The following is a 72,089-nucleotide window of genomic DNA, read 5'->3' on the forward strand; positions in this document are numbered from 1 at the left end:
AATGGCGCCTCCCATGGTGAAATTCAAGACGGAGTTTCCAATCCATTTTCAAGACGGAGTTTGAAGTTGAAGCTTTAAGATGAAGTCGGGCCATAGTAGATCACATTTATATCTTATGCATGCTTTAAGTTATTTATTGCTTTAAATATGTCTTAATTATGAGTAAGATTATGGCTTGATTATGTTGCATGATTAAGGATTTTTGTTCACTTAAAATCTAACCAACATAGTAAGAGCCTTAAGTTCCAAACTTTAAAAATTAAGTTAAAAGGTGCCATGCCAAAATAACACTTACTTGGATAACCTTTACATCAATTTCAGTAATAGTTTTCCGCCATAGCGAGGTATTACTTGTTGATCCTAAAGGGGTATGGTACACAAATAATTGTCAGTACATGTTAGTCTTGGTGAAACTCAACGATATAAGTAAGGAGTCCTTTTATGTCGTGGGAAAAGAGATAGGTTTACCTAATATATAAGTTCTTAGATGTACCTAAAATATTAGCAAAGGATTTGCTTACCTAAAATATTTTAGAATTAAGTCTAAATACATAATGTGCTTAATTCTTCAATGATTTAAGGATCTTGGATTCTTTTTATTCACACCCGCTGGAACAATAAATTCGAATAAAATGCCAATGACTTGTTTAAATTGCATGATTGCTTTAATTTTCAAGTTATTACTCACGATAAATGTTTAGACTTTGTATGCTTCAATGTATGTTTTAATTATTGTTTATAATTAAATATCTTTTTCTGCAATAAATCCTTTTAGAAGGGTAACAGTAAATTTCCTCGATTGGTAGTGAATCCAAGAACGATTCACGAAAATGAGAGAAAATGAGCAATTTAAAATGTACGTTTCTTTTAGCGACTTTTATGGTTTTTTTTCGAGTATCAAAGTCGAATGGCAAACCGATTGGTGCTTTTGAATTCAAAATACAATGTAGTTTTGAAATCATAAAGCATTGAGTTTAAACGCTCAGCTTTACCAATGGTTAACAACCTAATATCTTTGTCCATTTAATTCTCGAATGAGTCTAGCCCCTAGACATTCGAATAGATCGATGCTTAGATAACTTTAGAAGCTTCTGGTAAGATCATCTAGTTGAAGCAAAATATTCAACATAAATAAAATGGTAAGACCTTTGTTGGAGTGATATTGGACATGTCTAAAAAAGTATAAAAGTCAACACTAAAGAATTCAATTCTTAAGACTATAAGAACAGGTACAAGAAATAGGAAAACAAGGAACAAATGAAAGGAATTTACGATTCCGTTTCTACCTATAAGTGTAGACGCTTACTTTTTTCCCCATTCCCGAAAGGGAAGGTTCGATGATGAGGACATAAATCTCCACTTGGCAACGCATCTCCTATAAAATAACGAATCTCAATCACCCTTTCATCTCAGCTAAAGCTGCTATTTATAGAAACCTGCTAAGAATGGTAACTGCCGTAAAAGGTAGTTGTTTAAAGTGGAAAAATCATAAAAGATAGAAACCTGTCAGAATTAGGTGTTGTACTCCAACATAAATCCTAAAAGAGATAGAATTTGCAAAGGAATTCTATTCCTGGTATAATTCGAAAATAAGAGTTACATATTAATTAAATTCCTAACGAACCTAGAGTTCGTAACAGGCCCATACGCATTTCGTCATAATTTAATACGCACTAAAAGACTCGGATAAATCTCCCAAAAAGCTCCGTGTTCTAAAGAGTCCAAATCTGACAGGAACTCGGCCCAAATCCCATTTTCAACGCCTGGATCTGGGCGCCGAAGATTTCGGCGCCCAAGCCTGGGCGCTGAAAGTGCCTGGGGCCGTTTTATATTCGGATTCGTTTTGGATTCGTATCTTAAAATCTATCTTTCCACACACTCTTTTCCTATAAATACAGCCTAAAACCGACGTGAAAATAAGGCAATTCCATAATCTGAGTATTGACTCTAGCCTTAAGCCTAAGCCTCACGCTGCGAAATTGATCGGGCATTCTGTCGCAATGGACCCAAAAGTCAAACAGAACGCATCCTGCCCCTTGTAGATTGATGAATTAAGCCTAAATACTGGAACATTGCTTGGAAACCCGAGATTCGCTAAATAAAAGGAGAAATAGCAAAGCCAAGTGGTTAGTTTTCTGAGAACCACAACGCACTAAAGATGTTATTTATTGAAACCTGCTAAGAATGGTAACTGCCGTAAAAGGTAGTTGTTAAAAGTGGCAAAATCATAAAAGATAGAAACCTGTCAGAATTAGGTGTTGCACTCCAACATAAATCCTAAAAGAGATATAATTCGCAAAGGAATTCTATTCCTGGTATAATTCGAAAATAAGAGTTGCGTATTAATTAAATTCCTAACGAACCTAGAGTTCGTAACGGGCCCAGACGCATTCCGTCATAAGTTAATACGCACTAAAAGACTCGGATAAATCTCCCAAAAAGCTATGTGTTCTAAAGAGTCCAAATCTGACAAGAACTCGGCCCAGATCCCATTTTCAACGCCTGGATCTGGGCGCCAAAATCTTCGGCGCCTAGCCCTGGGCGCTGAAAGTGCCTGGGGCGGTTTTATCTCCGGATTCTTTTTGGATTCGTATCTTAAAATCTATCTTTTCACAGACTCTTTTCCTATAAATACAGCATAAAACCGACGTGAAAATAAGACAATTCCATAATCTGAGTATTGACTCTAGCCTTAAGCCTAACCCTCACGCTGCGAAATTGATCGGGCATTCTGTCGCAATGGACCCAAAAGTCGAACAGAACGCATCCTGCCCCTTGTAGATTGATGAATTAAGCCTAAATACTGGAACATTGCTTGGAAACCCGAGATTCGCTAAATAAAAGGAGAAATAGCAAAGCCAAGTGGTTAGTTTTCTGAGAACCACAACGCACCTCTCAAGGGTGCGTTGTAATGTGTCCCTCATATGATTTAATCGCTTTTATCACCTTTTCATAAAATTGTCAAACTATTAATTTGATTGATCTATCACGCCTAATAAGATAATTCCCTGGACAATTGAATTATCATGCCAGGTACCTTAAATCAATCTAAATAAGATAATCACGATCGATTTAGTATTATGTGTTGCATATTGCTAAAATCAATTCAGAATAGTTTAAAAGTTTAACGCATGTCCCTTCAATTATTTATGCTGAGCTAGTAAGGATAACCTACCTCTGGAGTATTATCGATGAGCACTCCTCTCGGTAGTTACAGTCCCCCGAACTCTCAATCTCTGCCCTGCGGGTGTACATTGAGCGATCCTCACACCAGGGATCACAAGGGAACCTATGGCCGTCATGGTCGAACATAATGGCACTCCCTTTATGTCACGATAACTGGGTTTTGCCAGTTTTTCTCATTGTCGTTAAAACCTGAATGGCGACTCCTATATTACTAGTCGATTGGGTGTAAACTCACAGGAAATCCAATTACACTTGATCTGACAACGTCACGCCCACGAGGGATGAGGACACGCATTAGCCTCGTGCTTTTTCGACCCCCTCACAGTGGCGACTCCACTGGGGACGTTAATGAAATACTCGTGCTTGTAGGTAATCAAAATAGCCGAAGGGTGAAACGATCCTACCCCGCGTTTATTTCCCTATCAAGTTGGGACGACCTGAAAATCAGCATATTAATGTGAACGGACAGAACCGCATAACGAATCTTGGCTCCCTTGGCATGTTTCATCTCGGGAGTTGGAAATAAGGATACCCATCGCCACCCAGGGGGTGCATACGTACGCTTCGAATGTTGTCCACCCGGCACTTTCGCTAGTAGTACACCTATCCCAAACCAAATCGCTCGCCCACTAGGTCCTCTCATTGATGCATGCCCCCTTGGCTTACATCGTGATTGGCCTCTTGGGACGAAATTCGCTCGTGAATGCACTTCCCCGACCGGGGCATGTGTTGGATCGACGATAGAGGAGGTACTAAGCCGGCACAAATATTACCCATAGAAGCCTATCATAAACTACGTGACATATTATTTTGCTTCATGTTGTAATGTTAGTTACGTGTAGCGAATTATGTGATTGTGTGTGACAAATAATACTAGAAAACCAACGACCCTAAAAATTTCCCAAACATTCATAAACACCAATTGGCCAAAGGGTTATACCAAAATACGTGTTCCGCAGCCCCGGGCGATCGCCACAAAAATAAGCGACGCCCAGGACAACCTGTAACGGATCCCACAACGCCGCACGACGCGTAAAGGACGTTATTAGGCAAGCACGCAAAATCAAGTCGTATATACGAAAAAAGGATACGCCAACAGAATACGAGTACCAGTCAGGGACGCATTTTCAGCGCCCCTGGCTGGGCGCCAATCATTTTCAACGCCCCTGTTGGGCGTTGAAGTTGCTGCCTGGCCTCTTGGTCAGGCACAGCAGCCTCGGTACCCGCACACAGAGTATACGTAGCAATAAAGAAAAATTCGTAACGAATTTGCTACAAGGACGTATGAAAAAAGGCACTCAGTTCTAAGAACGACTTATGAAATAAACAACTCCTTGTGTCGTCGTTAGGCCTCTTATGACGACAATGTTCGGCACCAAAACCGAGCATGCTAATTAAAATAACCTTGAATGTCACACGGGCAAACGTTTCGAAAATCCAAAGAATGACCAAAAGAAGAGCCAAAAGTGTACCAACAAGAGTGAGAATAGAAAACCAATAGAAAGAGTCAAAAGTCTAGACTAAGTAATGCTTAACTTTGGGCCTAAACTTTAGCTTGTCTTATGCATAGGGCTGGTTCTTCCACTTGGTGTCGATCTGAAAACCAAAGGTTAGTGCGTCTCGAAGCTACATCACCAACACAAGGTCTAGCCACTTGGTATCGCCACGAATCCTTATTTTCCATGACTGTCATACTTTGGATGAGGCACCCCACCTCACCAAGACTGAAACATCTGAAATATTGGACAACCAAGCTCTATGGACATTGTTTAACGAATCGAGGCCTATGGAGGACGAGACTGTGATTACTACCCTAGCTCTACAAGATGAAGGTTCCAATCCAACTCGGTTAATCGCTCCTACATCAACACTAGAACAGGCCGAGAACGGATGAGTGAAGACATGTCAGTGGGTCAACGCAAAGGGAATAGAGTTCAAGATGAGTACAGGCGAAGGACCAAGGTTCTACGAGACTAAACCCAAGGCTTGAGCCGTAGAGAGCACTTTAGCAAAACGCCTAGTAGTTCTTTAGATGATAGAAATAATAAACCTCTAGATATGGTCCTAAGAACCCTTAGAATATTGATTAATTTATGTCAGTGTGTTTTCCTTACTTTCCAAATTAATAAAGGCGTAAAATTTCTCCTAAAATATTATTCTAACACTAAATAAGCACTAATCATACTTGCAAATATAAAAATCAAAAAATGTAAGGAAGCGGCCCACCTTAGGCCCAATAGCAAGGCCCACTCGGTCTTGAATCGTGACATCGAAACCAATTCCCGAAAATCCACAAAATAAACCATACCATCCCCTTCATATTTCCAAGACATAAGGGTCAAACCCGTGCAACCCAAAGAAACCAAAAGAAATCAAATCCAAACAATGCAAATGTTGCTCAAAAAACATTCATAAAACATAATCCTATCATCCCCATCATTAAAAACACGCACCTCAACCCACCCAAAAAGCCTACGCAAAGATCTTCATATCTTCCGCACCCTAACTCCATTTTCAAAGCCGTTTGGAGTCACGAATAGAAAAAATTAATTCGGACGAAAATGCATCTAACGCTAACAGTCCAAAAAGCTTCCGAAATAGCGTTAAAATTGATTTCTGACGAACAAAAAGTAAAATGAAACAAGAAAAATAAATAAACGCAAGAACATGTGAAGGAAAAGAAGCAACGCGCCAAGAAATCTGCCCAGAAATCATTTTCAACGCCCAGAGCTGGGCGCCGAAATCTTTAACGCCCCAGCCTGGGCGCTGAATCTCTCTCTGCTTGCCAAATTTTGCCCAGAAGTGCTCGTCATTTTATCCGCACATACACGGAAAAATAACGAACACTTGAGGGGGGGGGGGGGGGGGGGGGGGGGGGGGGGGGGGGTACAACACGTATTCAGATATAGGTACCAAAAATTCAGATATACGTACCAAAAAAAAACACATGAAAGATTTTTTTGCGAAATACATGGCTTACGGCAAAGCAGCAGATTAAAATAATAATAAACTTCACTTATTTTACCGTTTCAAATAATATGTTTCCATCTCAGAACATACTTATCGAATTCGGCATCCTAGAATTTATTCTAGCTAGAACTACGCGCAACCTGATTCTAAGTTAAAGTTATTTAACAAGGATACGTAGGTAATCCTATTTATGGATTCGGTCCAATCAAATAAAAAATATAATGTGCATAAGTGTTGGAAATGAGCAAATAAAAAAAAAAAAAAAAAAAAGAGAGAAGCAAAGCGAAAACAAGAAAAATAAAATTACGCCTTTATTAATATTTAAAAATAATAAGAAGGAAAACAAAAAGTGCTAAGGAATGAAAAACAAACACAACTGAAATAAATAAAGGGCACCTACACCCTAACAAGAACTACACTACTCGAGTTCTTTCGGATCATCAAATAAAGTTTTGTAGAGGGCAATGTTCGCAGGGCCCACCCCCACAGGCTTCTGCGCTGCCCTTATATCAATCTCCATAAGAACCGGCTCCTTGACACTAACTTCCAAGGATGCCAAGGCCTCAGAAAAATTTTCCGTTTGAACAGCTATAGCCCGCTCAGCCTCAAGGGCACAAACAATGGTAGGAGAAGGATTATCAACATCAATTGCATTAGCCACTGGTTCTACTAGGGGCTGAACTTTCCTAACCTATACATTATTCCGGCTACGATCTCCGCGAGAGCTTGCATTTCTTTTGCGAACGGCAGGCCCCTTCATGTTAGGCACCTTTTTAGGCCTAGAACTGTAACGGGGAGGAACTTCCTTTCGCTTTCGATCAGGACGAGCTTTTACAGTCTTAATACCATGGTCGCGAGGATTAGCAGGATCACGGCTTTCATACTTAGCCCTACCTCGAGGTATCAAAAGCTCAGCCGGCTCTTCATTTCGAGCCTTAGTTCTCACAGCCTTATCATCGGAACTCATCCACAACTTGTAGTTTTCGGAAAGACCCTCAAATCCATCTGTAACCATGGTCCAACGCGGGAGGCCACCATAATACTTAGCCCACGCTTGAACCCGTGCTTGTGAAAAGACCGCTACTTTAGGTGGTACTGTATCGGAAAACGGGATAGTCTGCCTTAAGCCATATTGTCGCATGACTCGGTAAGGAAAGATGTAAATGGGCCGAGATAGCCCCAACAAAGAAACATAAACTAACACCTCGGCACCCCCCGTCATATTAGTCAAACCCCACCACGGTACCACCCACTTAATAGAGCATATGCCATGAATGAAATAGGAGGCCCACTCGGCCTCGTCCTGTCCTTGGTGCAAATACTTTCGGTTACCCAAGGCTATAGGGCGATAATGTTTAGGATCGGCAGGAGCTTCTAAAAGCCTAAATCGTTCCATGAGCCAAATCTGCAAAAAACGGGTACGATCAGAAAAATAATAATAAACGAAAGTTCGCAAAAATGAGCAAGGAAAGGTCCTGCCTGGGACGCACTTTCAACGCCCAGGGACAGGCGCCAGAAATTCCGACGCCCAGCTCTGGGCGCTGAAAATCAGCTCCTGGCAGGGGGCTGTCGAGGCAAACGAAAAAAGAAAAGAAAAAGAAAAAATATGTGTATTACTTTGCGCGAATAAACGATCGATTACCTGAAGCAATAGGGGGCTCCCCTTAAAAACTTCAGACTTGGCATCCTTTTTTAACTCATCCGCACTCAGTAAGGTCTCGGCAACAACCAAAGGTATAATGGATTAGCAACTCTCCATCTAGCTGATCAAGGGAATCAACCTTATGTCACCGAACTCGCCATTGTTGTTCGACAGTAAATAGTGGTTCAACAAGCAGAATACAAGTGCTCGAATATTCAATTTCCGTTCGGTCATATTTTTACTAGGTCTAAAGTGATGTTTTACAAGCTTTGCCAAATTAACTTTATCACCCACAACGATCTCAGGAAGCATGTTAGCATCTAGTCCTAGGAAAGCCCCTATAGTTGTTATACCCTCTTCAACAGTGCCAGGGGTAGCAGGATTAGCATTGGTAGGATGACCAAGGATCGCGGCAAATTCATCTGGCAAAGGGCATACTTCATTGCCCCGAAAGACAAAAACATGGTGATCAGAATCCCAAAAGTTTAAGGCCGCATACAGAAAATTATAATCAATATTAATTTGTTGTAAGCCTAAGAATGCCTCTAAGTGGTATCCTTTCAACAAAGCCTTTTATGTGGGATTAATGGCTCTTAGCCAGCGCCTAACAACTCGTTGGAGGGAGAAGGGAGGAATCGACATGGCAAGAGTAGGGAAGAATAAAAGCTAAGCAATTGCAAAAGAGAGGAAGATTGAGAGTGGTGAAAAAGAAAGACGTACTTAACCCCTATGTATACACGAAAGCATCAAGTGACATCCTAATCCCATTCGGAAACGCGTTAAGAAATCTGGAACTAAGAAAAACTGCCAAAATAGCATTTCTAGCGCCCAAGGCTGGGCGCCGAAATTTTTAACGCCTGGCCAGGGGCGCCGGAAGTGTAGCCCAAGGCCCGGATCCTTCAAAACGCGGAGCAGGAAAGGACTTAAAACTGTGTTAGTAGACACGAGGCCCTGTTGTAATCAAGATCAAGCCCAAAGCACCTTTAGAGCCCGAATACTGAAAACAAATGTTAAAGCTTATCGAAACTTAGACTCATCTCAAGAAAAAAATATGTGTACATTTTTCAAGGCAATATAGAAAAAATAAAAATCAAGGTCATTCTTCGAAACACAAAAAATCAAGTCGTTGGTTTCTCAAATTAAAAAGCGTTTATTTGTCAAAAAGATCAATCCGGGCCAAAGTAAGCTCGATGTATTAGTTATTGAAAAATGAAGTAAACTTTGTCGCCCGGAAAATGAAGTCGCACTCCACGACTTCATCAAAGTAGCATACCACTACAAAGATCGCTCGCACTTACGAGCACGATCCCAAACACGATTAAGGACGTTATAAAATACGTACTTCTCTTGACAAAGAACGACCACCAAGTACAAATGCTTGGGGCTCGAAAGAAAGAAAATATGCGTTTCAAAAAAAGGGATGCAAGTTGAAACAACGTTTCCAAGCTACGTCCCGTGCTTGGACAAATTCAAAAAAATGAACTCGACCTCAAAGAAAAAGGTCTCCATTAACATTCACATATGATCCCACCGGTCATTTCACAAGGACCCAAGTAATGGCATAATTAGGCCAGTTCTAAACGGTGACATACATCCTATGAGCCGTAAAGACTTGTTCAAAACCACGAAAGGAAGACGACCACGAAACGATGGTCCGTTTAGACACGTTGCCAACCGACATTCAGGTTGCAGCTACATCCGAGCATCCCTAGAAAGAATTCGCTCTTACAGGAATGAATAAAAAAGAAATTCTCTAAAGAAATCCCAAGAACAAATGAAATAGGAACTGGCCCACCTCAATCAGGCAAGATCGCGCCACGAACCACGCGAGTCCCGAATCGAAAAGACGAATTCAGGTTCGCCCACCTTCAGCGGGCGGGGTCTGCGTCACTAACCGCGCAGGTCCTCAGTTTTCGAAAATGAAAAGAAAATAAAATCTTCAAAACAAAAACAGACTCGCCCACCTTCAGCGCGCGGGGTCTACGTCACAAACCGCGTAGGTCCTTATTTTCAAAACATAAAAACAGATTCGTCCACTTCTATCGGACGGGGTGTCCACCCTCAGCGGACAGGCTCGCCCACCTTCAGCGGGCGGTGTCTGCGTCACTAACCGCGCAGGTCCTTAGTCGCTGCAGCGATAACTTTTCCTGGTTTCCCTTTTCCAAAAATCAAAGGATGGTTTCCCTTTTCCAAAAATCAAAGGATGGTTTCCCTTTTCCAAAAATCAAAGGATGGTTTCCCTTTTCCAAAAATCAAAGGATTGGTTTTCCGCTTTTCCAAAAAAGAGCGATGTGCTGGATTTTCCTTCATTTTACGTCCTATAAAAACAAGGGGGCTTTCTCGTTTAGCTAACCCTAAAAATGAGAATCTTTAAAACTTTTTACCTCGTAATTGGGCTTGGCCAGGCCTAGTTACACTTTATAGCTTTGATTTCGAAAACATCTTTAGATACTTCCAATGACAAAGTGAGGGAGTTTCTATACTATCAGTTAACAAATTCCAATGATGCGTGAGGAATGTGTTAATACTTCAAGTGATGACCCTTAAGTCAAATGTTATCACTCGGGGCTCGTGATACCCTCGCAAAACAGGTCACATACACCATGGCTTGTATGACGCACTCCGTCTAGTACTTTGACCATCGTCTCATCTCGAGACTCAGTCAAAGTGGGGGCTAACTGTAGACGCCTACTTTTGTCCCCATTCTCGAAAGGGGAAGGTTCGATGATGAGGACATAAATCTCCACTTGGCAACGCATCTCCTATAAAATAACGAATCTCAATCACCCTTTCATCTCAGCTAAAGCTGCTATTTATAGAAACCTGCTAAGAATGGTAACTGCCGCAAAAGGTAGTTGTTTAAAGTGGCAAAATCATAAAAGATAGAAACCTGTCAGAATTAGGTGTTGTACTCCAACATAAATCCTAAAAAAGATAGAATTTGCAAAGGAATTCTATTCTTGGTATAATTCGAAAATAAGAGTTACGTATTAATTAAATTCCTAACGAACCTAGAGTTCGTAACAGGCCCAGACGCATTTCGTCATAATTTAATACGCACTAAAAGACTCGGATAAATCTCCCAAAAAGCACCGTGTTCTAAAGAATCCAAATCTGACAGGAACTCGGCCCAGATCCCATTTTTAACGCCTGGATCTGGGCGCCGAAGATTTCGGCGCCCAAGCCTGGGCGCTGAAAGTGCCTGGGGCCGTTTTATCTCCGGATTCTTTTTGGATTCGTATCTTAAAATCTATCTTTCCACACACTCTTTTCCTATAAATACAGCCTAAAACCGACGTGAAAATAAGATAATTCCATAATCTGAGTATTGACTCTAGCCTTAAGCCTAAGCCTCACGCTGCGAAATTGATCCGGCGTTCTGTCGCAATCGACCCAAAAGTCGAACAGAACGCATCCTGCCCCTTGTAGCTTGATGAATTAAGCCTAAATACTGGAATATTGCTTGGAAACCCGAGATTCTCTAAATAAAAGGAGAAATAGCAAAGCCAAGTGGTTAGTTTTCTGAGAACCACAACGCACCTCTCAAGGGTGCGTTGTAATGTGTCCCTCAAATGATTTAATCTCTTTTATCACCCTTTTATAAAATTATCAAACTATTAATTTGATTGATCTATCACGCCTAATAACATAATACCCTGGACAATTGAATTATCATGCTAGGTACGTTAAATCAATCTAAATAAGATAATCACGATCGATTTAGTATTATGTGTTGCATAGTGCTAAAATTAATTGAGAATAGTTTAATAGTTTAACGCATGTCCCTTCAATTATTGATGCTGAGCTAGTAAGGATAACCTGCCTCTGGAGTATTATCGATGAGCACTCCTCTCGGTAGTTACAGTCCCCCGAACTCTCAATCTCTACCCTGCGGGTGTACGTTGAGCGATCCTCACACCAGGGATCACAAGGGAACCAATGGCCGTCGTGGTCGAACATAATGGCACTCCCTTTATGTCACGATAACCGGGTTTTGTCAGTTTTTCTCATTGTCGTTAAAAACTGAATGGCGACTCCTATATTACTAGTCGATTGGGTGTAAACTCACAGGAAATCCAATTACACTTGATCTGACAACGTCACGCCCACGAGGGACGAGGTCACGCATTAGCCTCGTGCTTTTTCGACCCCCTCACAATAAGTTTATGTTTAAAGAGAAGTGACCTAGAAATGAAACTTCCTTGGTATCATATACCGCTTGAGGTTCTTACTTCGGTAATAACTCAAACAATGGAAGCTAGGATACACTAATGATCTACAAGTGGGAAATGAAGCATGGTAATGCTACATTAGTTGTAGGGACATCTAGTTTGTTTTAAGTCCTTTTAAAGGCTGGAACTTCATGGCTATTTTGTTCCATAATCAGCATACCTAAATTACTGTTTTCAAACACAGAAAAACTCACATTCAAGAAAAACAAAAACAACCTTTGTTTGTTTATTTGAATGAAATGGTCATTTACGGGTTGAGTCAATATGCTTGATTAAAATAAACAACTATTTAACAATAAGAACTTTACTAGGTTCAAATCAACCTCTTGATTTGAGTTCCACTAATCTTTGGCATTGTTACTGAGACCATATCAACAAGTTAACGTTCTAAAGCTCTATTTTGATGGACTTTTGAAAGTTGATTGATTTCTAGATCATTCCAGACAAGCTAGTCTTACTTGTTGAAAGTAACAAAAGATATGAACTAGTGTTAGAACACCTAGACAATAGAGTTCAAAGATAAAGAAATATTTTATGAATTTATTATTTCACATGGTTTTGAGTGAATATGGATTTATTTACTCAAAGTGATATAAGTTTGAATCTGTTTGGCTAGTTCAAAGATTCAGAAGTATAAAATCCACTTAGCATGAAAACATGAAGATTTAGGTTAGCTCATGTTGATGATTACTTAAGTCAAGAATGATTATCAAGGATTTTAATACCTTGTATTTTTGTATAATAATAAATATATTTTATTATATTCACTACTACAAAAAATATATGTTTTTTCGACGCTTTCGACTCGACGCTTGGGGTACAGCGTTAGACTAAGATTACATTGTCCATTATTTCTCGATGTCGTTCGTGGTCCACTTATATTGTAGTCTGTTTTAAGCGTCGAAATGTCACATTCTTTGCACGTGGCCTCACTTAGCAGACTCTATTCACATTTTTTGGATAAAAACCTGCCCCGTCCCTCTTTCTCTCTCTTAATCGTGTTATGCTCTCCTCTCAACCCTAACTCCCTACCACTCTCTCACTTCTCATCAAGAAATTTCAAGATCTACTCCCATTCTTGAAGATGATGCCTCAATTTCAAGAAATACGACAAATTGAAGACAAAATTCAAAGACTTTGAGGTATTAATCTGTCTCCAATGTTCTGAATCTGTTGGATATTTAGGTTCTTGCCTCAAGTTGATTTTTTATTCCTCGTATGTGAATTGAAATCCGCCGTTTATGCATTTGTTTAATAGTCGTCTTTTCTTTCTCTCTCTAGTTCTCCGTTAGATTTAGTTCTCTTGACTACATATTCGATTTTTGTTGTGTTTTTATTCGGGTATATTTTAGGTTTTCTACACTTTTCATATCTTTTTAGTCATTATGTTTTATTGATATGAATCTCTAATTTATGATTCGACTCCGATATGTAAATTAGGTTTTTCAATTTTTTTTTTCCCATTTCAGTTAAGCATAAGAAATTTGGGAAAGAAACTACAGCTTATTGTGTAAATTTGAGTTTTCAGATGTTTGTTCCTAGTTAAATTTAGTAGTACGTGTTTGATTGGGTTGGATGATGTAAATGTGTGAATTTAGTTGTATGCTTAATTTGTGAAATACTTGGATTTGTGAATTTTAATATTAGCGAATTGTATTGTATGAAATTCAGTGAAATCAATAGGGCTAATTACGAAACAATAATACTTGGATTTTCTTCCTTGTTATCCTTTCTCTTTACTCTCTTAGTCATGATGGTGCTCTGTTAAGTTTTTTATGTGCTTCAAATTGTTTTTAAGGACCGAAAATGAAGTTTTTTTTATCCTAACTTTATCTAATATGTTTTCTTTATTAATAGTGGCTCTTAGTTTGTATCTTAATTAAGTTATATTTAATCTTTATCTAGAATAAGTAGTTTTAATTTATGAAGGAATAAATTATCCAATTTGGTTATGTGTTGAAATTTTACATATTGCTTATTTCATTCACCTGATTGTATAACATTTATGGAATATTTTCTCAATCTTTCACTGGCCTCCGGAAAGGATAAAAGCAATTTCAGAGGAAGGAATGTTTTAAAATGAATATGAACAGAGATTATGTTTCTTTTCATCTTATTTGTACTCTATTTTACACTCATAAAAGCATCAAAAACATTCTTAGTGTCTGAAGAAGATGACAGTAAGATACTAAGTTTACCAGGTCAACCATCAAACCCGCCCATCTCACAGTTCTCAGGTTACATCATTGTTAACCAAAATAATGGCAGGGCCCTTTTTTACTGGTTCTTTGAAGCTCTTTCACAGCCCTTTGATAAACCTCTTGTACTCTGGCTCAATGGAGGTATGATTATTAACACGCACACTTAAGTTTGCAGGCTATTGTTGTTCTCTCTTTGGATTCAGTGCTGATGTGTCGGTTCTTTGTTTTGTAGTACCTGGTTGCTCATCAGTAGGATATGGTGCTCTTGTGGAATTAGGTCCACTTAAAGTTGATGAAAACGGTGATGGCTGACTATTCAATAACTTATCGTGGAATACAGGTAATTATCATCTCATATTCATTACCATGTCTTTCTTTCAACAACTCAGAAAGTCAGAATCATGTTAAACGTGTTAATATGCCATCTTAATATTCTACTGAAGAATGTTTGAATAGTTGCTCTACTTTCTTCTTCTCCTTTTCTAATATTTCTCAAGCATAAATGCCTTCTATCAAACTCCGGACAAGAGAAATTACTAAAATTATGCTATAGAATTAAATGTGCTGGGAACTTTTATTCCAATTGGAAAGAGCTAGAAAACGTTGAGTTAAATAGAGGCCTAGACATTAAGCCTAGAGATCGAAGCACGAGATGACAAAGTTTGGGGAATATTACTTGTTGGTCAAAGTATGCATTTTTTTCCATTTTTTATTTGTGATAATTAGTTTAAGTTACTTAATTTGTAAACTCTTCCAACAAACATAATGGGTGAAGAAAAGGACTTTTTGTTTACACTAAGGGGCAATGTTGGCCTCGTCCCATTATCCTATACGTAATATTGATCTTTCTTTAATTTGATCTCTACTATCAGACCCTTGCAATATTTTTTTCATCTTGACCCACATTTCCTAACTTCATTAATTTTTCCACATAGGTTTATGCAACGACTGCCAAAAATAGATGAAAGTTGTAAGATCATTTTAATGATTACAGAGTAACTTTTGTAATCTTAATTAAGCTCAGTTGCAACAGGAAGGCAGATTAATTTAATTCTAGTTGTCTATTTTCACTTCTTGTATCTTAGCCTGATTGTTGGTGTTCTGGCCATTTACTTGATGGTGATTTTTGTCCTACAAACATTATCTTGTACGTTTGACTTTTCTTTCTTAGTATATTCTTGTTTATGACTTCAAGTGCTTAAGTTTTCCTTTTCAAAATTGTTTATGGTTTATTTGTGCTGATTATTTTTAGTTTTGTGGTTATGCAGATATTACCCATGTCTATAGACTCACATCCAATAGGCCCTAAGCCTCAGAGAAATTATGTACTTGTGTGTATGATTCAGCCGAAAGGTTATGATTTCTGATTGAGTCAAGCTGGTTTTGGTAGTTATTGTTGGTTTTGCTTCAAAACATTTACTTGATGCTTCACTGTATTCCATTCTACTGTACAAGTATGACAGTCCTCATCCCTCAAACATGTCACGTACTAGTTAATTAGATGAGGATGACCCATACAACTCATGTTTTCTCGTTTATTTTCTATATCAGCAATATAATTGCATTCTTGATTTACAATGATTCTTGGTTGTTTGACTTGGATTAGGATATACGTTTACAACTCAGCTGTCCAGACACTTATTCTTATTATTTTTCACTTCTAGTGTAAAACCTTGGTGCACTCAATATCGTTGAAATTTGGGTGCGTGTCATCGTTTCATTCTTTACAGTGGAGTTTTCTTAATTTATTTTTACACAGTGGGAAAAACTAACTTATCGTTTTTATGATTTTTTTGAGGTCCGTGATGCATTTGAAGATTATGGTGGTGGAAGAAAGGAATCAAGGGATGATGCGTAGCTCCCTCTACTATGAAGCTCATACTCTTGAACTTATAGGCTTCGATTGGCCTTTGTTTTCAAGATGAAACTTTAGACTAATAGGTTTTTGTATTACTAATTTTATACATAAGTTTTTGTAAGTTAATTTTATTGTTAATTGAAGATCAATTATTCACAATTTAGGTTTTATTGATCGATCCCGTGTTGCACTTTAATTTCAAATTTATAATTGTGATGAATAATCTATTATTATGTGTATTATATATATGCGATACAGGAAGCAGTAGAATAAAAAGAGTTTATATGCGACACAGGAATAGGGGGAAAAAGCCTATACAAATAAATCTGGCATTTTTTGGAGTCGTGTTATCGTGCTTTAGAATTAAAATTTCGCCCACTTTCTGGACGCATTTGGGCGTCGCAAACACTAAATTCTAGACGCATATTGGCGTCACAAACATTAAATAGATAAATGTTGGGAAAAGAGGGAAAAAATCAGAACTTTGGACGCACAAAAGCGACGAGGTTGTAGACGGTGATCAAATAATGTTGTCGCCTAAAAGTGTCGTCATTCGCAACGCTTAAAAGCGCCGAGAAAATTCTCGACTTTAATTTTCTCGTCGCTTTATGTATGCGTCGAAGGCTAATTTCTGCAGAGGCGTCGAAAAATGGTCTAAAAAACGTCGATAAAAGGCGGGATTTGTAGTAGTGATTTATAAAGTATTTTGTCATATTTATAAAGTATTTTTATGAATTTAATTCCATTTAATGAGAATTAAATGTATTTTATTATTTTAACTAATTTAATTATTAATTAATTACAAAAATCGTATTTTTATTAAATAAATTCAACAAATTTATTTAATCGGGATTTGTTGGGTCGTGTTTTAAAAAGGAATTTAATTTAATCAAAGCCCAGTTAAAATTCCATGATCAAACCCAACAAGGCTTGCAACGATTAATTTTAGTTAAGCCCAAAAGTAAGCCCAACTCAAACTACCAAAACCTAGCCCATGTGGGAGAGAAAAACTATAAATACACCCCCTCATTAAACCCTCACAAATTTTCAGCAATCTCTCTCGCACCTCTCTCTCTCTCTCTCTTGCGGCACACACCCCTTCCGTCCGCCCTTTTCTTGCAGCCCAAGGCACGATCATTGTGCTCGTGTGCCCTGCCTCGTGCGCGCACCCCACTCCCTCGCCTTGCCTCGCAGCTGCAGCGCAGCACTCGCGTGCCTGCTGCTGTCGTGGCCTTGCGCTCCGCGTGCCCGCACCCTCGCCCTTGTCCAGCGCCCTCGCCCACCGCCCTCGCTGTTGTGTCGAGTGCTGCCCAAGTGCCTGCTGCTTTGTGTTGTGTGCGTGTGTTGCTGTTGTTGTCGTTGCCTCGACGCCCCACACACACAACACATCAATTGTTGTGTGTGTGTGTGTTGTTGATTGGTGATAATTGTTAGGTTATGATACATATGAATAAACATAAATCATGCGGAAAAAACATAAAGCCAGGAAACATATTATTAACACATAATCATTTAGCATAATTCAGATGCATACACTTTGTAGCGTGTCCTCCCTAGCTGCGCCCGAACCGAACAAGAATAAGTCTTTAGGACTCCAAGTGTCGTCCCTCCTTAGATAGTCCACATCACGTCCGGATCCGCCTTAAGCTTGACCAACTAGAATCGCCCTTAAGGCAGTATGAATTTCGGCTATTATGGGGCAAGAGAGTGACTGATTTTTCTTGAAAATCTTACCTTTGAATACTTCAATTGTCTCACTAAATATGTGACCCTAGGCCCTTATTTATAGAGTTTATGGAAAGGATTTATAATCCTATTAGGATACGAATTAATTAACTTAGAATCCTTGTAGAACTCTAAATCAATTAATTTATCTTTTAGGATTAGGATTTAATCACATGTAGAATCCCGATAGCTTTAGGATTCACAAACACTCACGAATACACGAGCCGCACGCCCATGCGCAAGCCTCGCGGCCCACGCACGGCGCACATCCCCTTTGCCCGCAACCCATGATCCGTGCGCGCGCCAAGGCTTGGCTGGGCCTGGGCTTGGTCGAGCTTGCCGTGTGGTTTGTTGCGTGTTGGCTTGCTGGGCGATGGCCCGGCTTCGTGCTGGGCCTTCGTCTGGCAGGCCTCGTCCGATGCTAATTCGTACGATACGCTTCCGATTAAATTCTCGATTCCGGAATTCATTTCCGATACGAACAATATTTAATATTTCCGATTCCGGAATTAATTTCCGTTTCGAACAAATATTTAATATTTCCGTTTCCGGAATTATTTTCCGATTTCGATAATATTTCTGATTCTGACAATATTTCCGTTTCCGGCAATATTTCCGATTCCGGCAATATTTCCATTTCCGATAATATTTTCCGATACGTACCATGTTTCCGTTTCCGGCAACAGCTACGACTTGGATAATATTTATATTTCTGACACGATCCATATTTCCGTTTCCGGCAATATCATCGTTTTCGGAGTATTCATTTCTTGCTTATGACGATCTCAGCTCCCACAGAAACCAAGATCCGTCGATTCCGAATATTCATAGATGGAGTATTTAATGCCATTAAATACTTGATCCGTTTACGTACTATTTGTGTGACCCTACGGGTTCAGTCAAGAGTAAGCTGTGGATTAATATCATTAATTCCACTTGAAGTGAAGCGGCCTCTAGCTTAGGCATTCAGCTCACTTGATCTCACTGAATTATTAACTTGTTAATTAATACTGAACCGCATTTATTAGACTTAACATTGTATGCATACTTGGACCAAGGGCATTATTTCCTTCAGTCTCCCACTTGTCCTTAGGGACAAGTGTGCATTTCCTAATTCCTTTGTCGCTCGATGCTTGCTCTTGAACATAAGGTAAGAGTTGTCATCCTTATTATGTCCAGAGGTGTTTCTCGGTTTCAGAGTTCAACTGATCAAATAAAACAGATAATCATAACCTATGATTCATCTGAGCATGGCCATGCATTTTACAGTTTCTAGCTCTCCGAGTGGCCTTGTACAACTTTCAGCATCTCATCCCGATTTATGGGGAGGACAATCCCAATCTTGCGATCTTGAGATTATACTTAGTTTGATAGGTGATTACCTGAGCGTTGCCTTTATAGCCTCCTTTTATGGTGCGACGGTTGACAGCGTCAAAGTAAGCAGTTCTCAAACAAGTAATCTCAAATCACTCAGGTATTGAGGATTAGTGTCTAATAATTTTAATGAAATTTACTTATGACAGATTTTCATCTCTTACAGTAAAGTTTCATAGGTCTGTCCGATACTAGTCTTCCCAAAGTAAGTATCTATGAAAATGATTACGACATTGCCATGTCCACATAGTTCAAGAAACAGAACTACTAGTCATCTTACATTCTAGTCGTCTAACGTTTTCTATGCGTCCATCTTTATAGAAAACTCCGACCAGGGACCATTTTCAACTTTTGACATTCAAGTTCACTTGATATACATTTCTTAGTCACAGGACTGGTCCTGACAGTCTATCTTAATATATCGTCAAATTGAAGGGACTCATCATTTAATACTAAACCAAGATTAAATGGAATATTAAAATACATTTCATATATGATAAATGTTCAACCCCAATGTTTTACAACCATGGGCCTCAAACCCATCTTTAAAACAATTAATGGAATTCAAAGCTATGCTTGATTTCCAGTGCCACAATGTGAGTGTTGTTTCTCACTTGTTGCATAGGTTTAGTTATCATGCTTTGCCAATCTTAATATCCTTTTCATCGAATGTTCTTCGAGATAGATGATAAGATCTTTTGAGTATGTTTAGTTTGTGATCTATTCTTTCTAGCTACAAGAGTGGTTTTACGAATTTTTCAATGAAGAATCATCAAGTCAGCAGACATGTGATCTACCCAAGTTCAGTGAAGAAATCTTTAACATAAACAACCCTGTTTTATTGTTTCTTAGGCAATAAGTACTTTTACTTCAATTGTATAGGTTGCTAGTGATGCTTTGGTTGGATTTACTTATCCAAGCAGTTCCCAGATATGTGGAAGACTCTCCAGCTGTATCTTAGAACATAGAAATTAATATTTAATTTCCCACGCAACAACTCATGGTCTCCAATCCATGTTGCCATTTCAAAACACGATGCTCTTTAGCTCATCCTTGTTAATGGTTAACTCCAAAGGGTCTTGCTTGATCCTATTCTAGTGTTTATGCGTGTAGCATCAACTATTTAGCATATCTTTATTTCTTTGAGTCAAGAACTATTCCTATGTACCTTTTCAAGTACCATAAGCTTTTCTTGATCTCGATCTAGTTGATCTTCACTTCGATCAATAGTGATTGGTATATGTTCGTCATGCCTAAAGCCATACGATACATTTTTGGCGATCCTCATATTATTTCATACATGATAAATTCTTTTGCAGAATAATTCCCAATTGAATTCTATTCATGTAACTTTAGCTCATTCAATTTCAGCAGATACTGAATCCAGCTAAATTCTTTGACATATAATATAGGTTTAAGAATCTCACTTGGATCCTTTGATGTTTAACTTAGTAAATGCTTATACATAGTTCAAACATTCTTTACTTAAATTTATTCACATGGGTCGAATATCTCCAATGGAGTCTTTCGTGTTTGATTTAGTAAATGCCATTACTTAATCTAAAACAATATCATAAGATCTTTGTAAATAGTTCTTAATACCCAGTTGTGAGGGGGTCGAAAAAGCACGAGGCTAATGCGTGACCTCGTCCCTCGTGGGCGTGACGTTTCTTTTTGTCAAAATCAAGTGTAATTGGATTTCCTGTGAGTTTACACCCAATTGACTAGTAATATAGGAGTCGCCATTCAGTTTTTAACGAAAATGAGAAAACCTGACAAAACCCGGTTATCGTGACATAAAGGGAGTGCAATTATGTTTGACCACGACGGCCGTAGGTTCCCTTGTGATCCCTGGTGTGGGGATCCCTCAACGTACACCCGCCGGGCAGAGATTGAGAGTTCGGGGGACTGTAACTACCGAGAGGAGTACTCTCTCTTCGATAACTCCAGAGGCAAGATATCCTTACTAGCTCAACATAAACAATTGAAGGGACATGCGTTAACTATTAAACTAATCTGAATTGATTTTAACAATATGCAACACATAATACTAGATCGATCGTGATTATCTGGTTTAAATTGATTTAAGGGACCTAGTATGATAGTTTAATTGTCCAAGATATTATCTTTATTAGGCGTGATAGAACAATCAGATTAATAGTTTAACAGTTTTATAAAAGGGCGAGGAAAGCGATTAAATCATGCGAAGGGACACATTACGACGCACCCTTGAGAGGTGCGTCACGGTTCTCAGAAAACTAACCACTTTGGCGTTGCTATTTCTCCTTTTATTTAACGAATCTCAAGTTTCCGGTCTTAATTCTTCAGCTACAAGGGACAGGATACGTTCTGTTCGATTTTTGGATCGATTGCGACAGAACGCGGGATCAATTTCGCAGTGTGAGGCTTAGGCTTAGGGGTTGGAGTCAATACTCAGAATATGAATTGTGTGTGTCCTTTTCACGTCGAATTTGGGGCTGTATTTATAGGGAAGAGTTCGTGGAAAGATAGAATTTTAGAGCTCTAATCCAAGAAGAATTAGAAAAGAACACGTACCCAGGTAATTTCAGCGCCCAGGGCTGGGCGCCGAAGATTTCGGCGCCCAGAGCCAGGCGTTGAAAATAGGGTATGGGCCGTATTTCCTTGTCAGATTTGGACTCGTGGAATACGGAGTCTTTGAGACTTATCTGAGTCTTTTAGTGCGTATTAACTTTATGACGGAATGCGTCTGGGCCCGTTACGAACTCTAGGTTCGTTAGGATTTTAATTAATACGTAACTCTTATTTTGAATTTTACTAGGAACAGAATTCCTCTTGTAAATTCTATCTCTTTTAGGATTTACGTTGGAGTGCGACACCTAATTCTGACAGGTTTCTATCTTTTATGACTTGCCACTTTTAACAACTACCTTTTATGGCAGTTACTATTTTTAGAAGGTTTCTATAAATAGCAGGTTTGACTGAAATGAAAAGGGTGATCGAGATTCGTTATTTTATAGGAGATGCGTTGCCAAGTGGAGATTTATGTTCTCATCATCGAACCTTCCCTTTTGGGAATGGGGACAAAAGTAGGTGTCTACACCAGTATGTACTAAGTTTCGCCATGGTCCATCATTGATGAATAATCTCAAATCTAAGTCATTAGCATTTGAATGTTATTTCACAATAGAGAGATATGTGTGTGATACACATAGGACCAATTAAGTTTTACGTACTCCCACTAAACTTCTTATATATTTATAAGAATCATGTACATTTTATGAAACTAAAATACTTATTAGCTTCACTAAAATACATTTCTAATTCCCAATTGCTTGCTTAAATCTGTACTTAGATTTTATAAGCTAGCTTTCCTTTTCAAGCATTTATTTGGATGCACAAATCTTATGACATACCATGTACATAGTCTATTCCAACATTTGATTGAGGAATACGTTTTGTATCCAATTGCCATATGTACCAATACGCAATCATTGCTTGAATTATAGACTTGAGCATTACGATTATGCATGAGGTTTCAACACAATCCACACCGTGAATTTGCTTGTAACCTTTAGCAACTAATCTAGCTTTGTGTGTGAACACAATTCCATGTTTGATGGTTTTTATCCTTAAAACCAATTTGCAGCTAATAGGTGTTTAATCTATTCTTGCAAATCAACAAAATTTCAATTTTGTCATCAAAACATTAAGTATGCTTTATGGCCTTTAACCGTCTAAAACATTGAGTCTATATATGGCCTCTAACCATTTTAGGGAATCCATATTTTGTCATAGCTTTCTTACAAGTCACAAACTCATTAATCTACATGATAATAGTTTGACTGTAAGTTGTAGGTTTCTTCACTATCTAATAGAAGAATTGCATAGTGACCTGAACTCCATGTTTCTTCACTATCTAATAGAAGAATCTCATAGTTTCAGTGACTTGAACTCTATGCCTACTAGGGTATAGAACATCAAACGATAGAATATCAACAGACACTTAAAAGTTCTTTAAATATTCTGTTCTCCTTGAAGCACTTGTAAAGTCTTCTAAGAGATGTCTATTCTTTAAAGCCACTTCTAAAGTCCTTAAAGAATACGTGTTCGGATTTTCTAAAGAACTTCGAAAAGCCTCCGGAATGTCCGTTTATGTTTGTTGTTCGCCTCGAAGACTTTCGAGGTCTATTTTCTCCCACTTGTCATTTTGGAAACGAATCTCCGAAAGGAAATTATTTCGAGCAAACAAACATTATGTTCTCAAAATTCGTGGTAGAAACGATACCCTTGTGTCTCATTTGAATAAATCACAATGAAACATATATCTATACTTGGGCCTTAGTTTGTTGAATAACAAACATTAAGCTCCCACTGAGTTTAGCAACTCTTTAGATATATATTATTGAAAAGATATTCTGAAATTACTTTTCAATTGCTTTGACAAATTTGGTTTAGTTTGGTGGTAGTTGAGCATTTTCTTTAGAAATTATAGGAAGATTCTTTATGAATCATCATTGACCAAATCAAGTACTAATTGACTTCGATCATTCCAACTTAGATATGCCATATCTTATGGAGTTAGATCGTGAATTTTACTACACACAATCATTGATGATCATTTTTTACTTAAGTAATCATCAACATGATCTAACCTAGATCTTTATGATTTCTTGCCAAGTGGGATTTATACTTCTGAATCTTTGAACTAGCCAAACAGATTCAAACTTATATCACATTGAGTAAATAAACCTATATTCACTCAAATCTGTGTGAAATAATAAAGTCATAAAACCTTTCTTTAGCTTTGAATTCTATTGTCTAGGAGTTCTAACAATAGTTCATATCTTTTGTTACTTTCAACAAGTAAGACTAGCTTGTCTTGAATTGATCTAGAAATCAATCAACTTTCAAAAGTCCATCAAAATAGAGCTTTTGAATGTTAACTTGTTGATATGGTCTAAGCAACAATGCCAAAGATTAGTGGAACTCAAATCAAGGGGTTGATTTGAACCTAGTAAAGTCCTATTGTTAAAGAGTTGTTTATTTTAATCAAGCATATTGACTCAACCCGTAGATGACCATTTCATTCAAATAAACAAACAAACATTGTTTTTGTTTTTGTTGAATGTGAGTCTTTCTGTGTTTGAAGCAGAAATTTAGGTATGCTGATTATGGAACAAAATAGCCATTAAGTTCCAGCCTTGAAAGGACTTAAAACAAACCAGATGACCTTACAACTAATGTAGCATTGCCATGCTTCATTTCCCACTTGTAGGCCATTAGTGTAGCCTAGCTTCCATTGTTTGAGTTATTACGGAAGTAAGAACCTCAATCGGTATATGATACCAAGGAAGTTTGATTGCTAGGTCACTTCTCTTAAACATAAACTTATAGGTAGAAACGGAATTGTTGATTCCTTTTATTTGTTCCTTGTTTTCCCATTTCTTGTACCCTTTCTCATAGTCTTAAGAATTGAATTCTTTAGTGTTTGACTTTTATACTTTGTTTAGACATGTCCAATGTCAATCCAACAAAGTTCTTACCATTTTAATTTATGTTGAATATTCTGTTTCAACTAGATGATCTTACCGGAAGCTTCTAAAGTTCTCTAAGCATCGATCTATTCGAATGTCTAGGGACTAGACTCATTCGAGAATTAAATGGACAAAGATATTAGGTTGTTAACCATTGGTAAAGCTGAGCGTTTAAACTCAATGCTTTATGATCTCAAAACTACATTGTATTTTGAATTCATAAGCACCAATCGGTTTGCCATTCGACTTTGATACTCGAAAACAACCATAAAAGTCGCTATAAGAAACGTACATTTAAATTGCTCATTTTCTCTCATTTCCGTGAATCGTTCTTGGATTCGCTACCCATCGAGGAAATTTACTGTTACCTTCTAAAGGATTTACTTCAGTGAAAGATATTTAATTATAAACAATAATTAAAACATACATTGAACCATGCAAAGTCTAAACTTTTATCATGAATAATAACTTGAAAATTAAAGCAATCATGCAATTTAAACAAGTCATTAGCATTTTATTCGATTTTATTGTTCCGGCAGGTGTGAATAAAATGATTCCAAGACCCTAAAATCATTGAATAATTAAGCACATTATGTATTTTGACTCAATTCTAAAATATTTTAGGTAAGCAAAAGCCTTTTGCTAATAGTCTAGAAACTACTCTTGGTTGATAGGTACGTCTAAGAACTTATTAGGTAAACCTATCGATTTTTCCACGACATAAAAGGACTCCTTACTTATATCGTTGAGTTTCACCAAAACTAACATGTACTCACAATTATTTGTGTACCTTACCCCTTTAGTATCGATAAGTAACACCTCGCTATGGCGGAAACCTATTACTAAGATCGATGTAAAGGATATCCAAGTAAGTGTTATTTTGGCATGGCACCTTTTAACTCAATTTTTAAGTTTTGAACTTAAGGCTCTTACTATGTTGGTTAGATTTTAAGTGAACTAAAATCCTTAATCATGCAACATAATCAAGCCACAATCTCATGCATATTTAAGACATATTTAAAAGCAATAAATAACTTAAAGCATGCATAAGATAATTGTGATCTAGTATGGCCCGACTTCATCTTGAAGCTTCAACTTCAAAGTCCGTCTTGAAAATGGATTGGAAACTCCGTCTTGAATTTCACCGTGGGAGGCGCCATTTTCTTCAAATAGGATAAGCTATAATTAAACTAATTAAAACTATTTGATGGTACGCAGACCATATTTGAATTGAAAAACAAATTTGGTGCTTTAGACCAATTACATTCAAATTAATGGTACGCAGACCATATTTTCTATCCTATTTGGGCCATACTAGTCACTTCATAACCTGCAAAACAGTACATATACAATATATACCATTCACCTATTCATTATCATGAATGGCCCACATAGTTGGTTAGTAAAAACACGTTATGCATCACTTAAATATTTGCAGCAATTAATCAAGGGCACCAATAATCTACAAATTATTCAGTCCTTATTAATTCTAATCAAGTTGTTTAACCTTAAAGGATTTGTAGACCTAATCAAGAGTTTATGACTAAAAATACTCCCACTTAAACCAATAACTTTATATGCTTTACTAATTTTAAACATAAAATTGTATTTCTAGTCTAACCGGAAACATACAAGTTTAATTAAAATTTAAAGTTCATATAAAATTATAATTAATCCACTTATTTAATTTATTTTTCAGTTGAATTGAATAAATTTAAATTAATTCAAGGTTTAATTTTAGTAAAATAATTAGTATAAATAAAATTTATAATAATTATAATATTCAAAATTAAATCCGAGAAAACAATTTAAATAATTAATTTTAAATTTAATTAAAATTATTTCCGAATTGAAAATTAAAATTAAAACGAAACGCATCAATACTTTGCAAGACGAGGTACTTGGGCTTGCGCCCAAGCCCCATCGAGCTACGAGACCCATGCCCCGTGCGTATTGATCGTCGCACATACCCCGCACAGCCATACGCACCCACGCCCAAGCCACACACACACGCAGCCCAAGCGGGCTACGCTGCGCGCAGCATTGCTGCGTCGTGGCTGTTGCTCCTTAGCGAGCTTGGTGCGTCGTGGCGCAGCGTGCTGCTGCCCACACACATCGTGCTCTTGTTGTGTACCCATTCTCTTGCCCATCGCTCTGCACGCACGCCTAGGCGCAGGGCCTTGCGTGCCGCATAGCTCGTTGCTCATTGACGTTGCATTCGTACCGCACGGGCGACGAGCTCCCTTGCTCGTCGTCGCGTGCCCGCACTATACAACACCCCTTAAGGGTAACACGTAGCTTCCATTTCTTTGTGCGTGCAACATTTATGGGCGTTTTTATAAGAATTTAAAATTTTTAATTTAATATTAATGACAAATTAATAAATCATATTAATTTCATAATATTAGGGCTAAAAATCGAAAATTTATTAATCAATTAATTTCCGATCAACATTGATTCAAATCTAGGTCATAAAAAATTAAAATTTAATATAAATTAACAATTTTTATGGTGGATTTTAATCATTGGTACCTAATTAAATTATTAATTAATTATGAAAATCAAATCAATTCGAAATTATTCGAATTTCAACAAATTAATCATAATTACAAATTAGGTTGTATACTTTGTAGGGGAATACAGTTAAACATAATAACATGTGCGGAATAATCCCCAAAGCCAGGAAACATGTATAAAGCACAGATTAAGCAAACTTACATTCGAAACGTGTTTTCCACAATAATCCGTCAACGAACACGAACAAAGAACTCCACTTGTCGTTCCTCTACTTGGTTCACCGACACGATCAGATCCGTCTTGATTATCGTAGCTTAGACAATCGATCAAGAGATTTGCTTTTTGGGGTGAACACACTATGGAGGCACAGAGCGAATTAGGGTTCTCTGTTTTCTCCTAGGGTTGTGTGTAATCTGAATTGTGATTGCAGTTCTTGGAAATTAGGTCATAAGGTTATTTTCATAACCTTACTAACCGACCAAGCCATAAGGCAAGGCCGGCTAGCAAGCCCGCGCAGCATCACACGGACACGCACAGCGAGCTGGGCCGTGGCCCGCGCTGCTGCTGCTCTGTCATGGTCTTGGCCCGCGCGTGCACACAGCTGCTCGGCCATGGGCCAGCGCTGTTGTGTCGCCTTGCTTGCTTGCCTAGCGCGCGCGCCCATGGGCCTTGAGTGCTTCGTGCACTCGGCTCGTGGGCCGCTCCTCGTATCCGCGTTTAATATATTTCCGATATATTATTTATCGTTTCATATACGACGAATCACCGTCGTACGATACGATTTATTTGTTTCGCCTAGCTTACGAATATTCGTGATACGATACGATATTCGCAAGGTCGTATCGTATAATGCGTTTCCAACTTAAATCCCGAAAAGCTATTAAATGAATTTCCGATTCATTTAATCCGGTGATCTGTTACGTGTCATTGGTGTGACCTTGTAGGTTCAGTCAAGAGTAAGTTGTGAGTTCAATATCCATTAGAACTCACTGATCGGAAGCATTGCTCCAGCTAGCTGTTCCGATCACTTGATCTCACTGAATTAGTTGTTCGCAATTAATCTGAACCTTGGTATTAGACTTAATGCACCTTGGGTGAAGGACATATTTCCTTCAATCTCCCACTTGTCATTCAGACAAGTGTGCATCCACATTCCTTTGTCGCTTAGTGTTACTTACTGAACATAAGGTAAGATCCAAGCCATCCTTATTAGGTCCAGAAGTGTTTCTCGGATTACAGAGTTCAACTGTCAAACTTTTGCAGAAGGTTAAGCCTAACCATTCTGAGCACGGCCATGCATTTTACAGTATCTAACTCTCCGAGAGGCCTTGTTACACAACAACACCGTATCCTATCAAAGATAGGAGGACAATCCATTCTTGCCATCTATGAACACTCACTTTGATTCATAGTACGCCCAATAACTGCTTTTATAGCCTCCTTTTACGGTGCGACGTTTAGCTAGTATCAAAGCGAACTAATTCTCAAACGAGCAGACATAATCGCTCATGTTCTGAGGAACGGTTTCTAATCACCATTAATGAGAACTACCTATGACATGACTTTAATCTCTTAAAGCGTTCTCATGGTCAATCCGATACAAGATCCAATAAGTATCTATGCAAAAGATTCTGACATCCAGTCACTCTAGTTCAAGAAACAGAACTAAGTAACCTACTTGCAATCTAATCTTCATTATTCATTGGTCGTCCACCTTTCAATGACCTGGATTAGGGATCCTTTGTGACTTCAATATTCAAGTTCACTTATGGGTGTTTCTTTGCCAAAGAATCCATCTTGACATCCCATTTGAATGATTTGAATCACATGGACTTATCATTTAATTCTAAACCACAATTAAATGAATATGAAATAATAAATTTCATAAATATGAAATGGTTAAACCAATTGTTTTAAACATAGATCTAACAGATGTTCTAAAACAATACTTAGAAAATCAAAGCCATTCTCCAACATGCTTGATTCCCATGGTTGCTACATGTGCGTTGTGTTTCACTTGTGGCAACGGTTTAGTCAATGGATCCGCGACGTTGTCGTCAGTTCCAACCTTGCAAATCTCGATTTCCTTTCTTTCAACGATCTCTCGAAGTATATGAAATCGCCGCAGTATGTGCTTGGACTTCTGGTGGCTCCTAGGCTCCTTTGCCTTGGCAATGGCTCCGCTATTGTCACAATAAAAAGCCACTGGTCCTTTAATGGAGGGGACAACACCAAGTTCTTCGATGAACTTTCGAATCCAAACAGCTTCCTTTGCTTCTTCTGAGACAACAATGTACTCGGCTTCAATTGTAGAATTCGCAATAGTGCTTTGCTTAGCACTTTTCCAGCTTACTGCTCCGCCGTTGAGGCAGAACACAAACCCAGACTGTGATCTGAAATCATCTCTGTCGGTTTGAAAGCTTGCGTCCGTATAGCCCTTAACAATCAACTCATCTGTACCATCATAAACCAGAAACTGATCCTTAGTCCTTTTCAGGTACTTTAGGATGTTCTTGGCAGCAGTCCAATGCGCCTCACCTGGTTCTGACTGGTACCTGCTCGTTGCACTGAGTGCGAACAAAACCTCCAGCCTTGTACAAATCATAGCATACATGATGGATCCAATAGCCAAAGCGTATGGAATTCCACTCATCTTTCTACACTCATCAGATGTTTTGGGACACTGATTCTTGCTTAGATATACGCCATGTGACATGGGTAGATGGCCTCTCTTGGCTTCCATCATATTGAACTTAGCTAGCACTTTGTCAATGTAAGTGCTTTGGCTTAGTCCAATCATCCTTTTAGATCTATCCCTATAGATCTTGATGCCCAATATGTACTGTGCCTCTCCTAAGTCCTTCATTGAGAAACACTTCCCGAGCCAAGTCTTTACAGACTCCAACATAGGAATGTCGTTTCCAATAAGCAGTATGTCGTCAACATACAAGACTAGGAATGCAATTTTACTCCCACTGACCTTCTTGTATACCCAAGATTCGTCCTGATTCTTGATGAAGCCAAACTTATTGACTGCTTCATCAAATCGTTTATTCCAACTCCTTGATGCCTGCTTTAGTCCGTAGATGGACTTCTTAAGCTTGCATACCTTTCCTTGGTTCTTTTGATCGACAAAACCCTCCGGCTGTGTCATGAACACAGTCTCTTCAAGAACACCGTTCAAGAAGGCAGTTTTGACATCCATTTGCCATATTTCATAGTCATGAAAAGCGGCAATCACAAGGATTATCCGAATAGACTTAAGCATCGCGACTGGAGAAAAGGTTTCATCGTAGTCAACGCCGTGAACTTGCCTGTAACCTTTTGCTACCAATCCAGCCTGGTATATGTATACAATTCCATCTTTGTCTTTCTTCAATTTGAAGACCCATTTGCATCCGATAGGTGTGAACCCATCCGGCAAATCAACCAAATCCCAGACTTGATTTTCAGACATGGAGTCTATTTCAGATTGCATGGCCTCTAACCATTTAATGGAGCTTGGGCTCGTCATAGCTTGCTTCTAAGCCAAAGGTTCATCACTATCCAATATGAGAACGTCTAAGTTTTCAGTCAAGAGGACGCCTGTCCATATGTCCGGCTGAAAAATAGTTCTATTTGACCTACGAGGGGCAACAACGTTTTGAGGAACTACTCCCACTGGCTCTTCTAAAGACCTTGGAGGTTCATCAACTTGAACTGCTTCTAAAGAGTTCTGAGTTCGTTGTTCGTCTCGAATCTCTTCAAGGTCTATTATTCTCCCACTTGTCAATTTGGAAATATGATTTCTTTCCAAAAGGACACCGTCACGAGCAACGAATACCTTGTTGTCTGACTTGTTGTAGAAGTAATACCCCATAGTTTCGTTTGGATACCCAACGAAGAAAAATTTGTCAGATTTAGGTTGTAGCTTGTCCGAAATTAATCGCTTGACATATGCTTCGCAACCCCAAATCTCCAGAAAAGACAACTTTGGAAGTTTCCCAGTCCATAATTCGTATGGAGTCTTTTCAACAGCTTTTGACGGAGCACGATTCAGTGTGAGTGCTGCAGTTTGCAACGCATGTCCCCAGAACTATAAAGGAAGTTCGGCTTGACCCATCATTGACCTGACCATATCGAGTAAGGTCCTGTTTTTCCGTTCCGACACTCCATTCCATTGAGGTGTCCCCGGAGCAGTCAATTTAGAAAGAATACCACATTCTTTTAGATGGTCATCAAACTCGTGGCTAAGATATTCACCTCCTCGATCCGATCTTAGAGCTTTGATTTTCTTGCCATGTTGATTCTCTACATCATTTTGAAATTCTTGGAATTTCTCAAACGATTCAGACTTGTGCTTCATTAAGTAAATATAGCCATATCTGCTGAAGTCGTCCGTAAACGTTATGAAATAGCTGAACTCACCTCTAGCTTTCATACTCATAGGCCCACATACGTCCGTATGTATTAGCCCTAGTAGTTCGCATGCTCTTTCTCCCACCTTTGAGAAAGGTTGCTTTGTCATTCTGCCAAGTAAACAAGATTCGCATTGATCAATCTTCTCTAAGTCGAATGATTCTAGAATTCCTTTCCGTTGAAGTAATTCCATGCGCTTTATGTTTATATGGCCTAATCGACAATGCCACGGAAATGTGAGATTCGAATCACCAGTTTTAGCCTTTTTGATATTTATGTTATAAATGTGTTTGCTCGTATCTAGCACGTAAAGACCGTTTTCTTGTTGTGCTGAACCATAAAACATTCCATTCAAAGCAAAAGAACAACTATTATCTTTAAATTGAAAACTAAAACCTTTAGAATCTAAACTTGAAACGGAAATGATGTTTCTGGTGATACTAGGAACATAGTAACAATTTTCTAGTTCCAAAACAAACCCACTAGGCAAAGAAATAAAATAAGATCCTACGGCTAATGCAGCAATCCGTGCTCCATTTCCCACGCGTAGATCCATCTCGCCTTTATCCAGCTTTCTACTTCTCCTTAGTCCCTGTGGATTGGAACATAAGTGTGAGCCACAACCAGTATCTAATACCCAAGAAGTAGAATTAGCTAGATTATAATGTATAACATACATACCTGAAGGAGAAGCAACGTTTCCGTCCTTCTTCTCTTCCTTTAGTTTGGGGAATCTCGCTTGTAATGACCAATTTCATTACAATTGAAGCATTGCGATGTGGAAGGAGAAGCATTCCTCTTCATCTTGCTCTTAGAAGGCGCCAGATGCCCTCCGGGAGTGGACGAAGATGCAGCCTTGCTTTTCTTCCCCTTGCCTATTTTCTTGAATTTAGTGCACCTCACATTCAAAGGGTCTTGATTGAACTTAAGGATTTTCTCACATTTCATGAGTAAATCCACAAGTTCAGAGAATGTGCTCTCTTTCTGATGAAAGAAATAGTGCATCTTAAAACCTTCATAATCCTTATGAAGAGAATTCAGCACTAGTGCAATAGCTACGGACTCTTTGATCGAACCACCAAGTCTCTCAATTGTGAAAAATAATCCAGACATCATATCCACATGAGACCGAATTGATGTGTTTTTGTCCATCTTGACAGAGTAGATGCGCCTTTGTGCCTCCAGAAGTTCGACTTCTAGGCACGACTTGCATGGGGTTATGAGCTTGAGATTGCTCATCGAATTAGCCAATTCGTCAACCCCATTGCCACCAGTTTGGCACAAGGGTTGAAAACCCGCACACTTATCCTCGAGGCTACTTAGGAGAGCTTGAGGTTCAAAAGTAATGAACCTCCCTCTCCAACTCTCAGGGATAGACTTGAGGATGAACTCCGTGATAAGGTATTTGTGAAGTGCCCAACTTCTGTACCTTTCAGGAGTCATGCCTCGCGCATCATAGCTAGGGAAAGGTTTGTTTAATGACATAATGTATGTCATTAACTTTCAAAACTTCAACAAGTTTCCCTTTCCATTCAAGAAAATTAGTCAAGTCTAACTCGACATCCAGAATTTCAGATGATATGATTGTTGTTATGTTTGCGACCATTTTGATTACTACAATCGAAAAGAATTTGCAATAAATAACCATTCATACAATTCAATAACTTTGAAATAAAATCAAAACATGCAATCATTAAAGCTATTAAAACATTTCATTCATGCAAAAAGCAAAAACATGGTCCTAAAATGAATGAAACGATTCCAAGACCCCAAAAGTCCTGAATCCTTAAGCAGCTTTAGCATGTCTTAAGTATTTTAAGATTTTAGGTAAGCAAAACCTATTGCTAGTAATCTCCAAATTACTCTTGGTTAATAAATTAATGCCATAATTTATCCCATTGCCACAACTTAATGCCATTGTTGTTTGAGGTATAACCACAATCAACGTGCTCCTTTAGGACGCCTTACCATCTAAGTCAACTAAAATAGCACCTCGCTTTAGCGTAAACCTACTATCTTAGATCCCTAGATTTTTGTAAGTGTTGATTTGGAAGGCAATTTTTAAAACTCAATATTAATTGGACCTAGTTGTTTCTATGTTCGTTCGATTATTTAGTGAACTTAAAACTAATCGATTCATAGGAAACAACCTGTTCATGCAAAGCATACATACATTCATACATTCATGCATAATATATATATATATATATATATATATATATATATATATATATATATATATATATATATATATATATATATATATATATATATATATATATATATATATATATATATATATACATATTAAATTGCATAAATAATTGGTGATCTAGTATGGCCCAAAACTTCTTGTCTTGAAGCATCCAATCTTCATCACCTCCTTGTTAGCTTTGCATCGTCTTGAATCTTCGTTCAAATGCTAACTTAAAGTTCTAAACTTAGAAATACATGAAAATAATAAATTACATCAAAATTTCCATGGTACGTAGACCATATTTAAAACTTTACATTCAAAGATAGAACGGTGCGCAGACTGTATTTAACTATCCTAAATTTGGCCATACTAGTCACTTGGAGTACCTGCATTGCATAAAATATACTTCCTCCATTTTTTATTATTGCACCGTTTACCTTTTTCGGAAGTTGCACATTAATTGCACCATTTCCTATTTTAAGTAAGTTTACCTACATGAAATGACATTTCTATCCTTATATGGGTGGTGGGGACCAAACCCCACTTGTTCTTTACATAAAAACTTGTACTTAATCACATGGGTATTTTTGTCAATCTCTCACCTTTTACCTCCTTTCTTAATTCTTGTGCCCAATGTAGATGGTGCAATAATAAAAAAATGGAGGAAGTATATTCTACGCATTCACCCATTCGTATGCTAAAACGAATGGCCCATGTTAATATGCAAGTATTTACGTGAATTAATTAAAATTCACGTTCACATAAACGCGTCCTAAAAGATTAATCAATTTCCAAATTATTAATCCTTAGACTTTATTCTAATTAAAATTGAATTTAATTAAAATAATGCGACCTACGAAATAATTAAAATAATTATTTCATTTTAATTTCATTTAGTGGCTCCCACTCAAACCAATAATTATTCCGGATAATTAATTATGAAATATTAAATTAAAACTCGCGGCCCGGCCCAAGCAAATAAAATATTAAATTAAAAATCCCGTTAGCCCAAATTAATGCAAATACACGATGCACAACTAATTAAACGATTAAAAAAAAATCAATCAAACGGCCTAGGCTTGCGCCCAGCCCGTCGTGCGAGAGGCCCAAGAGCACACGAGCATTGCCCGTGCGCCCAGCCCATCGCATCGCATAGCATGCCATCGCTCGCCCATCGCTCGCGCGCCATGCCTCGCCCACACGCGTCGCGCACCATGCCTTGAGCATGCGCATCGCGTACCCGCAGCACAGCTGCCCTGCGTTGCGTGTGTGTTGTGCATCGTGGGTGCTCAACGTCGCTTGCATCGCGCTTCGCTTCGTCGCAGCCCCGCAAGCATCGCCTGCCCCTGCCTTGCCTAGCGCGCACGAGGCACGCAGCTCGTGCTGCTGCCCGTGTCGCATGGCACGGCTCGCATAACGGCCTCGTATGGCTCGACGAGCCATACTTCCATCATGCCCATGTTCGTGTTTTTGGTTCGTAAAACGGACCAACCTAATTAAAATTAAATTTTAATTCACGAACTTGCATTAATTTTATTTTTCAAAAAAAAAGTTACGATTTAATTTTTCGAAAAACAACGATTTTTAACGATTTAATAAACTTTAACGACAATCCAATTTCGTAAATTTAATAAATCAAGGGCTAACAATATTCAAACTTTTAAGAACGATCGAATCAACTTTAAAATTTGAACCTTTAATTAACAAAATCCAAAATTTTACATCGTTCATAAACAATTAAATTTCAGATTATTAATAAATTGGTTTAAGTGTGATTAAAATTAACGAAACCATTCAAAATTTTAATCCAATAATTTTTAAAATTAGCCACTGACCCATGAAATTATACCCCCTTTCCCAATTAACCGAATTATTAATCCATAATTAATTAAAAATCAATTAGGCTTGTAAATTTTACGAATTGGGGAAAGGAAAAATTAGGGTTTATACTTATCGCAAAAATCTGAAAATTTTACCATAGATCAAAAATGTACGCAGAAACATTGTGTCTAAATTTCAAGAAATTCTGAGTAGTTTAGGTTGACCTTTTAATTGAATTACTGTCTGACACATTTAATTTTTAATAAAAAATTAACAAAAACGCCCAAAAATTGATGCTTCGAGGCCTGTTTTCGCAATTCTATTCTCATGAGTTGATCTTAGAAAATCGTTTTCCATCAGATTAGGGTTTTAAAAATCGAAAAAGCGAATATTTTTTATTTGGGAACTGCCAATTTCGCTATTAATCCCATAATTCGAAAAAATTCCGAAAAATCAACAAAAATTCCTAAAATTTCGACAGATGCAAAAACAATAATAATCATGCTAATTCATCCTTTGAATACATAAGGCTCATGATACCACTGTAGGGGAATACAGTTAAACATAATAACATGTGCGGAACAATCCCCAAAGCCAGGAAACATGTATAAAGCACAGATTAAGCAAACTTACATTCGAGGCGTGTTTTCCACAATAATCCGTCAACGAACACGAACAAAGAACTCCACTTTTCGTTCCTCTACTTGGTTCACCGACACGATCAGATCCGTCTTGATTATCGTAGATTAGACAATCGATCAAGAGATTTGCTTTTTGGGATGAACACACGATGGAGGCACAGAGAGAATTAGGGTTCTCTGTTTTCTCCTAGGGTTGTGTATAATCGGAATTGTGATTGCAGTTGTTGGAAATTAGGTCATAAGGTTATTTTCATAACCTTACTAACCGACCAAGCCATAAGGCAAGGCCGGCTAGCAAGCCCGCGCAGCATCACACGGACACGCACAGCGAGCTGAGCCGTGGGCCGCGCTGCTGCTGCTGTGTCGTGGTCTTGGCCCGCGCGTGCACACAGCTGCTCGGCCATGGGCCAGCGCTGTTGTGTCGCCTTGCTTGCTTGCCTAGCGCGCGCGCCCATGGGCCTTGAGTGCTTCGTGCACTCGGCTCGTGGGCCGCTCCTCGTATCCGCGTTTAATATATTTCCGATATATTATTTATCGTTTCGTATACGACGAATCACCGTCGTACGATACGATTTATTCGTTTCGCCTAGCTTACGAATATTCGCGATACGATATACGATTCCGATGCAAGGTCGTATCGTATAATGCGTTTCCAACTTAAATCCCGAAAAGCTATTAAATGAATTTCCGATTCATTTAATCCGGTGATCTGTTACGTGTCATTGGTGTGACCTTGTAGGTTCAGTCAAGAGTAAGTTGTGAGTTCAATATCCATTAGAATTCACTGATCGGAAGCATTGCTCCAACTAGCTGTTCCGATCACTTGATCTCACTGAATTAATTGTTCGCAATTAATCTGAACCTTGGTATTAGACTTAATGCACCTTGGGTGAATGACATATTTCCTTCATAATTAACAAGTCTAGGCATGAAGGAAATAATGCCCTTGGTCCAAGTATGCATAAGTCTAATAAATGCGGTTCAGTATTAATTAACAAGTTAATAATTCAGTGAGATCAAGTGAGCTGAATGCCTAGCTAGAGGCCGCTTCAGTTCAAGTGGAATTAATGATATTAATCCACAGCTTACTCTTGACTGAACCCGTAGGGTCACACAAATAGTACGTAAACGGATCAAGTATTTAATGGCATTAAATACTCCATCTATGGATATTCGGAATCGACGGATCTTGGTTCCAGTGGGAGCTGAGATCGTCAAAGGCAAGCAAATGAATACTCCGGAAATGATGATATTGCCGGAAACGGAAATATGGATCGTATCGGAAATATAAATATTATCCAAGTCGTAGATGTTGCCGGAAACGGAAACATGGTACGTATCGGAAAATATTATCGGAAATGGAAATATTGCCGGAATCGGAAATATTGCCGGAAACGGAAATATTGTCTGAATCGGAAATATTATCGGAATCGGAAAATAATTCCGGAAACGGAAATATTAAATATTTGTTCGAAACGGAAATTAATTCCGGGATCGGAAATGTTAAATATTGTTCGTATCGGAAATGAATTCCGGAATCGGAAAATTAATCGGAAGCGCGTCGTACGAATTAGCATCGGACGAGCTTGCTAGACGAAGGCCCAGCACGAAGCCAGGCCCACGTCCAGCAAGGGAAACGCGCGCCACAACACGCAAGCCCAAGGCTGCGCCAGGCCCACCGCAAGGCAGGCCCAGCGCGCGCCCAAGGCTGCGACAGTCGTGGGCTTCGTGGCAATTGGGGCTGCGTTGCTCGGGCTGTGCGCGCGCGCGCATGGCGCCCCTCGTGGGCTGCTGTGCGTGCGTATGTGTTTGTGTTCACATACGAAACCTAAAGCGTATAGGATTCGTTTAATGATTAAATTCCTAATCCTAAAAGATAAATTAATTAAATAAGAGTTCCACTAGGATTCTAATTTAATTAATTCGTATCCTAGTAGGATTCCAATTCTCTTTCCATACCCCTATAAATATGTGGCCTGGGTTCACAATTTATAACGAGTTTTCAAGTATTCAAATTGAGTTTTTGAGAGAAAAATTCAGTCACACATCTTGCTTAAAAGTGCCGAAAATTATTAGTACCTTAAGGGCGATTCTAGTTGGTCAATCTTAAGGCGGATCCGGACGTGCTGTGGACTATCTACGGAGGGACGACACTTGGAGTCCTAAAGACTTGTTCTTGTTCGGTTCGGGCGCAGCTAGGGAAGGCACGCAACAAAGAGTATGCATCTAAACTATGCTATATGATTATGTGTAAATAATATGTATTCCTGGCTAAATGGTTGTTTCCGCATGATTTATGAATTGTCATATGTATCATAACCTAACAGTGGTATCACGAGCCTCTTATTATTTTCATAATCTAAATTGCATGAACATGGTTAAATATTACAAATTTGCAAGAATTAAAAGGGGTGATTAATTTTCGTAATTGTTAATTAATTGCAAATTGCGTTTATTTAATTATACGTACGCAGTTTTTCGGCAGTTTCTTCGTTACTCATCCAAATCGAGTGATTTTTGTGTCAATTCCACATGTAAAAGGCATTCTAAAATTTTGACAAAAATAGTAATTTTCGGCCGAACCCAGAATTCTCAAATTCGAAGCCTAACTATGACTTTTCGAAGGTTTTAGTTTTTCGAATGCAAAATTTTGTAAATTTAAGATGTTAAATTAAATATTTGCGATTCTTGTTGATAAATCTTGAATTTTTGATTGACCTACTGTATATGTTTAACAAGTTTGAATGCCTAGCCTTGTTAATTATGCAATCTAATTTGTAATTATGATTAATTTGTTTAAAATTAGAATAATTTAGAATTAATTTGATTTTCATAATTAATTATAATTTAATTAGATACCTATGATTAAAAACCACCATAAAAATTGTAAATTTATGATAAATTTTAAATTTTTATGACCTAGACTTGAATCCATGTTAATCGGAAATCAATTGAATAATAAATTTTCGATTTTTCGCCCTAAAATTATGAAATTAATATTATTTATTAATTTGTCATTAATTTTAAATATAAATTTTAAATTTTATGCGATTCGTTCGTATAACTTGCACGCACAAAGCAATGGACGCTACGTGTTACCCTTAAGGGGTGTTGTATAGTGCGGGCATGTGACGACGAGCAAGGGAGCTCGTCGCCCATGCGGCACGAATGCAATGAGCAAGGCCATGGTGCACGAGCACAAGGCAGCAGCCCTGCCTTGCGTCGTGGGCTATGAGCAATGGACGAATGGGCATGGGCGAAGGCAAGGCACGGCAGTCGCGTGTGGGCAGCAAGCGAGCTGCGCCACAACGCGCACTGCCTCGCGTAAGCGCGCGCGGCCTCGCGCGCAGCGAGCGCAAGCTTCTGTGCCACGAGTGCTGCGCCCAGCGTCGATGCCTCGCGCAGCGAGCGCTGGCTCGCACAAAGCGAGCGCTGGCGAGCGTGCGCAGCGAGCGCTGGCGAGCGCGCGCAGCGAGCGCTGGCGAGCGCGCGCAGCGAGCGCTGGCGAGCGCGCGCAGCGAGCGCTGGCGAGCGCGCGCAGCGAGCGCTGGCGAGCGCGCGCAGCGAGCGCTGGCAAGCGAGCGCTGGCAAGCGCGCGCAGCGAGCGCTAGCTCGCGTGCATCGAGCGTTGTCGCGCGCGCAGCGAGCACCAGCTCGCGCGATGGCTTGCGAAGGATAGCAGCAGCAGCTAAGCGACGCAGCGCATGGGCTGCGCGCACATGGCCAGCGATGGCTGTGTGCGTGTGGCCCATGGGCGTGCGATGCGTGAGGTGTTTGCGTTGCGATTAGATCGTTTTGAAATTTTAATTTGAAATTTTCAGTTTACGTAATTTTAATTAATTTTAAAATTAATAATTTAAATTATTTTCTTGGATTTTAATTTTGAATATTGTAATTATAATAAATTTTATTTATTCTAATTATTTTACTAAAAATAAAATCATGAATTAATTTAAATACGACTGAAATTAAGTTAAACTTTTTGGATTCAATTATAAATTTATATGAGCTTTAAATTTTAATTAAATTTGTATGTTTCCGGTTAGACTAGAAATACATTTTTATGTTTAAAATTAGTAAAGCATATGAATTTATTGGTTTAAGTGGGAGCGCTTTTAGTCATAAACTCTTGATTAGGTCTACAAATCCTTAAGGTTAAAACAACTTGATTAGAATTAATAAGGACTGAATAATTGGTAGATTATTGGTGCCCTTGATTAATTGCTGCAAATGTTTACGTGATGCATAATGTGTTTTACTAACCAGCTATGTGGGCCATTCATGATAATGAATGGGTGAATGGTATATATGAAGGAAATAATGCCCTTGGTCCAAGTATGCATTCTATGTTAAGTCTAATAAATGCGGTTCAGTATTAATTAACAAGTTAATAATTCAGTGAGATCAAGTGAGCTGAATGCCTAGCTAGAGGCCGCTTCAGTTCAAGTGGAATTAATGATATTAATCCACAGCTTACTCTTGACTGAACCCGTAGGGTCACACAAATAGTACGTAAACGGATCAAGTATTTAATGGCATTAGATACTCCATCTATGGATATTCGGAATCGACGGATCTTGGTTTCAGTGGGAGCTGAGATCGTCACAGGCAAGAAATGAATACTCCGGAAACGATGATATTGCCGGAAACGGAAATATGGATCGTATCGGAAATATAAATATTATCCAAGTCGTAGATGTTGCCGGAAACGGAAACATGGTACGTATCGGAAAATATTATCGGAAATGGAAATATTGCCAGAATCGGAAATATTGCCGGAAACGGAAATTTTGTCAGAATCGGAAATATTATCGGAATCGGAAAATAATTCCGGAAACGGAAATATTAAATATTTGTTCGAAACGGAAATTGATTCCGGAATCGGAAATATTAAATATTGTTCGTATCGGAAATGAATTCCGGAACCGGGAATTTAATCGGAAGCGTATCGTACGAATTAGCATCGGACTAGGCCTGCCGGACGAAGGCCCAGCACGAAGTCGGGCCATCGCCCAGCAAGCCAAACGCGCGCCCAGCCAAGGCAGCGCCCAGGCCCACCGCAAGGCAGGCCCAGCGCGCGCCAAGGCCATGGCCTCGCTGCGTGGGCTGCTGCTCGCACGCACACGCATGGGCGGCCCTCGTGGCTGCCGTGTGTGTGTGAGTTTGTGTTCATGCATGATTCCTAAAACTATTAGAATTAGTATATGATTAAATTCCTATTCCTAAAAGGATAAATTAATTAATCAGAGTTCTTGTAGGATTCTAAGTTTAATTAATTCGTATCCTACTAGGATTCCAATTCCCTTTCCATAACTCTATAAATACGTGCCTAGGGTCACATATTTTCAGAGATTAATTCAAGTATTCAAAGTGAGTTTTGAGAGAAAAATTCAGTCATATTTCTTACCTAAGAGTGCCGAAAATTCTAGTACCTTAAGGGCGATTCTAGTTGGTCAATCTTAAGGCGGATCCGGACGTGCTGTGGACTATCTACGGAGGGACGACACTTGGAGTCCTAAAGACTTGTTCTTGTTCGGTTCGGGCGCAGCTAGGGAAGGCACGCAACAAAGAGTATGCATCTAAACTATGCTATATGATTATGTGTAAATAATATGTATTCCTGGCTAAATGGTTGTTTCCGCATGATTTATGAATTGTCATATGTATCATAACCTAACAGTGGTATCAGAGCCCCTTATTATTTTCATAATCTAAATTGCATGAACATGGTTAAATATTACAAATTTGCAAGAATTAAAAGGGGTGATTAATTTTCGTAATTGTTAATTAATTGCAAATTGCGTTTATTTAATTATACGTACGCAGTTTTTCGGCAGTTTCTTCGTTACTCATCCAAATCGAGTGATTTTTGTGTCAATTCCGCGACGAGCGCATGGGCTGCGCGCACATGGCCAGCGATGGCTGTGTGCGTGCGGCCCATGGGCGTGCAATGCGTAGGGTGTTTGCGTTGCGATTAGATCGTTTTGAATGTTTAATTTGAAAATTTTCAGTTTACGTAATTTTAATTAATTTTAAAATTAATAATTTAAATTATTTTATTGGATTTTAATTTTGAATATTGTAATTATAATAAATTTTATTTATTCTAATTATTTTACTAAAATTAAAATCATGAATTAATTTAAATACGACTGAAATTAAATTAAACTTTTTGGATTCAATTATAAATTTATGTGAGCTTTAAATTTTAATTAAATTTGTATGTTTCCGGTTAGACTTGAAATACATTTTTATGTTTAAAATTAGTAAAGCATATGAATTTATTGGTTTAAGTGGGAGCCCTTTTAGTCATAAAACTCTTGATTAGGTCTACAAATCCTTAAGGTTAAAACAACTTGATTAGAATTAATAAGGACTGAATAATTGGTAGATTATTGGTGCCCTTGATTAATTGCTGCAAATGTTTACGTGATGCATAATGTGTTTTACTAACCAGCTACGTGGGCCATTCATGATAATGAATGGGTGAATGGTATATATTGTATATGTACTGTTTTGCAGGTTATGAAGTGACTAGTATGGCCCAAATAGGATAGAAAATATGGTCTGCGTACCATTAATTTGAATGTAATTGGTCTAAAGTACCAAAGTTATTTTTCAATTCAAATATGGTCAGCGTACCATCAAATAGTTGTAATTAGTTATAGCTTATCCTATTTGAAGAAAATGGTGCCTCCCACGGAGATTTCAGACGGACTTTGAAGTCAAAGCTTCAAGATGAAGTCGGGCCATACTAGATCACATTTATCTTATGCATGCTTTATGTTATTTATTGCTTTAAATATGTCTTAATTATGCGTAAGATTGTGGCTTGATTATGTTGCATGATTAAGGATTTTAGTTCACTTAAAATCTAACCAACATAGTAAGAGCCTTAAGTTCCAAACTTAAAAATTGAGTTAAAAGGTGCCATGCCAAAATATACACTTGCTTGGATATCCTTTACATCAATCTAGTAATAGTTTTCGCTCAGCGAGGTGTTACTTATTGGTCCTAAAGGGGCAAGGTACACAAATAATTGTGAGTACATGTTAGTTTTGGTGAAACTCAACGATATAAGTAAGGAGTCCTTTTATGTCGTGGCAAAATCGATAGGTTTACCTAATAAGTTCTTAGACGTACCTATCAACCAAGAATAGTTTCTAGACTATTAGCAAAAGGCTTTTGCTTACCTAAGATGTTCTAGGATTAAGTCGACAAACTGTGCTTAGTTCTTCAATGATTTTAGGATCTTGGAATCATTTTATTCACACCTGCCGGAACACATAACTTGAATAAAATGCTTAATAAACATTGAATTATGCATGTATGCTAGAATTTAAGTTTATTAAGAGAAACTGTGAATGGTTATTTATTTGTTTATTCTTTTCAATTGTATTTTTTAATATGGCAAACAACAATTCATTCAACATTCGATCAATTCTCGAAAAGGAGAAGTTGAACGGGAAAAACTTCCTTGACTGGCAAAGGAACTTGCAAATAGTTCTTATGCAGGAAGAAAAGGAGTATGTCCTAGATGAGGCGATGCCCGAAGCCGCAGGCGACGGGGTCACTCAGGCAGCCCTCAATCGTTGGATTGATGCCAACAAGGATGTGAAATGTCTAATGCTCGCCACCATGAGTGCGGATCTGCAGAAAACGTTCATCAACTCAGATGCTTTCACAATCATCAGTGAGTTGAAGAACATGTTCCAAGATCTGGCTCGAGTCGAAAGATTCGAGACTCATAGGCAAATTCTTGAGACCAAGCTTAAGAAAGGCGAGCCCGTAAGTCCACATGTTCTCAAAATGATTGGACTCATTGAGAATATGAGTCGGCTGGATCAGCAATTTTCTCAGGAAATGGCTATAGACACCATCCTCCATTCTCTTCATAGCGGGTATGATCAGTTCAAACTGAACTACAGTATGAATAGTCTGGACAAAACGCTCACTGAGCTTCACGGTATGCTGAAGACCGCTGAAAAGACGCTCAAAAGTGATAAGCAGGATGTGCTTATGGTGCGTGGGGGCAAGTTCAAGAAATCTGGAAAGAAGAGGAATGCTAAGAAAGGTGGCAACAAGGCCAGCCCAACTAAGCAAACTGGCGCCAAATCTGTAAAGAGGAAGGTCAGTCAACCCACTTCTGAATCCGAATGCTTCTACTGCAAGAAGAAGGGGCATTGGAAGAGAGATTGCTTGAAGCTAAAGGAAGATCAGAAGAACGTAACAGTCGTTCCATCTTCAGGTATTTTCGTTATACACTGTATACTTGCTAATTCAACTTCTTGGGTATTAGATACAGGTTGTGGCTCACACTTATGTTCCAATCCACAGGGACTAAGAAGAAGTAGAAAGTTAAGCAAGGGTGAAGTCGACCTACGAGTGGGAAATGGAGCACGGATTGCTGCATTAGCTGTAGGAACTTACTATTTGTCGTTGCCCTCCGGGCTAGTTTTGGAACTGGAAGATTGTTTCCATGTTCCAAGTCTTACTAAAAACATAATTTCAGTTTCTTGCTTAGATGCTAAGGGATTTTCCTTTTTAATAAAAGACAATAGTTGTTCGTTTTATTTTAAAGAGATGTTTTATGGATCTGCTAGATTAGTCAATGGACTTTATTTATTAGATCACGACAAACAAGTTTATAACATAAATACCAAAAAGGCCAAAAAGGATGATTCAGATCTCACCTATCTGTGGCATTGTCGATTAGGCCATATAAACGTGAAACGCTTAGAAAGACTTCAAAAGGAAGGAATTCTAGAACTATTTGACTTAGAGGATTATGGTAAATGCGAATCATGTTTACTTGGCAAAATGACAAAGCAACCTTTCTCTAAAGTTGGAGAAAGAGCAAATGAACTATTGGGTTTAATCCATACAGATGTATGTGGACCAATGAGTACAAATGCTAGAGGTGGTTTCAGCTACTTTATCACTTTCACTGATGACTTCAGTAGGTATGGTTATGTCTACCTAATGAAGCATAAGTCTGAATCCTTTGACAAATTCAAGGAATTTCATAGTGAAGTAGAGAATCAATTAGGCAAGAAGATTAAAGCACTGCGGTCTGATAGAGGCGGTGAATATCTGAGCTATGAATTTGATGACCATCTGAAAGAATGTGGAATTCTATCAGAATTGACTCCTCCTGGAACACCACAATGGAACGGTGTGTCGGAACGGAGGAACAGAACCTTGCTAGACATGGTCAGGTCAATGATGGGTCAGGCCGAACTTCCATTAGAATTTTGGGGACATGCACTAAATACAGCTGCACTCACTATAAATAGAGCTCCGTCTAAAGCTGTCGAAAAGACTCCATACGAATTATGGTTTGGAAAGCCTCCAAATGTGTCTTTTCTTAAGATTTGGGGATGTGAAGTATACGTCAAACGATTAATTTCAGACAAACTTCATCCAAAATCTGACAAATGTATCCTTGTGGGCTATCCAAAGGAAACAAAGGGGTATTACTTCTACAATACATCTGAGAACAAGGTGTTTGTTGCTCGAGATGGTGTCTTTTTAGAGAAAGATCACATTTCCAAAATGACAAGTGGGAGAAAAGTAGACCTCGAAGAAATTCGAGTCGAACAACAAACTCTAGAGAATGCTCAAGATGACATTCAGGATGAAACTCAGAGATCTTTAGAAGAATCTGGTGAGAATCATGGTCAATCTAGAAATGTTACCCCGCGTAGATCGCAAAGATATAGATCTCAACCGGAAAGGTACTTAGGTATTTTGACGAACGAGAGCTATGACGTTCTATTACTTAAAAGTGATGAACCTGCGACTTACACACAAGCTATGACGAGCCCTAGCTCCAAGCAATGGCAAGAAGCCATGCAATCTGAATTGGACTCCATGTCTGAAAACCAAGTATGGGATTTGGTCGATTTGCCAGATGGCTACCAAGCCATTGGAAGCAAATGGGTTTTCAAACTGAAAAAGGACAAGGATGGGAAACTTGAAGTTTTCAAAGCTAGATTGGTTGCAAAAGGTTACAGGCAAGTCCACGGTGTGGATTACGATGAAACCTTTTCACCAGTTGCAATGCTAAAGTCTATTCGGATAATGTTAGCAATCGCTGCATATTACGATTACGAAATATGGCAGATGGATGTCAAAACTGCTTTCTTAAACGGCGTTTTAACAGAAACTGTGTTTATGACACAGCCTGAAGGTTTTGAGGATCCAAAGAATGCTAAAAAGGTATGCAAGCTAAAGAAGTCAATCTACGGATTGAAGCAGGCATCCAGGAGCTGGAATATACGTTTTGATGAAGCAGTCAGTGACTTTGGTTTCATCAAGAACGCAGACGGATCTTGTGTATACAAGAAGGTCAGTGGGAGCAAAATTGCTTTCCTAGTATTATATGTCGACGACATATTACTTATCGGAAATGACATTCCTATGTTGAACTCTGTCAAGATTTGGCTTGGGAAATGTTTTTCGATGAAGGATCTAGGAGAAGCACAGTACATATTGGGCATCAAGATTTACAGAGATAGATCTAAAAGGATGATTGGACTTAGCCAAAGCACTTATATCAATAAGGTGCTTGATAGGTTCAAGATGGCGGACTCCAAGCGAGGCTACCTACCCATGTCTCATGGAATGACTCTAAGCAAGACTCAGTGCCCAAAAACACTTGATGAGCGTAGACGAATGAATGGGATTCCATATGCATCATTGATTGGTTCAATAATATATGCTATGATATGTACACGCCCGGATGTTTCGTACGCACTCAGTGCTACGAGCAGATACCAGTCAGACCCAGGAGAGGCGCATTGGACTGCTGCCAAGAACATTCTGAAGTACCTGAAAAGGCACAAAGATGACTTCCTGGTCTATGGTGGAGATGATGAATTAATTGTTAAAGGCTATACGGACGCAAGTTTCCAAACCGACAAAGATGATTTCAGATCACAGTCTGGGTTTGTCTTCTGCCTCAACGGAGGAGCAGTAAACTGGAAAAGTGCTAAGCAAAGCACCATTGCGGATTCTACAACTGAAGCGGAGTACATTGCTGCACATGAAGCAGCAAAGGAAGCTATATGGCTAAGGAAGTTCATAGGTGAACTTGGTGTAGTCCCCTCCATTAAAGGACCAATAGCCCTGTATTGTGACAATAACGGAGCTATTGCACAGGCAAAAGAGCCTAGACACCACCAGAGAGTCAAGCATGTACTTCGTAGATTTCACCTTCTACGAGAGTTCGTTGAAAGAAAAGAAGTCGAGATAAGCAAAATTGGAACTGATGACAACATATCAGATCCATTGACTAAACCTCTGCCGCAGGCGAAGCACAACTCGCACACTGCAGCTATGGGAATCAAGCATATTGGAGAATAGCTTTGATGTCTCTGTTTAATGTTTTAAAGTTTTAGAGTTTAAATCTTTGTAAAACATTATTGGTTAATCATTCACAATAAATGAAAAGAATTCATTTTTCCATTTAATTTGTGGTTTATTAAATGATGAGTCCCTTCAATTTGACGATATATTCAAGATAGACTGTCAGGACCAGTCCTGTGACTAAGAAATGTCTATCAAGTGAACTTGAATGTCAAAGGTTGAAAATGGTCCCTAGTCGGAGTTTTCTATAAAATTGGACGCATAGAAAACGTTAGACGATTAGAATGCAAGATGACTAGTAGTTCTGTTTCTTGAACTATGTGGACATGGCAATGTCATAATCATTTGCATAGATACTTACTTTGGGAAGACTAGTATCGGACAAGACCTATGAAACTTTACTGTAAGAGATGAAAGTCTGTCATAAGTAAATTTCATTAAATTATTAGACACTAAATCCTCAATACCTGAGTGATTTGAGATTACTTGTTTGAGAACTGGTTGCTTTGACGTTGACCAACCGTCGCACCGTAAAAGGAGGCTATAAAGGCAACGCTCAGGTAATCACCTATCAAACGAAGTCTAATCTCAAGATCGCAAGATTGGGATTGTCCTCCCATAAATCGGGATGAGATGCTTAAAAGTTGTACAAGGCCACTTGGAGAGCTAGAAACTGTGAAATGCATGGCCGTGCTCGGATGAATCATAGGCTATGATTATCTGTTTATTTGATCAGTTGAACTCTGAAACCGAGGAACACCTCTGGACATAATAAGGATGACGACTCTTACCTTATGTTCAAGAGCAAGCATCGAGCGACAAAGGAATTAGGAAATGCACACTTGTCCCTAAGGACAAGTGGGAGACTGAAGGAAATAATGCCCTTGGTCCAAGTATGCATTCTATGTTAAGTCTAATAAATGCGGTTCAGTATTAATTAACAAGTTAATAATTCAGTGAGATCAAGTGAGCTGAATGCCTAGCTAGAGGCCGCTTCAGTTCAAGTGAAATTAATGATATTAATCCACAGCTTACTCTTGACTGAACCCGTAGGGTCACACAAATAGTACGTAAACGGATCAAGTATTTAATGGCATTAGATACTCCATCTATGGATATTCGGAATCGACGGATCTTGGTTTCAGTGGGAGCTGAGATCGTCACAGGCAAGAAATGAATACTCCGGAAACGATGATATTGCCGGAAACGGAAATATGGATCGTATCGGAAATATAAATATTATCCAAGTCGTAGATGTTGCTGGAAACGGAAACATGGTACGTATCGGAAAATATTATCGGAAATGGAAATATTGCCAGAATCGGAAATATTGCCGGAAACGGAAATATTGTCAGAATCGGAAATATTATCGGAATCGGAAAATAATTCCGGAAACGGAAATATTAAATATTTGTTCGAAACGGAAATTGATTCCGGAATCGGAAATATTAAATATTGTTCGTATCGGAAATGAATTCCGGAACCGGGAATTTAATCGGAAGCGTATCGTACGAATTAGCATCGGACGAGGCCTGCCGGACGAAGGCCCAGCACGAAGTCGGGCCATCGCCCAGCAAGCCAAACGCGCGCCCAGCCAAGGCAGCGCCCAGGCCCACCGCAAGGCAGGCCCAGCGCGCGCCAAGGCCATGGCCTCGCTGCGTGGGCTGCTGCTCGCACGCACACGCATGGGCGGCCCTCGTGGCTGCCGTGTGTGTGTGATTTTGTGTTCATGCATGATTCCTAAAACTATTAGAATTAGTATATGATTAAATTCCTATTCCTAAAAGGATAAATTAATTAATTAGAGTTCTTGTAGGATTCTAAATTTAATTAATTCGTATCCTACTAGGATTCCAATTCCCTTTCCATAACTCTATAAATACGTGCCTAGGGTCACATATTTTCAGAGATTAATTCAAGTATTCAAAGTGAGTTTTGAGAGAAAAATTCAGTCATATTTCTTACCTAAGAGTGCCGAAAATTCTAGTACCTTAAGGGCGATTCTAGTTGGTCAATCTTAAGGCGGATCCGGACGTGTTGTGGACTATCTACGGAGGGACCACACTTGGAGTCCTAAAGACTTGTTCTTGTTCGGTTCGGGCGCAGCTAGGGAAGGCACGCAACAAAGAGTATGCATCTAAACTATGCTATATGATTATGTGTAAATAATATGTATTCCTGGCTAAATGGTTGTTTCCGCATGATTTATGAATTGTCATATGTATCATAACCTAACAATATATTGTATATGTACTGTTTTGCAGGTTATGAAGTGACTAGTATGGCCCAAATAGGATAGAAAATATGATCTGTGTACCATTAATTTGAATGTAATTGGTCTAAAGTACCAAAGTTGTTTTTCAATTCAAATATGGTCTGCGTACCATCAAATAGTTGTAATTAGTTTTAATTATAGCTTATCCTATTTGAAGAAAATGGTGCCTCCCACGGAGATTTTCAAGACGGACTTTGAAGTTAAAGCTTCAAGATGAAGTCGGGCCATACTAGATCACATTCATCTTATGCATGTTTTAAGTTATTTATTGCTTTTAAATATGTCTTAAAATGCATGAGATCAAAAGCTTGATTATGTTGCATGATTAAGGATTTTAGTTCACTTAAAATCTAACCAACATAGTAAGAGCCTTAAGTTCCAAACTTAAAAATTGAGTTAAAAGGTGCCATGCGAAAATATACACTTGCTTGGATATCCTTTACATCAATCTAGTAATAGTTTTCGCTCAGCGAGGTGTTACTTATTGGTCCTAAAGGGGCAAGGTACACAAATAATTGTGAGTACATGTGAGTTTTGGTGAAACTCAACGATATAAGTAAGGAGTCCTTTTATGTCGTGGCAAAATCGATAGGTTTACCTAATAAGTTCTTAGACGTACCTATCAACCAAGAATAGTTTCTAGACTATTAGCACAAGGCTTTTTGCTTACCTAAGATGTTTTAGGATTAAGTCGACAAACTGTGCTTAGTTCTTCAACGATTTTAGGATCTTGGAATCATTTTATTCACACCTGCCGGAACACATAACTTGAGTAAAATGCTTAATAAACATTGAATTATGCATGTATGCTAGAATTTAAGTTTATTAAGATAAACTGTGAATGGTTATTTATTTGTTTATTCTTTTCAATTGTAGTTTTAAATATGGCAAACAACAATTCATTCAACATTCGATCAATTCTCGAAAAGGAGAAGTTGAACGGGAAAAACTTCCTTGACTGGCAAAGGAACTTGCAAATAGTTCTTATGCAGGAAGGAAAGGAGTATGTCCTAGAAGAAGCGATGCCCGAAGCCACAGGCGACGGGGTCACTCAGGCAGCCCTCAATCGTTGGATTGATGCCAACAAGGATGTGAAATGTCTAATGCTCGCCACCATGAGTGCGGATCTACAGAAAACGTTCATCAACTCAGATGCTTTCACAATCATCAGTGAGTTGAAGAACATGTTCCAAGATCTGGCTCGAGTCGACAGATTCGAGACTCATAGGCAAATTCTTGAGACCAAGCTTAAGAAAGGCGAGCCCGTAAGTCCACATGTTCTCAAAATGATTGGACTCATTGAGAATATGAGTCGGCTGGATCAGCAATTTTCTCAGGAAATGGCTATAGACACCATCCTCCATTCTCTTCATAGCGGGTATGATCAGTTCAAACTGAACTACAGTATGAATAGTCTGGACAAAACGCTCACTGAGCTTCACGGTATGCTGAAGACCGCTGAAAAGACGCTCAAAAGTGATAAGCAGGATGTGCTTATGGTGCGTGGGGGCAAGTTCAAGAAATCTGGAAAGAAGAGGAATGCTAAGAAAGGTGGCAACAAGGCCAGCCCAACTAAGCAAACTGGCGCCAAATCTGTAAAGAGGAAGGTCAGTCAACCCACTTCTGAATCCGAATGCTTCTACTGCAAGAAGAAGGGGCATTGGAAGAGAGATTGCTTGAAGCTAAAGGAAGATCAGAAGAACGGAACAGTCGTTCCATCTTCAGGTATTTTCGTTATAGACTGTATACTTGCTAATTCAACTTCTTAGGTATTAGATACAGGTTGTGGCTCACACTTATGTTCCAATCCACAGGGACTAAGAAGAAGTAGGAAGTTAAGCAAGGGTGAAGTCGACCTACGAGTGGGAAATGGAGCACGGATTGCTGCATTAGCTGTGGGAACTTACTATTTGTCGTTGCCCTCCGGGCTAGTTTTGGAACTGGAAGAATGTTTCCATGTTCCAAGTCTTACTAAAAACATCATTTCAGTTTCTTGCTTAGATGCTAAGGGATTTTCCTTTTTAATAAAAGACAATAGTTGTTCGTTTTATTTTAAAGAGATGTTTTATGGATCTGCTAGATTAGTCAATGGACTTTATTTATTAGATCACGACAAACAAGTATATAACATAAATACCAAAAAGGTTAAAAAGGATGATTCAGATCTCACCTATCTGTGGCATTGTCGATTAGGCCATATAAACTTGAAACGCTTAGAAAGACTTCAAAAGGAAGGAATTCTAGAACCATTTGACTTAGAGGATTGTGGTAAATGCGAATCATGTTTACTTGGCAAAATGACAAAGCAACCTTTCTCTAAAGTTGGAGAAAGAGCAAATGAACTATTGGGTTTAATCCATACAGATGTATGTGGACCAATGAGTACAAATGCTAGAGGTGGTTTCAGCTACTTTATCACTTTCACTGATGACTTCAGTAGATATGGTTATGTCTACCTAATGAAGCATAAGTCTGAATCCTTTGACAAATTCAAGGAATTTCAGAGTGAAGTAGAGAATCAATTAGGCAAGAAGATTAAGGCACTGCGGTCTGATAGAGGCGGTGAATATCTGAGCTATGAATTTGATGACCATCTGAAAGAATGTGGAATTCTATCAGAATTGACTCCTCCTGGAACACCACAATGGAACGGTGTGTCGGAATGGAGGAACAGAACCTTGCTAGACATGGTCAGGTCAATGATGGGTCAGGCCAAACTTCCATTAGAATTTTGGGGACATGCACTAAATACAGCTGCACTCACTATAAATAGAGCTCCGTCTAAAGCTGTCGAAAAGACTCCATACGAATTATGGTTTGGAAATCCTCCAAATGTGTTTTTCCTGAAGATTTGGGGATGTGAAGTATACGTCAAACGATTAATTTCAGACAAACTTCATCCAAAATCTGACAAATGTATCCTTGTGGGCTATCCAAAGGAAACAAAGGGGTATTACTTCTACAATACATCTGAGAACAAGGTGTTTGTTGCTCGAGATGGTGTCTTTTTGGAGAAAGATCACATTTACAAAATGACAAGTGGGAGAAAAGTAGACCTCGAAGAAATTCGAGTCGAACAACAAACTCTAGAGAATGCTCAAGATGACATTCAGGATGAAACTCAGAGATCTTTAGAAGAATCTGGTGAGAACCATGGTCAATTTAGAAATGTTACCCCGCGTAGATCGCAAAGATATAGATCTCAACCGGAAAGGTACTTAGGTATTTTGACGAACAAGAGCTATGACGTTCTATTACTTGAAAGTGATGAACCTGCGACTTACAAACAAGCTATGACGAGCCCTAGCTCCAAACAATGGCAAGAAGCCATGCAATCTGAGTTAGACTCCATGTCTGAAAACCAAGTATGGGATTTGGTCTATTTGCCAGATGGCTACCAAGCCATTGGAAGCAAATGGGTTTTCAAACTGAAAAAGGACAAGGATGGGAAACTTGAAATTTTCAAAGCTAGATTGGTTGCAAAAGGTTACAGGCAAGTCCACGGTGTGGATTACGATGAAACCTTTTCACCAGTTGCAATGCTAAAGTCTATTCGGATAATGTTAGCAATCGCTGCATATTACGATTACGAAATATGGCAGATGGATGTCAAAACTGCTTTCTTAAACGGCGTTTTAACAGAAACTGTGTTTATGACACAGCCTGAAGGTTTTGAGGATCCAAAGAATGCTAAAAAGGTATGCAAGCTAAAGAAGTCAATCTACGGATTGAAGCAGGCATCCAGGAGCTGGAATATACGTTTTGATGAAGCAGTCAGTGACTTTGGTTTCATCAAGAACGCAGACGAATCTTGTGTATACAAGAAGGTCAGTGGGAGCAAAATTGCTTTCCTAGTATTATATGTCGACGACATATTACTTATCGGAAATGACATTCCTATGTTGAACTCTGTCAAGATTTGGCTTGGGAAATGTTTTTCGATGAAAGATCTAGGAGAAGCACAGTACATATTGGGCATCAAGATTTACAGAGATAGATCTAAAAGGATGATTGGACTTAGTTAAAGCACTTATATCAATAAGGTGCTTGATAGGTTCAAGATGGCAGACTCCAAGCGAGGCTACCTACCCATGTCTCATGGAATGACTCTAAGCAAGAATCAGTGCCCAAAAACACTTGATGAGCGTAGACGAATGAATGGGATTCCATATGCATCATTAATTGGTTCAATAATGTATGCTATGATATGTACACGCCCGGATGTTGCGTACGCACTCAGTGCTACGAGCAGATACCAGTCAGACCCAGGAGAGGCACATTGGACTGCTGCCAAGAATATTCTGAAGTACCTGAAAAGGCACAAAGATGACTTCCTGGTCTATGGTGGAGATGATGAATTAATTGTTAAAAGATATACGGACGCAAGTTTCCAAACCGACAAAGATGATTTCAGATCACAGTCTGGGTTTGTCTTCTGCCTCAACGGAGGAGCAGTAAGCTGGAAAAGTGCTAAGCAAAGCACCATTGCGGATTCTACAACTAAAGCGGAGTACATTGCTGCACATGAAGCAGCAAAGGAAGCTATATGGCTAAGGAAGTTCATAGGTGAACTTGGTGTAGTCCCCTCCATTAAAGGACCAATAGCCCTGTATTGTGATAATAACGGAGCTATTGCACAGGCAAAGGAGCCTAGACACCACCAAAGAGTCAAGCATGTACTTCGTAGATTTCACCTTCTACGAGAGTTCGTTGAAAGAAAAGAAGTCGAGATAAGCAAAATTGGAACTGATGACAACATATCAGATCCATTGACTAAACCTCTGCCGCAGGCGAAGCACAACTCGCACACTGCAGCAATGGGAATCAAGCATATTGGAGAATGGCTTTGATGTCTCTGTTTAATGTTTTAAAGTTTTAGAGTTTAAATCTTTGTAAAACATTATTGGTTAATCATTCACAATAAATGAAAAGAATTCATTTTTCCATTTAATTTGTGGTTTATTAAATGATGAGTCCCTTCAATTTGACAAAATATTCAAGATAGACTGTCAGGACCAGTCCTGTGACTAAGAAATGTCTATCAAGTGAACTTGAATGTCAAAGGTTGAAAATGGTCCCTAGTCGGAGTTTTCTATAAAATTGGACGCATAGAAAACGTTAGACGATTAGAATGCAAGATGACTAGTAGTTCTGTTTCTTGAACTATGTGGACATGGCAATGTCATAATCATTTGCATAGATACTTACTTTGTGAAGACTAGTATCGGACAAGACCTATGAAACTTTACTGTAAGAGATGAAAATCTGTCATAAGTAAATTTCATTAAAATTATTAGACACTAAATCCTCAATACCTGAGTGATTTGAGATTACTTGTTTGAGAACTGGTTACTTTGACGTTGACCAACCGTCGCACCGTAAAAGGAGGCTATAAAGGCAACGCTCAGGTAATCACCTATCAAACGAAGTCTAATCTCAAGATCGCAAGATTGGGATTGTCCTCCCATAAATCGGGATGAGATGCTTAAAAGTTGTACAAGGCCACTCGGAGAACTAGAAACTGTGAAATGCATGGCCGTGCTCGGATGAATCATAGGCTATGATTATCTGTTTATTTGATCAGTTGAACTCTGAAACCGAGGAACACCTCTGGACATAATAAGGATGACAACTCTTACCTTATGTTCAAGAGCAAGCATCGAGCGACAAAGGAATTAGGAAATGCACACTTGTCCCTAAGGACAAGTGGGAGACTGAAGGAAATAATGCCCTTGGTCCAAGTATGCATAAGTCTAATAAATGCGGTTCAGTATTAAATAACAAGTTAATAATTCAGTGAGATCAAGTGAGCTGAATGCCTAGCTAGAGGCCGCTTCAGTTCAAGTGGAATTAATGATATTAATCCACAGCTTACTCTTGACTGAACCCGTAGGGTCACACAAATAGTACGTAAACGGATCAAGTATTTAATAGCATTAAATACTCCATCTATGGATATTCGGAATCGACGGATCTTGGTTCCAGTGGGAGCTGAGATCGTCAAAGGCAAGCAAATGAATACTCCAGAAATGATGATATTGCCGGAAACGGAAATATGGATCGTATCGGAAATATAAATATTATCCAAGTCGTAGATGTTGCCGGAAACGGAAACATGGTACGTATCGGAAAATATTATCGGAAATGGAAATATTGCCGGAATCGGAAATATTGCCGGAAACGGAAATATTGTCTGAATCGGAAATATTATCGGAATCGGAAAATAATTCCGGAAACGGAAATATTAAATATTTGTTCGAAACGGAAATTAATTCCGGGATCGGAAATGTTAAATATTGTTCGTATCGGAAATGAATTCCGGAATCGGAAAATTAATCGGAAGCGCGTCGTACGAATTAGCATCGGACGAGCTTGCTAGACGAAGGCCCAGCACGAAGCCAGGCCCACGTCCAGCAAGGGAAACGCGCGCCACAACACGCCAGCCCAAGGCTGCGCCAGGCCCACCGCAAGGCAGGCCCAGCGCGCGCCCAAGGCTGCGGCAGTCGTGGGCTTCGTGGCAATTGGGGCTGCGTTGCTCAGGCTGTGCGCGCGCGCGCATGGCGCCCCTCGTGGGCTGCTGTGCGTGCGTATGTGTTTGTGTTCACATACGAAACCTAAAGCGTATAGGATTCGTTTAATGATTAAATTCCTAATCCTAAAAGATAAATTAATTAAATAAGAGTTCCACTAGGATTCTAATTTAATTAATTCGTATCCTAGTAGGATTCCAATTCTCTTTCCATACCCCTATAAATATGTGGCCTGGGTTCACAATTTATAACGAGTTTTCAAGTATTCAAGGTGAGTTTTTGAGAGAAAAATTCAGTCACACATCTTGCCTAAAAGTGCCGAAAATTATTAGTACCTTAAGGGCGATTCTAGTTGGTCAATCTTAAGGCGGATCCGGACGTGCTGTGGACTATCTACGGAGGGACGACACTTGGAGTCCTAAAGACTTGTTCTTGTTCGGTTCGGGCGCAGCTAGGGAAGGCACGTAACAAAGAGTATGCATCTAAACTATGCTATATGATTATGTGTAAATAATATGTATTCCTGGCTAAATGGTTTTTCCGCATGATTTATGAATTGTCATATGTATCATAACCTAACAAGGCATTCATAATTGTTCAACATATACTGTAGGTCAATCAAAAACTCAAGATTTATCAACAAGAACCGCAAATATTAAATTTAACATCTTAAATTTACAAACTTTTGCGTTCGAAAAACTAAAACCTCCGAAAAGTCATAGTTAGGCTTCGAATTTGGGAATTCTGGGTTTCGGCGAAAAATATTGTTTTTGTCAAAATTTTAGAATGCCTTTTACATGCGGAATTGACACAAAAATCACTCGATTTGGATGAGTAACGAATATTCTGCCGAAAAAACTACGTACATATAATTAAATAAACGCAATTTGCAATTAATTACGAAAACTAATCACCCCTTTAATTCCTTGCAAATTTGTGAAATTTAACCATGTTCATGCAATTTAGATTATGAAAATAATAAGAGGCTCGTGATACCACTGTTAGGTTATGATACATATGAATAAACATAAATCATGCGGAAAAAACATAAAGCCAGGAAACATATTATTAACACATAATCATTTAGCATAATTCAGATGCATACACTTTGTAGCGTGCCCTCCCTAGCTGCGCCCGAACCGAACAAGAACAAGTCTTTAGGACTCCAAGTGTTGTCCCTCCATAGATAGTCCACAGCACGTCCGGATCCGCCTTAAGCTTGACCAACTAGAATCGCCCTTAAGGTAGTATGAATTTCGGCTATTATGGGGCAAGAGAGTGACTGATTTTTCTTGAAAATCTTACCTTTGAATACTTCAATTGTCTCACTAAATATGTGACCCTAGGCCCTTATTTATAGAGTTTATGGAAAGGAATTATAATCCTATTAGGATACGAATTAATTAACTTAGAATCCTTGTAGAACTCTAAATCAATTAATTTATCTTTTAGGATTAGGATTTAATCACATGTAGAATCCCGATAGCTTTAGGATTCACAACCACTCACGCATGCACGAGCCGCACGCCCATGCGCAAGCCTCGCTGCCCACGCACGGCGCACAGCCCCTTTGCCCGCAGCCCAAGATCCGCGCGCGCGCCAAGGCTTGGCTGGGCCTGGCCTTGCGCTGGGCTTGGTCGAGCTTGGCATGTGGTTTGTTGCGTGTTGGCTTGCTGGGCGATGGCCCGGCTTCGTGCTGGGCCTTCGTCTGGCAGGCCTCGTCCGATGCTAATTCGTACGATACGCTTCCGATTAAATTCTCGATTCCGGAATTCATTTCCGATACGAACAATATTTAATATTTCCGATTCCGGAATTAATTTCCGTTTCGAACAAATATTTAATATTTCCGTTTTCGGAATTATTTTCCGATTTCGTTAATATTTCCGATTCTGATAATATTTCTGTTTCCGGCAATATTTCCGATTCCGGCAATATTTCCATTTCCGATAATATTTTCCGATACGTACCATGTTTCCGTTTCCGGCAACATCTACGACTTGGATAATATTTATATTTCCGACACGATCCATATTTCTGTTTCCGGCAATATCATCGTTTCCGGAGTATTCATTTCTTGCTTATGACGATCTCAGCTCCCACTGAAACCAAGATCCGTCGATTCCGAATATCCATAGATGGAGTATTTAATGCCATTAAATACTTGATCCGTTTACTTACTATTTGTGTGACCCTATGGGTTCAGTCAAGAGTAAGCTGTGGATTAATATCATTAATTCCACTTGAACTGAAGCGGCCTCTAGCTAGGCATTCAGCTCACTTGATCTCACTGTATTATTAACTTGTTAATTAATACTGAACCGCATTTATTAGACTTAACATTGTATGCATACTTGGACCAAGGGCATTATTTCCTTCAATAATCAATTGTATACTTTTAAACTTTAATTTTCAGTTTTTAAATTGTTTTAATTATTATGACTATTTAATTATTTGGGTTATTTAAATTGATTGGAACGGTTATGAACACCGTATTTTATTATTGTCGTATTTAAATTGAAGAAATTGATTTTAATGGTTGAAATTATTATTTTCAGATTTAATGAATTAATAAAGTGTCAATTTTTAAGGTCAAAACATGGTTTTTATGATGACCTATTGTTAGGGTTTTAATTCCAATTGATTAGGCGATTGATTCACATAATTGAATGACGATTTAAATTTTGGGAATCAACTTAAATTTTCAGATTGTTTATAATTTTTAAAAAGTTGATTTTTAATGATTTTAAAGCTAAAAAGTCCATGTTTTTATGCTAGGACTTGAGTTGACTATTTGAGACTATAAAATTAACGAATAACGATTAATTTCTAATTAAACTAAGGGTTTTAGTTTTTTAAATAGTTGCTAGAAATTTAGTAAACATGATTAATAATTAAGTTTCTCCTTTGTGTTTATAGGAGTTGATTTCTAGTGAGTCTTGATTCGCAAAGTGGCCCCGGTACTTAGGTATTCCAGGTACGTACAAGACTAGGGTGACCACCCATCCCTTGAGCACTTTGTGAAGTGTATTTAATGCAAATCATGTGAATTTATATGTTGGGAATTCATGTTTGATGTGTAGACAAGCATGTGATTATTGTTATTGAATCTATGTGAACGAGCATGTTATGAATTGAATTATGCTTTATAGATTATGTTGAACTATCATGTTATGGACTTTTATAATCGTTGAATTATGTCAAGCATGTTGTTCAAGTTGGTTTGCATGTATGAGTACGTATTGCGCATGCAAGTTATTACTATTATTATGCTATAGTACGGGATGTCTAGCATATGTTGAGCCTATTGAATATTGCCAGAGTGCATTGTTTATTCTACCAAGGGGTAGAATATGTTTAGAGAGTCTATGTGAATTGAATCTAAGGACAATTCGTGCTAAGGGCACACCCCGCTTGTTAATAGGAAATGTCGGGTTACCTCAAACAATGTTTTTGAGAAGGAACAATGGGAGTAATTTCACTTGAGTCTATGTTTGATCACAAGTCCTAAAGGATTAAAATGAAGTGTCATTGTTGAATTGTTTAATTGTTTGCATGTTATGTTTTGTGTAGAATCTTGAGTCGCCTTGATCATAACATACTAATTAACGTAAAGTGTAACCCGAATGAGCTTCAAAACTCTTGGAACGTATATACCTTGAGTATGAACAATGGGGGGAGTCTGGTCGGAGAACCTGTACTCTTTGGATGATACAAGACGTTGTTTCATTCTTTCATTTTGGCTGTTGTGCATTGGAATTCCGTCGGTATGGTCCGACTGTCGGTAGGAGTCCGACTTGTGATTATGTGGTGTATGGTGGGCTCCCATCACCCTTTTTTTCCCTTTTGAGGATACTTTACTTTACCCGTTCGAAGCTACTTTCTTTATTAAACTGTGAGTCAAGAGTCATGTCAAGTGTCGAGTCTTGTCTCCAAGTTCACTTGTTTATTAATTGGCTTTTGCATGTGGATTATTAATTCGTTGAGTGAAGCATGTTAGGGTAGAATGTTATTCTAGCTTGTCCGTACTCAGCTTTTGCTGACTTCGTGCTTCATGTCTTCTGGTCATGGCCCTTGCCTTAATGATCCTATGATGATCCATTAATTGCATTTGCGTTGTTGGGGAGTAGAATTTTAATAAAGCAGGTTTGTAGAGATAACTTGCGGGAGAAGTTATCATGGGATTCGTGTTGAGAGTTATTTTCTTCCGTATTTTATAAACCCCATTTATAGTCATGACTACTACTATTGCTATTATGGTTTCAAACTATAGTTAATGGATTTTGAAATATTTATTACTTTATTTTGGGCCTTGATGGTTCCAGTTTGGTTTAATGACCATTAACTATTTAATAGGTTTTGAAAGTTAGTTAATTCCGCTGCGTAATTCAGGTAAATAGCCTTAGTCGTTATCACGGTGGCGGTAATATCTTGGTAATTCCTGTGTTTTAAGTTGGAAATTTTTTATAAAAAGCAAGGAATAATTAGGGTGTTACAAAGAGGTATTTGCAGAGCTCTAGTTTGAGAGCTGCTTTGAATTAATTAATAGTGCAAAGTGGTAAATCCTTAAACTACGATTGCGGGACTTTAGGATTTTCGAAAATTATTTTCCTAAAGTAAAACTGTTATTTTTGAGTACTCAAAATTTTGAAAAGCGAAATACCAATTATTTTAAGTATTTGAACATTTATGGATTTTATTTTAAATTGTTCGAATTTATTAAATTCGAATGAATTTGAATTATTTTTCTTTCGAAATTCCGAATTTTTTTCTCTACTTTCGGAATTTCCGAATTTTTCCGAATTTTTCAAAAAAAAAAATCTTTTTTATTATTCCGAATTATTTATTTATTTATTTATTTATTTTTGGAAAATAATCGAATTAATTAATTAAATTATTCGATTAATTATTTTAATTTTCGATTTTAATTTTAATAATTTCGTGTATATTTGAAATTATTTATTTAAATTAATTTTGAAAATTTTTATTTACTCTAAGTGAGGAAAGGGTAGATTAAGAAGGGCATATTTAGACTAAGTATGCATTTAATTTAGGTATGCATTTTAATCAAGTGTTTGTGTGATTACGTATTGATTATGTGATCTTTTATTTAAATTTTGATCATGTTTTGTTTTGCTTTATGTGATTAATTGCATCACGATTAATGATTAAGCATGTACTTGTGCATTGAGATTATATGGCTCCACGAACTTACTTTGTTTTTCGAACACCTTAGTAAGACTTTGTAGTTGCTAATTTTCAGTATTTAAGATGTTACTTTCAAAGTACGCAAACCTAGGACACCTAGAGAAGCTAGACTGTGAAACCCCGCACATCTATGTGAAGAAGATCGAGTTTGCTTGCAACTATTTTGCTACAGTGCAGAATCTGCCCGAACTAAGGAAAAAGGATATTATGGCCGAGATGGTTATTCATTGCTTGCCCTCTAGGAACCCATACATAGAGCTTAAGAATCGGTTTCGTGATATGCATTTAGACAGTGGTATTCCTAACTATTACAAGTATGGTACTCCAAATGGTTGATGGAGGTATGACTTGGAGATTATGACCACTATTATAGAGCTTGCGGAGGAATGTTTTGAGGATGGTAAAACACTGGAAAACATCAATCTTACAGGACTAGATAATGAGACGAAAACCCAGATGGATGAGGATAGTGATGATGATGTAGTTGAGATTGAAAACCCTAATCCTATCATTCCTGAGCCTACTATTTAGATCTCTAGTGACACAGAAATTGAGCCAAATACTAACAATGATGAAGTGAACAGTGAGCTATAACAGAATAATGAGGATATGGAGTATGAATCTGATCCGGAGGAAGACTTTGATGACTTTGAAGGCCATGAGCACTCTCCACCAGTTTGTAGAGGAGGATGGATAGTATAGTAGCATTTTAAATACTTTCTAATGTAATAGCTAATGCTTACATTTTAGTGAAGTAATAAAGTAGCAAGCTACTACTTATGGTTTTAGTAGATCATTTTGTGGTTTCTCAAATAAAGTACGATCCAAAGGATGTATTATTTTCTCATTGAAGTAATAAAAGTTTAGAGTTCTTTTTTTTACCTCTAATTCTAAGTTTACATTCTCTTTGAGCGATTATTGCAAAAGAATTTCATGTATTTCTTCAGTGAAATTGTACTTGCAAGGTGGTTCAATTCTTCACCACTTAAACGATGTGATGCGGACTAAAGAGAGAAAGTGGCCCAACAAGAGGCGCCTATCTTGCTCTAAAGGGTCCGAAATTCTCATGCATGTGTGCTAATTGTGTGACTTGTTAGTGCAATGTTGTAGCAAGGCAGTGTCCAAACCCAGTTGTTAAAGTTAGTGTTTTGTTTTATTCAGGAGAAGGGAAACGACTACCCAATGGATTGTCGATGTGGTTAGGCAACTAGCTGAAGTAGTGCAGAACTTAGCACAGAATAGGAATAACCATGGACTTGATTCAGCTGGTGAGATGTTTAAGAAGGTGGCCAAGAGTAAGCCTCCTTTGTATCAAGGGGAAGTAGACCCAACTGTACTTGAGAACTGGCTAAGGGAGTTTGATAAGCTTATCCTAGCTGTGAATTGCCCAAAAAACCTTAGGGTTAATAATGTTGTGTACTACATTAGGGAGGAAGCTGACTTATGGTGGCAAAGGTGTGAGAATGCTTTAAGAGCTACACCTGGATTTGGATGGGAATCATTCAAAGTAGCCTTGAGAAATAAGTTTTATCCGCCATATCTGAAGAAGCAGAAAGCCCAAGAGTTCATCGGATAGAGAATGGAAGGGATGTCTGTAACTGAATACTATTCCAAGTTCATAGAGCTATCTCGATTTGCACCTGAAGTTGTAGCAACGGAGGAGCTTAGGGCTCAGAGATTTGAGAGTGGATTAACTATGGATTTGCAATTGATGCTTGCTGGAGAGACCTTTACATCTCTTGAAACCCTGTACGGGAAAGATTGCCATTTGTACGGTCTGCAGCAAAGGAAGAATGGAACTGGTGAAAAGAGAAAGGATGTTGGTAACCAAAACCAAGGTGGTGACCAACAAAATCAAGGGAACTTTAAGAGAAACAAGGGAAATAATCATTTCCAATTCAGGGGAAATCATGGTGGAAACAGAAACAATTTCCACAATAACAATGGAGATAAGAACTAGTCTGCAGGGAATGGAACGAGAGTCTATGAGTGTAGACGTTGCCATAACAATCACCCAGGACGAGACTGTAATGGAAACCAAGTTGTATGTAGGTTCTGTGAGAAACTAGGCCATAGAGAATTTAAGTGTTGGGCCAAGAATGGGAAACCAAACCCAGGCAACCGCCAGAACAACAACCGGAATAACCAGAACCGGAATAGAGGAAACAATGGTGGGAACCAAAAGGGTTACCAGAATGGTAACAATGGCAATAATGGCCAGGGTAATGGAAAGCCCGGAGGAAACTATCAGCAAAATGGGAACCGAAAACCAATGGGAATGCCAATGGAGGTGGCTATAACAAGAGAGTTGCCCAAGGGAACTAAATGTGATCACTAGGCAAGAAGCCGAAAACTCGTCTGACGTCATAGCTGGTACGTTTTCTATAAACTCCATTTTAGTTAAAGTACTATTTGATTCTGGTGCGACTTATTCATTTATATCAGAGGGTATCTTAGAGAATTTAGAGCTGAAAGAACCCGAAGGGACTGAAGCACCCATAGTGATACCAACCGGTGAGATTGTGAAATGCACTAAGATCCATAGAAATGTACCTTTAACCATAGCCAAGACCATATTCTTGTCTAGCCTAATTGAGTTTGAGTTAAGAGATTTAGATGTGATTTTGGGAATGGATTGGTTGGCAATGTTCAAAGCTAAGATTGACTGCGAGAAGCAGAAGATCCACTTGAAGTCTAGTCTAGTAAAGGTTTTATCGTATCGCCGTTTTGGGAAACCTAGGAGTGTAGGAATCATCACGGCAATGGAGCTCGTGAAGTTAGTACATAAAGGGAACCTTGTTTTCTTATGCAATGTAAGAGACTTAGAACATGTGATGAAGGAACAACCAGAGGACATTGCAGTGGTAAATGAGTTCCTGGACGTATTTCCGGAGGATATCCCGGGAATGTCGCCCAATCGACCAATTGACTTTACCGTAGACCTAATACCCGAAACTACACCTATCTCGAAAGCCCCATACCGGATGGCTCCGGCGGAAATGCGTGAGTTAAAAGTTCAAGTTGAGGAATTAATAGGGAAAGGTTATATTAGACCAAGTGCATCGCCTTGGGGAGCGACAGTCTTGTTTGTGAAGAAGAAGGACGAAAGTATGAGGCTCTGTATAGACTACAGGGATCTCAATAAGGTCACAATCAAGAATAAGTATCCTTTGCCTAGAATAGATGATCTGTTTGACTAGTTGAAAGGAGCGGGAATGTTTTCAAAGATTGACTTGAGGTCAGGTTATCATCAGTTGAGAATCGCAGAGCACGTTATACCAAAGACTTTATTTAGGACTAGATACTGTCATTATGAGTTCACAGTTATGCCTTTTGGATTAGCCAATGAGCCTGCAATCTTTATGGACTTAATGAACCGAGTATTCCATGCATTCTTGGACAAGTTTGTAGTGCTTTTAATAGATGATATTCTGGTATACTCCAAGAGTGAGGAGGATCATGCGGAACACTTAAGGTCAGTGTTGAGTACCCTGAATGACAACCAGTTGTATGCCAAATTCTCGAAGTGTGAATTCTGGCTGAAGAAAGTTGCGTTCTTAGGACATTTGGTATCCAAGGAAGGAGTTGCAGTGGACCCTGCAAAGATAAAAGCTGTTAGTGAGTGGCCTACACCTAAGAGTGTCACCGATATTCGGAGTTTCTTGGTTTAGCGGGTTATTATAGACGCTTTGTGCAAGACTTTTCTAGAATCGCCAAACCAATGACAACCTTGATGAAGAAGGAAGTGAAGTTTGAGTGGAATGACCAGTGTGAGGAGGCATTCCAAGCTTTGAAGACGCGATTGACAACCGCGCCGGACCTTGCCAGATGAGAGTGGTACATATGATGTATATAGTGATGCCTCTAAGAATGTCTTAGGGTGTGTATTGATGCAGAACGGAAAGGTGATTGCGTATGCATCAAGGCAGTTGAAACCATATGAATCCAATTACCCTATGTAACACCCCCGATTTACTAACTTTAAATAAATAAGAAATAATACATACTTTATAAATATTTGCGGAAGCTTACACCTAAATCGGAGGCATCACCGCCACACTTGACCACATTGTCAAGTGCTAAGGCTTACAAAACTTAAACTATTACAACTCGATTACTAGGTGGTTTATTTACAACTGAAAAGTATTAAACTGTCATAAAAGACTATACGATAACACTTGAGCTCCTTCATCTTGAATTGTGATCTTTCACGATCAATCTGCTCCAGTTAATATTGACTGCTCACCATAGAGGACAAATTCCAAAAGGATCATCGCAGGGCCACCATAAGAAAAAGACATGGCCGCAAACACACATAGCAAATAAACACACACGTCAGCAAACAGCTGAGTAATCACCCGTTACAAACAGAAACATACTAAAATAGAGTAATAAAGTGTCATGTAAATAATGTAGTATGAAACTACATTTCAAGTATGATCCCAAAAATAAAACTAACTCCATACTATACGGAAACTATAAATCTTCTCTTCATATGAACCTCAAATATATTGATATGATCTTTTCCTCTACTAAACGTACTCAAACCAATAGGTGCCATATTTGCTCTTTGTTCTATACCTAGCCTTGGACATGGGTAATTCGAATAAATAAACCAACAAGTATAAAAACTTGAAACTCTCAATAGCTACTAAAAAGACTCTCTGAGTCAAGGCCACTTTTGGAACAAATCTCACTTTTGGAGATATTAAGAAAAATAAAGATTGTATCTTGCTCCTTTACTAATGGTTATCATCTCCCTACCAACATGCCAAGGACTAAGGTCTATAACATCGAGCCTCAAACCAAAAATATACGAAGTATATAACATTCATTCTCAACCTTGATCTCGTGATCTCCTAATCTTATCAAAACCCGCGCTGGGTCTCTAAAATATATATACTGCTCAACAACGGCACAAGATCCAAAACCATATCATTCATTCTCCATAATAATCTGACTCCTCTATTGCGACAGAAGGAGTACACAAATGAAAATATTAATCCATCCAAACTATTACTACTCGAACATCCAAAGCATCTCAATGTAACCCAAAAATGATAATATAAGTCTTCAATGATTGATATACTCTATAATACAACTCAACTCATAAAATTAGCCTAAATCTTCGATCTTTCATACTTTCCATACTACCGAAATAAATAAATTCATGTCTACTGCTACTATAGATCCTTCAATCAATAAGACAATAATAAAATGCATCATATAAGAAAACCAATACTATATTCTAATATAGATAATCGTGCATATTAGCAAATTGAACACAATAGAAATTTAACACACATTATAACAAAGCAGAATATATAATCAATTACGCATAGTTGACGACTAATATGCTCATGTGACTCTAAATCGTGATTACACATAATAATCAATATATATAAATAACTTAATAGACTAGGGGCGTGTGATTACAACTAATAATATACACGAACAATTAGAAAGGACTAAGCGTGATTACACATAGTAATAATAATTCACACTATACAAATGACTCGAAAAGACTGGGTGTGCGTGATTACCTTCCGAGGATTCGAGACCGTGCATTAGAACAATAAAGACTCGCCTACCCACTACATCTCGACGACAACGTATCAATTTAAATCCATAAGCTAAAAGATCATGGTTGGTATATGGTGATAGGGATTCACGCAACATATTGTTTTGATCTTTGACGAAGGTACGTACATGATGATCTTCCTATGAGATTCAATATGTGGTCACTAAATTTGGAGTTTGACTTTCCACAAATTACCGAACAAAAAAAAAGATGATTATGGGTTCTTAATTTATACGCAACTCCATACGATTACAATGTAAAACAGCTGCACTAAGGTTTTCTAAAAATAATTAGGGTTAACGGAATATATATAGGTGCTCGTAATAAGGGTCCTACTAATTTTAAAATAACGTTTTTAAACTTTCTGAAAATATTAAAAGAGACTAGCTAAAAACGGATATAATTATAGTTTGACTATAAAATATATTTTACAAAATTATAAAATATTGGGGTATTGCACCCTACCCATGATTTAGAGCTAGCCGCCATAGTGTTTGCATTGAAGATATGGAGACACTATCTGTATGGTGTGAAATGTAGGAAATTCACAGATCATAAGAGTTTTGAAATACATTTTCAGACAAAAGGATTTGAATATGCGCCTACGAAGGTGGTTGGAGTTAATCAAGGATTATGACTTGGACATTTAATACCATGAGGGAAAAGCCAACATAGTTGCAGATGCCTTGAGTAGGAAATCAAATCATAGAGTGAATGTGTTAGTAGTTGCTAATGAGATGTGTAAGGACATGCAGCAATTGAATATAGAAATAGTGAGTGGTGAATGTCTTGAGGGAATGATGAATGCCTTAACCATCCAGCCGTCGGTATTTGATGAAATCTGGGAGAATCAGGCTGGTGATGTTAAGTTAGAGCGGATTAAGGAAAAGATTTCGCAAGGAAAGGAGATGGATTTTAAGATCCACGGTGATGGAAGCTTGAGGTACAAAGGACGATGGTGCGTGCCTCAAAAGTGTAGTGAACTGAAGGAAAATTTGATGAGGGAAGGTCACAGTACACCATATTCTGTTCACCCGGGAGGTGATAAGTTGTATAAGGATCTGAAAAAGGCCTGTTGGTGGCCAAGAATGAAGTGGCCGAATTCGTGGCAAGATGTTTGACTTGTCAGGAGGTTAAGATTGAGCATAGGGGACCTCAGGGAAAGGTCCAACCTTTAGAGATTCCGAGTTGGAAGTGGGCTTTGTCACTTGTTTACCAAAGTCGAAAATTGGAAATGACACCATTTGGGTAGTAATGGATAGGTTGACTAAGTCGAAAGTTTTCATACCAATGAAAGAAACCTGGAAAATGGAACAACTCGTCAAAGATTACATCAAACATATAGTGAGATTACATGGAGTTCCTAAGGATATCGTATCAGATAGGGATTCTAGGTTCCTTTCGAATTTCTGGAAAAGTTTGCAGAAGAACTTTGGTACGACATTGAAAATGAGTACAGCATTCCACCCAGCCACAGATGGACAAACCGAAAGGACTATCCAAACCTTAGAGGATATGCTAAGAGCTTGGGTGATTGATTTTCAAGGTGGATGGGAAGATAGCCCAGATCTAATTGAGTTTTCATATAAAATAGCTATCATGCCAGTATTGGAATGGCACCATTCGAAGCCTTGTATGGGCGAAAATGCAGAAGTCCATTATGTTGGAGTGACATCAGTGAAACCGTTGTACTAGTTCCCCAAATGATAGAGGACACTATGAATCAGGTTAGGACTATTCAATCCAAAATCCAAGCCGCGCAAGATCGCCAAAAGAGCTACGCAGACTTAAAGCGTAGGGATGAAGAGTTCCAAATAGGCGACAAGGTGTTGCTTAAGGTTTCACCAATGAAGGGTGTAATAAGATTTGGGAAGAAAGGAAAGCTAAGCCCAAAGTATATAGGCTCATATGATATCCTAGAACGGATAGGGAAGATAGCGTATAGATTAGCCTTGCCCATGGACTTGCATAGAGTGCACAATGTGTTTCATGTATCTCAGTTGAGAAAGTATATCCCGGACAAGTCTCATGTACTGCAACTGGAGACCATAGAGTTAGACCAAATTTTGACATTTGAGGAAAGACTTGTCAAAATCCTTGATAGTGAAGTGCGTAGTACAAGGGCTAAGGATGTTAAGATTGTTAAAGTGTTGTGGTCTAACCAAGAATCTGAGGAAGCTACCTGGGAAGCCGAGGAAGAAATGAGAAAGAAATACCCCGAGCTATTTCCTGAGGTTATTTGAGTTACGGGGCCGTAACTCGTTTTCTTTAAGGGGGGGGGGGGGGGGGGTAGAGTGCGGTAGAATTTCGCGCTTTTTACCTTATTTACCTAATTTGCCCCTTACGATATGCCTAATTTGTCGTTTTCAGTGAAGTTTCACTGTTTATTGTCATGTTGAATTACTTAAAGAGTACAACAACTAAAATTTTTTACGAAGAAAACGCACTAAAGTCTCATAAAGTCTCAAGTCTAGTTTTTAAAATTGTGATTTTCGTGCCCAAGTTTCGGGATGAAACTTATTTTAAGGAGGGTAGACTGTAATACCTCGTATTTTTCTATAATTATAAATATATTTTATTATATTTATAAAGTATTTTATCATATTTATAAAGTATTTTTATGAATTTAATTCCATTAATGAGAATTAAACGTATTTTATTTTTAATTAATTTAATTATTAATTAATTACGAAAACCGTAATTTTATTAAATAAATTCAACGAATTTATTTAATCGGGATTTGTTGGGTCGTGTTTTAAAAACGAATTTAATTTAATCAAAGCCCAGTTAAAATTCCATGATCAAACCCAACAAGGCTTGCAAGGATTAATTTTAGTTAAGCCCGGAAATAAGCCCAACTCAAACTACCAAAACCTAGCCCAGGTGGGAGAGAAAAACTATAAATACACCCCCTCGTTAAACCCTCACAAATTTTCAACAATCTCTCTCTCACCTCTCTCTCTCTCTCTCTCTCTCTCTCTCTCTCTCTCTCTCTCTCTCTCTCTCTCTCTCCTTGCGGCACACACACCCCTTCCGTCCGCCCTTTTCTTGCAGCCCAAGGCACGAGCATTGTGCTCGTGTGCCCAGTCTCGTGCGCGCACCCCACTCCCTCGCCTTGCCTCGCAGCCGCAGTGCAGCACTCGCGTGCTTGCTGATGTCGTGGCCTTGCGCTCCGCGCGCCCGCACCCTAGCACTCGCCTAGCACCCTCGCTGTTGTGCCGAGTGCTGCCCGCGTGCCTGCTGCATTGTGCCGTGTGCGTGTATTGTTGTTGTTGTCGTTGCCTCGACGCCCCACACACACAACACATCAATTGTTGTGTGTGTGTGTGTTGTTGATTGGTGATAATCAATTGTATATTTTTAAACTTTAATTTTCAGTTTTTAAATTGTTTTAATTATTATGACTATTTAATTATTTGGGTTATTTAAATTGATTGGAACGGTTATGAACACCGTATTTTATTATTGTCGTATTTAAATTGACGAAATTGATTTTAATGGTTGAAATTATTATTTTCAGATTTAATGAATTAATAAAGTGTCAATTTTTAAGGTCAAAACATGGTTTTTATGATGACCTGTTATTAGGGTTTTAATTCCAATTGATTAGGCGATTGATCATATTTTAATGACGATTTAAATTATGGGAATCAACTTAAATTTTCAGATTGTTTATAAGCTTTAATAAGTTGATTTTTTAATGATTTCAAAGCTAAAAAGTCAATGTTTTTATGCTAGGACTTGAGTTGACTATTTGAGACTATTTAATTAACGAATAACGATTAATTTCTAATTAAACTAAGGGTTTTAGTTTCTTAAATAGTTGCAGGAAATTTAGTAAACATGATTAATAATTAAGTTTCTCCTTTGTGTTTATAGGAGTTGATTTCTAGTGAGTCGTGATTCGCACAGTGGCCCCGTACTTAGGTATTCCAGGTGCGTACAAGACTAGGGTGACCACCCATCCCTTGAGGACTTTGTGAAGTGTATTGAATGCGAATCATGTGAATTTATATGTTGGGAATTCATGTTTGATGTGTAGACAAGCATGTGATTATTGTTATTGAATCTATGTGAACGAGCATGTTATGAATTGAATTATGCTTTATAGATTCTGTTGAACTATCATGTTATGGACTTTTATAATCGTTGAATTATGTCAAGCATGTTGGTCAAGTTGGTTTTCATGTATGAGTATTGCGCATGCAAGTTATTATTATTATTATGCTATAGTACGGGATGTCTAGCATATGTTGAGCCTATTGAATATTGCCGGAGTGCATTGTTTATTCTACCAAGGGGTAGAATATGTTTAGAAAGTCTATGTGAATTGAATCTAAGGACAATTCGTGCTAAGGGCACACCCCGCTTGTTAATAGGCAATGTCGGGTTATCTCAAACAATGTTTTTGAGAAGGAACAATGGGAGTAATTTCGCTTGAGTCTATGTTTGATCACAAGTCCTAAAGGATTAAAATGAAGTGTCATTGTTGAATTGTTTAATTGTTTTCATGTTATGTTTTGTGTAGAGTCTTGAGTCGCCTTGATCATAACATACTAATTAACGTAAAGTGTAACCCGAATGAGCTTCAAAACTCTTGGAACGTATATACCTTGAGTATGAACAATGGGGGGAGTCTGGTCGGAGAACCTGTACTCTTTGGATGATACAAGACGTTGTTTCATTCTTTCATTTTGGCAGTTGTGCATTGGAAATGGTCCGACTGTCGGTAGGAGTCCGACTTGTGATTATGTGGTGTATGGTGGGCTCCCATCACCCTTTTTTTCCTTTTGAGGATACTTTACTTTACCCGTTTGAAGCTACTTTCTTTATTAAACTGTGAGTCA

The 72,089-nt window shown here is 38.4% G+C and overlaps 1 long non-coding RNA gene across 2 annotated transcripts; it reads left to right on the top strand.

The window, feature by feature from the left end:
* The first annotated feature begins 12,956 nt into the window (after positions 1-12,956).
* On the top strand, positions 12,957-16,267 carry LOC110775361 (uncharacterized). 2 transcript variants are annotated; one of them, XR_002529729.2, is made up of 3 exons: positions 12,976-14,372; positions 14,464-14,571; positions 15,500-16,267. It is a non-coding gene; the product is annotated as an uncharacterized lncRNA (long non-coding RNA). The 2 variants fall into 2 exon arrangements; XR_008926878.1 differs by having other exon boundaries at positions 12,957-14,372; positions 14,464-16,267.
* Positions 16,268-72,089: the final 55,822 nt, after the last annotated feature.

Source organism: Spinacia oleracea, chromosome 1 (genome assembly GCF_020520425.1).
Source record: "Spinacia oleracea cultivar Varoflay chromosome 1, BTI_SOV_V1, whole genome shotgun sequence".
NCBI lineage: Eukaryota > Viridiplantae > Streptophyta > Magnoliopsida > Caryophyllales > Amaranthaceae > Spinacia > Spinacia oleracea.